Consider the following 72,089-nt stretch of genomic DNA (forward strand, 5'->3'; position numbering starts at 1 on the left):
TTTGAATTTGACAGCGTTTCAGCATTTTTGCATTCAGTGTTGTATTTAGCTTCTCATCAGAACTTCTATTTATAGGCGTTTAAGAAGATGACCGTTGGGAGCATTTAATGCTTTGCGTATTCCGTACAGCATTGCATTTAATGTTTCACTCTTTTGTCAACAACCTCGAGCCTTGCTTTCGCTGTGTCTACTGACGTTGCCTTTAATAGCTTCTAACGTTCCTTTTGTCAGTCAGCGTAGCCTGCCATCTTGTACTTGATTCTGATTCGATCTTTTGTAGATACAACGTTTGAATCTTCATAGTCAATACAGCTTGGTGCAGAGCATCTTCTTGTCTTCTGACCTTGAAGTGCTTCTGAGCGTGATACCATGAGAACTTCAGTGCTTCTGCTTCTGAACTCAAGTCCTTCTGATGCTTCCATAGACCATGTTCTGATTCTGCTTGACCATCTTCTGATGTCTTGCCAGACCATGTTCTGATGTTGCATGCTGAACCTTCTGAGTCAATGCTTCTTGTGCTGATTTTGTGCATACTCATTATATAATTCCTGAAATGGAAATTGCATAGTATTAGAGTACCACATTATCTCATACAAAATTCATATACATTGTTATCATCAAAACTAAGAATATTGCTCAGAACAAATCTTGTTCTAACAATCTCCCCCTTTTTGATGATGACAAAAACATATATAAATGATATGAATTTGCAATCAGAATATCAGACGGCTAAAGACAATTACACAGTTATAGCATAAGCATATAAATATAATGTGTGAATATGTCTCCCCCTGAGATTAACAATCTCCCCCTGAGATAAATAATCTCCCCCTGAAATAAATACTAGAAGAAATTTATAATAAAAGGACTTCCCTGAGTATTTTCCATTTCAGTTGAGACGATCACATATGCTTAGATCTTCAGAACATTCAAAGCTTCTGCTTCTTGCTTCCATAGGACAGCTTCAGAGCTTGAATTTCTTCTTGGATCATTTCATGCTAGATTGTATCAGAACATTGTTGAATGTACCAGAGCATCATCAGAGCATCTCTACATTCTGAAATGTTACAGAACAAACTACACAACAAAAGTCAGAGCATGAATGAAACAGAACATAAAATATGTATCAGAACATAAAATATGTATCAGAACATATAATATGTATCAGAGCATAAACAATAATGTTTCAGAGCATATTTAGAACAAAAACATGCATCAGAACATTTAAGGAATAAGAATGAGTTAGAGCATATTCTATCATCAGAATATCATAACATTCTTCCTTCTTGCTTCTGATGTTGAAGCTTCATAGCACTCAGCTTGCTTCAATTTCCATGAGCATGTTCTTTACAGAATTGCTTTTCCCCATGGTTTTGCTTCTCATATTGAGCTTTTTAAGATTGTCTTCAATCCTGCAAAACACTTAAACACACGGATCTTGCAAATTCTGTTAGAAATGTGGAGACTTACTCCCAGCAACTGATAATATAAATCAGATCATTTATCACATTTTCTCCCTCTTTTTGTCATAACATCAAAAAACACAAAAGGTTCAGATGAAAAACAACATAAAATGAGAGAAGAGAAGGATAATTTTCATTGAACAAAAGATAATTATCAGAAGGTACAAGGAAGATGCATAGAAGACAGATGCAAGAAATAAGGAAACAACTAAGACACAAAGGACTAAGACGGCCCTAGCTTAGACATAATCTTGGCCAGCATGTCATGAATCCCAACATTGCTCTCAGACTGCCTCTCCATGAAAGTGCGAAACTCAGCATTGGTGTCTTCTTGCCTGTTAATGCGAGAAGCTAGCTCAGCTTGGTTCTTCTAAATAACCTCTAGAGTCTTCACCAGAAGAGAGGGTTCACCAGAAGAAGAAGCTTCGGTACTTCTGTTCATAGGGACAGCATTCACCACAACATTCATAGTGAGATTATCAGAATGATTTTCCTCAGCAGGATGAATCTCAGCTTCTGCATCCTCCATTACAACATCTGAGTCAGACTCAGAACCAGCTTCAGCATATACTGGATCAGGAATCTCAGAATCTCCATTTTCCAGTGCTTGAAGAATAACAGCCAGATTGGTTGGAGGAGTTGGACCAGCAACTTCTTCATAATAGACAACTTCTGGAATAGCAACCTCAGAAGGAGTCATTCTCAGCCAGCTGAATAGCCACTGAAAGTCTCCAGTCAGAACTGAATACTGAGGCTTCCACACAACAATATCTCTGCAAAGAGTCTCATGCATTAAAAATCCACGAGGACATAGAGCAAGTTCTTCACATATCTCCTGAAGTTCCTTAAAGTCAGCATCAGATTTTCTTCTGAAGATCCTCCACAGTTTACGCATGGCTACATCATCTATACCACCGAAGTGAGCTGCTCTCAGAGCCTCAAAACCTCTTCTGACATTTAGTTTAACAATTTCAAAAATTACACCAATAGTGCGAGGTTTGCGAGATTTAATTTTGGTTATGGCAGAATCTGGGTTTAGAACAGAGTAGGGTAGAGGTTCTCTATCCAGACGAAAAGATGATTCTGCCTCATCCTCAGAATCTAACACTACTAGCTCAGGCTCAGGACGAGGCCTGGGTGTGTAGTTGCAATCACGAAGCAATTGCTCATGTGATGCAGAGTCTGGAAGGTCAGATGAGGAAGGATTGTTTTGTGGTGGAGAAGAGATGGGTTCATAGTTAGCATGAGGAGGAGGTTAAGAAATAGGGATGTTTGTTTGTGGGGGAAAGAGAGTTTGAAGAGGTGGAATATCTAGGATAGGAGTTTCAAGGGATTGTTTAGAAGTAAGATTGGATTTTGGTGAGGTAGGAGGAGTAAGAACTTGTGTATGAGGAGGTGATTTTGATGGGGCTTTTTCTGGTTGGTTTTCTTGTGTAGGTGTTGGGACAACAGCTATTGGTGTAACTTCTGAATGTAAAATAGGTACAGAACCAGGTTCAGAAAAAAAGACACCTTTTGACAAGTTCTGAATAGCAGCAAATTCAGCTTCAAGGCGTTTCTGCTTCTTGGTCTTCTTCTCTTCCACAACCTTTGCTTTTCCAGCCGCAATCTCTTTCCTTCTGGCACTTGCATAGCCTTCTTCGTCTTTATTCACAGCTTCTGCTTGAGATGCTGCTTCTTAGATTTGTTCAACTTGCTGATTCACAACTTCTTGATATGTTACATCTTCTTCTTCATCATCTTCTAAAATAAGTCTTCTTCTCTTCTTGATCGACTTCTTCTCAACAACAATATTCTTTGACTTCTTTTTCTTCTTCTTTATCACCACTTCTTCTTCTTCTGCTGCTTGCTCAGGAACAGCATCTGCTTCAACAACAGCTTCTTGCTCAGTAGCATTATCAACAGCTACTGTAGCAGCTTCTTCTTGAACTTCCTTTTCCTGATTAACAGAAGAATGATCAAGCTTTCTTTTTGTTCTTCTTTCTTTGTTGACAGCAGCAGCTTGAGCACATTCTGAAGCTTCTTCTGACACAACAGTGCTAGAAGTGGGAGCTCTTTTCCTTTTGACTTTCTCAGGAGCTGCTTTGGATTCATCTTCATTGAGAGAGTTAAGATATTTAGTCCTAACTTCTGGAATCTCGCTTCTGAAGAATGATTCAAACTCAGCAAGAACAGAATCTCTTCTGTCTGTAGCTCCGAGAAGAGGTTGAGGGATTTGACTGATAGCTTTAATAACATTCATCTTTCTCAAGGTGAAAGCATTCAAACAGCTTCCTGTATCAACAGCAAGATCTTTGATGGTTCCTTGAGCTTCCAATTCCTCAACAATCTTGGAGTGAACCAGAAGATTTGAGATAATTCTTCCAAAAGGAATAATGTTACTCTTTTTTGTTCTGAAGGCATTTCTGGAATCCTTCACAGCTTTGCACATATGTTTGAAGATGATATAGATGATATCAACCTTTTTCTGAGTGGCAATACAATACAGAATGTATTGCTGCTCTTTGTTGACGAAATCTGCGGAATGGGTGGATTTTCTGTGGTAGAAATACCCTAGAAGAATTTTGGTCCAGATTTGATAAAGCTCCTTCAAATCTTTGACACGCTTGGTTTCCTTCACATCTGTATAGAGAGTAGACAGAACGACATCCCAATTTTCTCTTTTATCAAGTTCATAAACACCTTCAGCGGTTTTTAGATCAAACATCACTCTCAGGATATCTTCAATAACAACCACGAATTTCCCATGAACAAAAGACAGAATAGATTTAGGGCCAACAACAGCATGCACCCAGAATTCCTTTACTAGTTCTGGATAAACAGGTCCACAGAACTCAGCGAATAACGATGTCCAACCTTGAAAGATCATATCATCTTTAAGATGATACTCATGTTCTTCGATATTATCAAAATCTACCATGAGTTCACAGATAACTGTCGCACGCTCGCGAAAAATGAACAGAGTCGCCACCAATATATTTATCCCATAAGGGAAAGGAATATCAGAAAACCTAACAAAGGAAGGAACAGGGTCTTGCGACCAGAGAATCAAGGTACGGGAGTCGGTTACGCAAGGGGAAGGTATTAGCACCCCTCGCGCCCATCGTACTCGATGGTATCCACCTATGTTTGTTTCTATCTAAAGGGTGTGTACTATGTATGTGTCTACATGCGAATGAATGCAAGAAGAAATACGGGGAAAAGAAGGAAATATTTACAAGTGTGCTCGTTCAAGCCCCGCGACTTGATGCCTACGTATCCTTTTCAGGAATCAGAGCGCCGTAGTTCGGCTCTTTAGTTTTTGTTTGTTTTTGTGTTTTTTAGTGGACGAAGTTACATTCGCACTCCGCTGCTCAACCTCTGGAGTCTTAAGCTGGGAATGGAGCGGAAGTAACGTGTCCGATTAGGAGAAAGAACGCCCTGAAGGCAAGAGAAAGAATGCCTCGGAGGCAAGAGAGAGAAGAAAGATTTTGAGCGTTTCGAGGAAATCCCTTAAGCAAGGGAAACTCGAGTTACTCTTTGGTTTGTGTTTTTTAGAGTGGGAACTTACGCCTGAATGGAACCCTTAAGCAAGGGAGCTCCAAGCACTCGAACATCCCTTAAGCAAGGGAAGTTACAAGCTTCCATTCCCTTTTTATTAGTCAGAAATTTATTAGTCATTTTTTAGATGTTTTCTTGGTATTTTTTATGGGAATTAAATCAAGTATTTGTTAAGTGTTTTAAGGTTGAAAAGGAAAAAGAACTAGCCTAGAAACTAGCCTAAGTATGAAAGGGAATTCTACCTAATGTTGTCATGGCTTCTACCTAAGGTTAGGAGAAAGAGATACATGAAAATTAAGGCAAGATTAGAAGTCAAAATTGAGAGTGATAATGGTGCAAAATTACACACAAGCATGAAATAGCAAGTCAAAAATATAGTACAAAAAGTGGACTAAAATACTATTATTTTTGTTGGTTTTATGAAGAAAATTTGATTAGACATTAAGAGAAAAATTAGACTAAACTAACATCTTTTCGGTGATTATTTTTATATGTCAAAAATGGCATTTAAAGGTCTAGAAAATTATTGTAGAAAAATTAGCATTTTGTTATCTAAAAGAATCTAATCAAAACCTAAAATAATAATGGGAATAGGGGGGTGCAGACCTAGTAATTTTGTGGCCCAAGCTTACTTGTGTTTTGATCCATTCATTGTTTCAGATTATTATTCAATAAAAATAAAACAATTAATTGAAAAGAAAAATAAGTGAAAAAAAAGAAAAGAGTGAGTTAGGGTAAATGTGATGCGCCGCTTCAGCTCTCACTCTCAAACTCTCCTCTCTCGTTCACCTTCTCAATCTCTCACGAACGTGGTTCCCGGCGAACGATTTACACCGCCGACCACCGTGAGCTACCATCCCTGACTTCCTCTTACCTCAAATCAAACCCAAGCTTCCTCCTCACGAACCTAAGCTCGTTCTCACCGAATCTACGCATTCAGAAAAACCTAGGTCTGAAATGAGTTTGATTAACACATATAGCGAAGGATTTCGCCGTGATACCTTAGGGGAAAGACTCAGGAATACTTATTCTGTGTGATGCTAACAAGAACACTCGAAGACAATGAAGAATGAAGGTCTATAGCACTTACCTGCGATGCCGATCGCGATGGCGTAAATTCCAACCTCAGGTATCGTTCTCACTCCTATTCTCCTTGTATATGTCTCTTATCTTCTTCTTCTCTCTGATTCTTCCGTTGTGATTGTTCTGTGGAGTGTCGTGCGATGTTGGCGCAGAATGCGGATGAGTGACGATGTCGATGATGAGCGAAGCGCTGATTGACGGTTTGTAGCGTCGCAAGAGGGTGACTCGGTTCTGGATTGTGGAGGTTGAAGATTGATGAGTTGTAAAGGTGGAGGAACGTGAAGTATTGGTGGTTCAAGATTATGGTGAAGGTGAGAATGAGTGTGAGTTCGAACTGAGGCTTAGCTCTTCTTCTGTCAAAGTTTGCAAGCGAAACAATGACGAAGAGTAGCAATTGTGCTTTTTTTTGGTGTCCATTGTAGGTGGGTGGAGCTGACTATTTATAAGAGCAATCATTGGGTGATCATTAGGGATCCTTAGATGTGGGACTCGGCATTATAGCTTGCAAGGTATTTTTCAGTTTCTTGAATGTGGGACTTGCATTTGGTTTCTGATTTTTTCTGGTTTTCTGTTAGTTTCTAGAATCTGTTAGATTATTCTGTTAGAAACTGGTTGGTTACTCTGTTATGTGGATTGGTTAGGACAGTTATGAGGTTTTTAGAGAAAGAAACAAATGAGATTGACTGCAAGTTAATTGGATAGAGTTTGGAAGGTTAGAGTTAGGGGAATTTTGGTAGTTAGTTATGAACTGGTATTTATGCAGGTGACTTTTGTATATGATTTAACTGAATGTTTTCCTTCCCTTTCTTTTGTATTTTGAATTCTATCTGTATGGTAAGTGATGCTGAATGTTGAATTAGAATTTGCTGCAGGGGAGATGCAGGGTATGATGGTTGAATGTGGTTTGAAGGTATGAAATGGTATGCTGTTGGGGAGTATATTGTAGGGACTGGTATGGGGCTGCGATGAGATAGTTTTTGTGATGGTATTTGATGTATTGTTTGCAATGTAATGCTGCAGGTTGAGATTAAATTTGTGACACCAATGGTGCTGGTGCGGGTTTGCTGATGTATGGCTATTTTTTGAATTTGCAGGGACTGTAATCAATTAGGGAAGAAGTGGACTGATTTTGTTTATTGGTTTGCAGGGTAATGGACTCGACTTGTGCTGGCTGCTGGTTTTGTTGAGTGTGCACTTGGTTGTATTATCTGAACACTGCACTGCAACAGGCTGAACATGGCCTTATTTGGTGGTTTTCTTTACGTTCAGGGCCATGAGTTTTATTTTCTCTTTTTTCTCAATGCGCAGCCAAAAGGAACTCTCATGTATGAGGCTGACCCTCTTTGTACTGCTGTAGGTTCCAGCAGCTTTCTTTGGACAAGAAATTATATTGCTTAGCCATGAAGAAACTTGAAACAAGTCGAAATTGGATCATGAAGACGCTCAATGGAATAGAGAACTGTCTAGGAAATTCTGGTCAAACTGAGTCTTGGCCAACACTTTGACTAAAAGTCAGAATTGACCTCTCTGTATTTTTTTTGCAATATGATGTAATGATGGATTTTGTATTTAGAATGGGATTGAAGTGTGGAAATGGACTCTTGTAATTGTTTTCTTTTTTAGAATGAAAAGGAATGACGTTTAGAGATTAAGAACAAAAGCCAAACTTTTCTGTGTAATACTTTTTGTATTGGATACTATGATTTTTGTAGATGGATGTTGAATGATATTTGGATGAGTTTCCTTGGAGTATGTAAGTTTATGGCTTGAACTATGAATGTATGAAAGAATGATAATGGGTGATTAGGACAATGGTAAGAAGTGGTTTAGGAATTTGAATAATGTTTGAAACATGGATTCTTAAATAATGGATGTTGTTTTGTACTGTATTGGTATGGCCACTTGAATGAAACTTCTTCATCACTTGGAATTCTTTTGTTGTAATTTTGTAACATATCTTCATGTTCCATATACAAATGCCCTTCTTGCTATGCCACTTTCAATTAGATTAGTCTTCCATGATTAGAAATCGATAGCATGCCTTTGATGAATATCAAGTGTTATTTCGGTCAACGAGTCAAGCTTCAACCAAAACCAAAACCTTTATTCACATAGCTACGTGAATTGATACAACTTTATACACCACACTGGGACGAGAATATGAATTAAAATCGAGTACGCCATGTCTGTTCCTCACTGAAGCCCTAGTGGAATTGATTCATCCAAAAAACTTGATCATCACCATTATTAGAGGAACAAACCCTCAAGTCTTGACCCATGTTTAATCAAAAACCAACTGAATCAAACTCCAGTCCCAACTAGCCTGACTCCTAGATCCCATACCATATCATTGATGAATGTATGACTTTGTTGATGACCTAGAATGCAAATGATTATGAAGTAATAAGCCAGCCAATGACATAATTAGATGGGCAAATTTTGGGGTGCAACAATAACTTCCAACTTATCTTTGGGTATTGAGCATGTGACAACAAGAACTATAGGTTGTTCTTCTACTTGAATATGTAGAGGAGCAGAAGGACCATCATTTTGAGAGGATGAAGCAGCCATTTGAGAAGCCTTGTGATTCTTAGAACAATTTCTGGGTTTGCGTTTAGGGTTTGAGAAGACAGCAAACAGGTTGCAGAAATGCATGCAAGAACGGAGAAATGAAATGAGAGCGAAAAGAAACCCTAATAAATTTGAAATGAATTTATAGAGGCGGATTTGAAAAGAATATGTAATGCATTTATGAGAATGAACAGTTACAGAATCAATTGAAATCAATTGCATTAAATGAGGAATGACGTTTGGTGAGAGAGTGTGATATTTGAATGATGCACACAATTACCTAGGACGCGTCCCATCAGATACACGCACGCTTTTACCTATAGAGTAAACACGTATTTACTATCAGAAGGCACATGATGACAGTTGTTTTACACAGAAGTAGCTTCTGATGAGAGGTAAACTTTTCATCTTCTGATTCTGATCACTGATTCTGACTACCATTCTTTAGAAATGATCTAGTTCTGATAGGATCATCTTTCTTTCCAAGAATGATACCTTCTGAGTGAGCAGAAGTGAGTCTGTAAGATCTTCTGACTGTTGGTTCTTCATAAATGCTTAGATTCTCTAAAGATGCATCAACTTGATCTTCAGATTCTTTACTTCTGATGCTTTGCTTCTTGGTTCTACAGCTTCTGATATATCCATATCAAAATCTGCAAAATTCTCAAACTGCTTTGGCTTTTCAAGACCAAGCTTATCATCAAATCTGATATTGATTGATTCTTCTACAACCAATGTTTCAGTATTGTATACCCTGTAGCCTTTTGAGCGTTCAGAATATCCAAGAAGGAAACACTTTTGTGCCTTAGAATCAAACTTACCAAGATGATCTTTAGTGTTCAAAATAAAACAAACACATCCAAAAGGATAGAAATATGAAATGTTGGGCTTTCTGTTCTTCCACAATTCATAAGGAGTCTTATTTAGAATAGGTCTTATCGAGATTCTATTCTGAATATAGCATGCAGTGTTTATTGCTTCTGCCCAGAAATGCTTAGCCATATTGGTTTCATTGATCATGGTTCTGGCCATTTCTTGTAGAGTCCTATTCTTTCGTTCTACAACTCCATTTTGTTGTGGAGTTCTAGGACAAGAGAAATCATGGGCAATACCATTTTCTTTGAAGAACTCCTCAAAGAATCTGTTCTCAAATTCACCACCATGATCACTTCTGACCTTTATGACTTTGCACTCCTTCTCAGACTGAATCTGAGTGCAGAATTCAAAGAACACTGAATGAGACTCATCCTTGTGTTTTAATAACTTTACCCATGTCCAGCGGCTATAATCATCAACAATGACTAATCCATATTTCTTCCCTCTAACAGATGCTGTTTTGACTGGGCCAAACAACTCAATGTGCAAAAGTTCTAACGGCCTTGAGGTAGAAACAACATTCTTAGACTTGAATGCAGGTTTGGAGAACTTGCCCTTCTGACATTCTTCACAAAGAGCATCTGATTTGTATTTCAGAGTAGGGAGTCCTCTGACAAGATTTAGTTTATTAATCTGAGAGATCTTTCTCAAACTAGCATGTCTTAATCTTCTATGCCAGACCCATTGCTCTTCAGAAACAGACATAAGACAGGTTACCTTCTGATTCTTAAGATCTTGAAGATCCGTCTTATAAATGTTATTCTTCCTCTTGCCTGTAAATAGGATTGAGCCATCCTTCTGACTTACAGCGTTGCAAGACTTTTGATTAAAGATTATGTCATAACCATTGTCACTTAATTGACTTATGGACAACAAGTTATGAGCTAATCCATCTACCAGAAGAACATTAGATATAGAAGGAGAGTTACCAGACTTTATAGTTCCAGAGCCAATTATCTTGCCCTTCTAATATCCTCCGAACTTAACTTCTCCAGCAGATTTAAGCACCAGGTCTTGGAACATAGACCTTCTTCCCGTCATGTGTCGAGAGCACCTAGAGTCCAGGTACCATGACATGTTTTCCTTTGTCTTCTTTGCAGCCAAGGATATCTACAACGGGAATAATCTTTTCCTTAGGTACCCACATTTTCTTGGGTCCTTTCTTGTTAGTTTCCTTAAGTTCTGATTGAACTTGGGTTTAGCATTATAAGAAATAGGAGGAACATCATGATAATCTTTATTCTGAGTTACATGATATTTCTTAGGTTGTGTCACATGCTTCTTAGTGTGTGTTATGTGAAAGCTTTTGGTATGTGATGTGTGCCTAATATCATGGGAGTGGCCAAACTTAAATTGGTTATACAGAGGCTTGTATGATATTTTCATATCATCCACAGAATCAAGCTTGTATGGGGTTTCACCCTCATAACCCATGCCAACTCTTTTGTTTCTAGAGATAGCATATATCATAGAAGCTAGTTGACTTCTGTCAATACTTCTAGATAAGAACTTTCTAAAACTCAGGTCATATTCTTTCAGAATATGATTCATACTGAGAATGGATTTTTCTGACTTAGAAGGAGATCCACTATCTTTGGATAATTTTAAAACTTTTTCCTTCAGTTCAAAATTTTCCACTTCCAGCTTCTTAGTTTCATATTCAAATTGCTTTTTCAGATTTTTGTATTTGATACTAAGATGAGCTTTTAGTTCAAGAAGCTCTGTTAAACTGGAAACTAACTCATCTCTAGTTAGTTCAGAAAATACCTCTTCAGAATCTGATTCTGATGGAGATTCTGATCCATCATCCACTGTGGCCATTAGTGCAAGGTTTGCCTGCTCCCATGTTGCCATAAGACCTTTCTTCTTATGAAACTTCTTCTTGGGGTTCTCCTTCTGAAGTTTGGGACATTCATTCTTGAAGTGTCCAGGCTCATTGCAATCATAACAGATGACCTTGTTCTTGTCAGATCTTCTGCCTCCAGAAGATTCTCCTCTTTCATGCTTCTTTGAACTTCTGAAGCTCTTGAACTTCCTTTGCTTGCTTTTCCAGAGATGGTTTACCCTTCTGGAGATCATGGACAGTTCATCTTCTTCTGATTCTGATTCTTCAGAATCTTCTTCTTCAGCCTGAAAAGCGTTAGTGCATTTTTTATAATTAGATTTTAATGCAATAGACTTACCTTTCTTCTGAGGTTCATTAGCGTCAAGCTCAATTTCATGACTCCTTAGGGCGCTGATCAGCTCTTCCAAAGAGACTTCATTCAGATTCTTTCCTACACTTGTGATGATCTTTGAATTGCTTCTTTTGATCATCAGTCATTTCTTGTCTTGTGAGCTTTACACCACTAGCTTTAACTGGATGTTTGTAACCATCCATCAGAAGATCCCATAAGTCAGCATCTAAACCAAGGAAGTAACTTTCAAGTTTATCTTTCCAGTATTCAAGGTTTTCACCATCAAATACTGGTGGTCTAGTATAACCATTGTTACCATTTCCATTGTATTGCTCAGCAGAGCCAGATGTAGATGGAATTGTTGGAGTTTCAGCAGCCATGTTGACTTAAACGTTTTTCTCTTCCTGAATCTTTTCTAAACACGGTTAAGTGCTTGCACCTTAGAACCGGTGCTCTGATGCCAATTGAAGGGTAGAAAAACACTTAGAAAGGGGGGGTTTGAATAAGTGTAGTTTCAAACCTTGTAAGATAAAAACAACTTGCACAATTATTTTTATCCTGGTTCGTTGTTAACTAAACTACTCCAGTCCATCCTTGACAAGGTGATTTACCTCAACTGAGGATTTAATCCACTAATCACACAAGATTACAATGGTTTTCCACTTAGACAACTTCTAAGTCTTCTAGAGTATTCTGATCACAACCTGATCACTCTAGGAACAACCTGCTTAGATACCCTCTAAGACTTTCTAGAGTATTCTGATCACACTTGATCACTCTAGTCCTTTACAAATTAATGTAAACAATTTCTAAGAGTATTACAATGCTTCTTAAAAGCTATAATCACAATTGTGATATTTCTCTTAAAGTTTAAGCTTAATCTCACTAAGATATTACAACAACAATAAGTGAGGTTGAAGATGAAGTTACGAGAGCTTTTGAATTTGACAGCGTTTCAGCGTTTTTGCATTCAGTGTTGTATTCAGCTTCTCATCAGAACTTCTATTTATAGGCGTTTGAGAAGATGACCGTTAGGAGAATTTAATGCTTTGCGTATTCCGTACAGCATTGCATTTAATGTTTCACTCTTTTGTCAACTACTTCGAGCCTTGCTTTCGTTGTGTCTACTGACGTTGCCTTTAATAGCTTCTAACGTTCCTTTTGTCAGTCAGCGTAGCCTGCCATCTTGTACTTGATTCTGATTTGATCTTTTGTAGATACAACGTTTGAATCTTCAGAGTCAATACAGCTTGGTGCAGAGCATCTTCTTGTCTTCTGACCTTGAAGTGCTTCTGAGCGTGATACCATGAGAACTTCAGTGCTTCTGCTTCCGAACTCAAGTCCTTCTGATGCTTCCATAGACCATATTCTGATTCTGCTTGACCATCTTCTGATGTCTTGCTAGACCATGTTTTGATGTTGCATGCTGAACCTTCTGAGTCAGTGCTTCTTGCGCTGATTTTGTGCATACTCATTATATAATTCCTGAAATGGAAATTGCATAGTATTAGAGTACCACATTATCTCATACAAAATTCATATACATTGTTATCATCAAAACTAAGAATATTGCTCAGAACAAATCTTGTTCTAACATCCTGGATGTCCACCTAGGCCTGCTCATGAGGAGATCTTAGAGAATGAGCAGGACATAGATGACTATGTCGTTGATGTGTTGTCGATCTATCAGAATATTAGGCAGATAATGTATGAGGGCATAAAGTCTGAGTTGTTTGAGAGAGACGACGATGACGCGGTTGTCCTAGCACGTTCCATTTTTACTGAGACACAAAATACCTAGGGTTACCGGCGGCAAAGGAGAAGCCAGGGGTTAGAATTATGATACACAGTAGGTTATGTTTTTTTTTTTTTGTATTTTCGAATGTTTTAGTATTATTTTTTATATTTTGAAAACTATGTTTATAATATTTTGGGATGTTTTTTTAATTAATGCATTGTCTTATTCTATGATGTTCGTGTTTATTAATGTTTGAATCAAATTATGAATTATGACAATATTAGTCGGATTAAAATGATTCGGATACAAAAAAGTATAAATTTAGACAATGTTTCTGCCCAAGATGCATGCAAGGAAGTTTTCGGAGATGCATATCTAAAATAAGAGTTTTCGAAAATGCATCTCTGAATTTACTCCGAAAATATTCGCAAATACATCTTCAGATCAATTTTTGACAAAAATAAATTGAAAGTGCGTTCGAAAATACACCTTCAAAAATTTCTGAAAAAAATTTTAAATTTTAAAAAGTATGAGTCACATCATAAGAGTGAGAAAGGAAATTACCAAACAATATTAAGTTTGCGAAGCCCAATCCTCTTGAAACAAAAGTATTTGCTAAAATATATAAATAGATAGTTATGTTTTTTTTTTTTTTTAAATTGAGTTCAAATTCAAAACAATCGAATTATTCATTCTAACGCATATTAAAACTAAATTCAAATTTTAAACCAAAAAAATCCTCTTATTTGACTCAACAATATCATATCAGTCTTTTTGAGCAAGATACATCAAAGTTTTCTTAAAGACACCATACTATCTCATAAAATATATCCTATCACTTTTTTTTTTCTCCAAAGTGCTGAATTCAATAAATTATCTAGTTAAAAGAAAAAGTTGCAAATAATATCATTATTACTCTATGTACTATATTGATCTGCAAGCAATTTCATGATTGCACTGTGTACCATATTGGTCTGAAAAATGTCTGTAAGTTGAAAAGAATCTTAACAAGGCATGGTTTTAGGTGATGACAAGGAATGGATGTTGACCTATCAACAAAGCAAGAAAATACCAAAAAATTCCATCTCATAGCTAAGATTTAAATACACAAAGTGGGTATGCTTATTCAATATTTTTTATTTTTGATATATACCATATGCTTATGGAATATTATTATAATGTTTTGGTTGAAATGGTGTTAGCACATTAATAGTCTATTAGATATATGATGTGTAAAATAACTCACTTTCTCTTATAATTATAACTCTTTGTTGTAAAAAAAGTTTAAGTTAAATTTATTTGTCTCTCATTGAGTATGAAAGGACCAAGAAAATTACCTTTAGAACTTTTTCTCTTGGCAATCTTTTTAACCATAAAGTAAAAGAAAAACTTTTTGTCTTATTTTGATCTTGTACTGAATTTTTATCATGTTTCTAAATATAATTTTTTTTGGGTTATAAAAAGTACACATGTATCTGTTAAAGGTCCACAAGAGAACCAATAAGAATTGACAGTCGGTTAGAAGAGAGAGAAAGAGAGTGGAGTAGGAGTCAGTATTCTAGTGGCTTCCTACAAATTAAAGGACCCCACTTCTCCAAATATATTAATTAGATTGGTTTTTAGTTAACTTGTAGTGTTATTTTAACCATATTTTAAACCCCACAAGGTAAGAGAGAATTAGAGAAGTTAGTAATATACATGTATGTTTTTGCATTAATAAAAAATTGCTTTACTTAAATTGACTACAATTAATAAAAAATTGCTTTACTTCATTTTTTTTTCATAAATTTCATTTTTCATCTTCATTTCATCATCTTTGACTTTTATATCGTTAATCTTTTTCTCTTTGTTTAATTTCTAAAAAAAACGAAGAAATTAATTTCTTTTTTCTAGTATTCATTTTTTTCATTAAACCAAACAAAATGACTATATTTCTTGTAGTCTTCCAGCAAAAAACATGAATGCAGATGAAAGATTAATGAACTGAATAATATGTGCTATCATTAAATCAAAATATGCATAAATATAAGACATAACAAACCTACATTATACATCTCACATTTTTAAAAATGACAATCTAAGTTTAAAGCAGTTAATGTTGTCATCAATGGGCATCAAAAGCACATTTGCATTAGTATCTAAGAGGACGAGATATTTTTTCCATCTTGAAATCGAGTTCTAAGACATGCTGAAGAACAATGATGATGGAATACGAGAGTATAATGAAATGTTAAAGGACAGTTTGAGAATTTTTTACCTATTGTTCATGTCTATAACCACGATGAATAAGACAATGGAGAAGAGAAAACGAAAAACATCCATTTAAAATAAAAAAGTAAACCATGGAAATCAAGTAGAATCACGATTAATATTATTTTGTACTTCAAACGACAATATTAACCAGAACGTTCTCTTATATATGTATGTATTTTGCCTCAGCATGTGCCTCCATAAAGATATAATTTTTGAAGAATGGTACAATAAACATGGAATACAAGTAAAATATTGAATTGTAAAATTCACATGACTTTGATTGTTTTTGGAATTCCTACGACATGTGCGAGCCTCATTGAATTTGAAAAAAATACTTGTATATCTCATATTCCACTATTTTGAATTAAGCTATTCATCCGACTGATCGACCATAAATTCAATTGCTTGCCGTTACTGACTAAAACCTTAAGTATTTTTAAGTGTAAACAATTTTAAAATTATTTATTTATATTGTTATAGCCGATCAGAAGGCCCAATAACTACAACACTGAGAATGCAAAAATCCATCAAGTCACCCGTATAGTAGGAGCGTTATCCTGGGTTAGTCCATAGACTATCTGAAGTCATGGTCCATCCAACGGCTCCCCGTTTCTTACGCCTGGGGATCAATGAGCAGTTGTAAGTGTTCCACTATATAAAAAGGAAGCACACCATTTTCTAGGTACAATTCAAATTCAAACATTATTAACTCATTTAACTCACATATTGACTTGAGCGTTGGAGTGCTAACCTTGCAGGTTAGTTTCACTCTCACCATATTTCAAGCTTAAGTCCACTATTACATCTCACAACCTCCAATCTCTGATCAATTCTAGTTTCCTAGCTGAACAGTGGCGTTGTCTATGAAAATTGACATCTGATTCCTGCGTTTTTCACAATTGAATACTCACATCTCGATTCACCAAAGATCCTCAATTATCGATCTACTCTGGCAGCAGTTCAACTTTAATTTCGAGCCTTTGATATCTCTAACCACTATATCCTATGACAATGATAGGTTCTAAAGCCACTCATTCCACTGTTTTGCGAGAAGTAGCCACTACTACTCAAGCCCCAAGAGATCCATTGCCTTCTCCTCAAAGCCATGTAAATCATGTCACCATGAACACTACATTACATTAGAATCTCATTCAACCTTATCCATTTTTAGGATCTATTTTGCACAGCTCCAACAAGGAAAACCTTTGTTCAGTCCTCCAACACCGTCGATGGTATCGAGAAATATGAGATACTACCTAGATTCTTGTTACTATAAGCCAACCTCAGAGTACAAGGTGCGAAGAGTAGTTGAACAACATGTATAACATAGTTCGACCACAAAACACACAAGAGGTAAAAGAAAGGTTGCTTCATCTTAAAGAAAGCCTACATAATGCGAATTCAAAAGGTAACATAGTGCAGGAAGCTGCCTCCATAAGAAGTCAAACAATCTTCCTTGAGTCGGCCGCATCACGCCGGGGTGCGGCTCTGAAATCTCCAAATCACCAAAAGAGCAAGAGACATCAAACTCCTCCTAACAATTTCACATTCTTTTCTCAAACTTGGAATTCTCAAATTCCTTGCCATGGTCACTATCTTAACAATTTCACTTCCCTTTTCTTTTTGAAAACGTAGGCATGGCTCTTTGAAAGCGTCAAAAAGTATCATATTTTTCTCTAATGAAGTTAATCCATATGTATCTTGAAAAATCATCGACGCACATAAATACATATCTCTTTTCACCAAGACTTTCCACTTGCGTAGGCTCTATGAGATCCATATGAAGTAACTCAATAACTTTTTAGGTGGTCAGATGCTAGAGCTTCTTATGGGACATCTTAGTCTGCTTACCTATTTGGCAATCTCCACAGATTTTGGCTCCTTCAATTTTCAACTTAGGCAAACCTCTGATGGCTTTTTCAGATAATATTATTCATGCTCTTAAGGTTGATATGACTAAGTTTCTAGTTTCATAACTTAGTTTTATCAACCTTAGATATCAAATAAGATTAGGATTAAGATATCCACATACAATAATTTTCCTCAGACCTTGAACCCTTCATTAGCACTTCTTGCTCTTTGCTAATGACAATACATACAGACTTGTTTAATTTCACATTAAGACCTTGATCACATAGTTAACTGATGCTGATCAATTTTACAGTCAAAACTTCTATCAGCAACACATCCTCAAGGCAAGGGAAACCTTGACTAACCAGTTTTCCTATCCCCTTTATTCTTCCTTTTGCTCCATCACCAAAAGTGAAATATCTATTTGAGTATGATTTCAACTCTTCAAGATATGTATTTTCTCAAATCATGTGTTTAGGCATCCACTATCAAAATATCAATTTTCTCTTAAGGAGGCTCTTAGAGATGTATGATTTATAAGACAAGTCACAATTTCCTTGGGTTTACACTTCTTAGTTTTCTTTCCTTTAGACCTTGGTTTACTATAAGATTGAGGATATCCATATAATCTATAGAAAAAGGGTTTTATATGACCATATCTTTGATAGTGGTGGCACCTTCATGATGATTTCTTGTTGTCTCTGTTGTGGGGGTACACATGTTTAGCAGGATGCTAGAACATGTGGTCCTACATCAGACACTCTCTTTTCTTTCCAGGAGCAACATCCTTCTTAGTCGGAAATTTGACCTTCTTGTTCAAGGAATTGTAGTCAAGCCTTATAACCTTTTTCAACATACGGACAAATTTTGTCATATGTTAAAGCTTGGAATTTAACCAAGTAACTTCTTCTTCTAGACCACTGATGGTTGAGACAAGCTTCTCCTTTTCTTTATGAAGAACACACATGGTTTCCTTCTATTTCTCTACAATTGTGCATGCCTCCTCCCACTTGGTGTACAAAAGCTTATGTGTAGCAGCTAATGCTTCATCAGACATGTCTTCATCACTAGACTCACCTTTAGGCTCATGCTTTCCAATGAAAGCCATCACTGCGTTAGTTGTTTCTCCTTCATTTTCATCATCAGAATCAAACTAGGTGATTGAAAATCCCTTTTTATGTTTCTTTAAGAAAGCATGACATTCAACTTTGATGTGGCCAAACCCTTATCATTCATAGCAGTGTTCTCCTTTATCTCTATTAGGTTTGTCTTCATCTCTATTCTTACTTTGAGGACTGATGTTTGACATCTTGTATGGAACATTTATCCTTCATTACCTGTCCAGACTTCTCATTGCTTTTTGAACTTCTTGCCAATAAAAGTTATAACATATGATAGGCTTTCTTCAGTATCCTTATCAATATGATCTTCATTATCTTGAGTATTGGATACAAAAGTTATACCTTTGTTCATATTTTTTATATTCAATTTATAGCCACTTCAAAGGTTTGAAGAGAGCCAATGAGTTCATCAACCTTCAAGGTGCTTAAATCTTGAGCTTCTTCAATAGTTGTTACCTTCATGTCAAACTTCTTTGGGAAATATATGAGGATTTTTCAAACTTGATTCTCTTATGACATCTTCTCTCCCAAGGTAGAAAAATCATTGGCAATGTCACCAAGTCTGATATTAAAATTAGATAGGGATTCATCTTCTATCATCCTTAGATTCTCAAACTTGGTAGTGAAAAGCTGCAACTTTGACATACGCACTTTGGATGTGCCTTCGTGAGCAATCTTGAGAATCTCTCAAGCCTCTTTAGCTTCTGCACATATGTTGATTAGTATGAACATGTTTTTTTCAACACCATTGAATATAGAACTCATGGCTTTGTCATTTGCAACAGTTTCATCGTCTTCATCTTTGGACCAATCAACTTTAGACTTCAAACTAGTTGTACCATCTTTAGAAGTAATCACAGGATGTTTCTAACCTTTAATCACAACCTTCCAAGTTTTGATGTCCATAGATTTGAGAAAGGCAACCATCTTAGCTTTCTAATAATCATAATTGGTGTTATCCAAAATAAGTGGTCTATTGACAGACCCTCAATCCGTAGTGTTTTCCATTTGATCATAAAATAGTTTCCCTAGAACTCATCCGAACAGAACAAGGTGTCTGCTCTGATGTCAATTAAAATTATATTCCTCAAGGGGAAGATGTTGGACCATATGTTTGGGAAAATTTGTCCAAATTTTTAAACTGGGTTTTACACAATATGACAGCAACACGGAAATAAAGTGAAAGCAATAAAGAACATTAGAGAATTGATAACCAAGTTTAGTGCAAACCACGCCTAGATATGGAGGGCATTCATACCCAAGAAAGGAAATCCAATCTTCTATAAAATTAGTACAAAGTGTCTTAGATGATTAAGCCCCTTGTTCAGTGCCCCTCTTCTAATTCTACCATAGTGCCTTTCTATTTAGGACGCCCCATAAATATGAGAGTCACTCTCACTTTAGCTTAATCACTAATCCCAAGTGACCAACATCAATATAAACACAATGATGAATGTTGAATTACAACTCAACTAAACAAACCAACTACCATGCCTTATGAATGAAGTAATAGCATGGTGTACAATCAACACAAACAAGGAATCTTCCTAAAACTCAAATAAACACTAAAGCTCGTGGTCTTAAAGGCATGGAAAAAGTATCTATATATAGAAATCCATATATGGGATTTTCTCCTTGGATATTTGATCTTATCTCATCCAAAAATAGTGCAGATTTAGTTAGGTTTGATTCTCCAAAGCAACTCCACTCAAAAGAATTGATTTGGTTTGAATTAAAATTTAAATCTCCATGATTTAAATTTAACATATTTAAATAATCAGTCAAATCAGATTGCTAAAAGATACATGTGAGAACATATGTCCCAGCACATGCTGGGACATATGTTCTCACATGTGTCCTTCTTCACAAAAACAACTTGAATAATTACCATATTATACTATAATATTTTCATTTTAATGAATAAAAAATCCTTTAAAAATACTCTTATCTTTGTGACAGTGAAAGATAATGACAAGTATGGGGTATGACTGAAGAGATCAAAGTCCCAATACAAAGACTCGGGGGTTGTGTCATAAACTCCACATGCGTATGACTAAAGCAATCAAAATACCACAATGCAAAGAACACACACAAATAAAGTAGAAAAACCACTAAATTAACTATAACCAGCTCACTCCTTCTTGGTAGCTAGGAACTCTAGAGGCTATGACGGATTTGCCATACGTCAACCTCGAACCAAGTTTTAACCTAGTGGGGAAGGGGTACTGACTATTGGTCGGGCACGACCCTAGAGACGTCCAATAAACTTAGAGCAAAAACTTTGCAAGTTAACACAAACATCGAAGCAATTAACTCGGGATCCAACACATACACCTTAAACAAGCAAAAGCGATATCTTAATGTCAAATTTATATACTCACACTTCCCAATGCAGGGTGTTATATTTAAATATCTTTAATTATCTGGTTCGGCCGTACTTGATCCATCAAAATATGAAGAGGTGAATAAAAATGCCCTACTTACAGTAAAGCATTCTCAACAGACTAAAAAATGGTCGCAAGACTAGAAGTGGATGATTCATTTAGTTTTTGGACCAAAGAGACATTCTCAAGGAACAAATTTTCAAGTTCCTCCTGAACAGCGGAAAGTGGTGCCTTCGTAGAAAATAGAGTGACCAGAGTAGAGGTTGGAGCTTTATCATTCTTTGGTACTTCCATCACCATGAGTTTTACTTGATTAACTAACGAGTTGGGGAGATTGGAGGCACTCAAGGCATCACCTATATCGGTAAGAGAAAGAGAAGCCTTTTGTACATCTTCCATGTACATGTCTTACTGAAGCGTCAGGTTATGAACATTCTACTTTAATATTTGTGTCTCCTTACGACACTAGTTAGATAAAAGAAAATCCTAACGACTCGCCCTACCAATGGCCAGAACGGCAGAAGCTCTTCGAGTGTAATACGCCATATTTAAAACTCCTTCTCAATAGCCTTGTCGGTTAGATTAGCAAGGTAAGAGTAGTCATCTTCCGAAGTAGACCCATGGTGATCTTTTAGAGTATGGGTCCCTGGCCTAACCTAGAATATACGATCCGAAGGACCCGATGTATGAGACACCATCTAAGAATTACCATGATTGCCAACATCAAAATCAGACTCTCGAGGTAGTCCCTCCCGGAGAGCCTGGCCGAGGCATAATCCTCACCATTCACTTCGAAAGAGGAGTGTTAACCGGTGTTGGAGTGTTCTAAGGACCAGTGATCTTCGGGGCCACTCAAATTCCCTTCTTCAATTTTCAGATTATTTCCTCATCCTTTATCGAATATGCATACAGCAACAACTAAAAGAGAAGAGCATTGCAAATAACACAAACACGGGGAGCTCACCAAAACGATTATCCTCTCTTCCTTGGTAAAAGCATACATCAATAGGAGGGTTTTAACAAGTCGTTTTAAGCATTTATTTAAGGTTTCATCATGAGGAATAACACCCCCAACGTAACCCAAATCTTTGATGAAGGTGTTCAATTGTTTTTTCAGATAAAGCTACTCATATGACCGGTCACTTTCCTTGTAGATGTGTGATTCATTACCTGTCAGAAAATGACATTGGTTCCAATACTTATGAAATAAACACGCACACATGTTCTCTGCCCCGGTTGCTATGCTGCATATTATCGAATGAGCCTATTTATGGAAAAGAGCAACCATAGAAAAACCAATTTTCCAAATACTTCATGTTATTCGTAAACACTTCGAAATAATGGGCAACATGCACCATTGTGATTAAGCCCTAGCCATACGTGTGGTTCGCTAATTTATGTTGTAATCTGATAAGATAAAAGAAAAGGGATATAGAGGATGGTCATCCTATATAATCGCACAAGTATTGGAAGACTTTAATGTAAGCTTAACTCACTAGGTTCAACTGTGAATGAGCGGTCATTAAGTGGTTTATAACCTATATTTTGAAACTATTGAAAAGCAAACAGAGACCCAAGATCAAAAAAGTGCACTCATAAAAAGAAATTACTCACCCGCCATACTTACTAAAAAATCCTTTTATCTTCCTCAAGGGTCGGTACACCCCAATCTGAGGAAAGACCCACGTCGAGTAAGGCCCTCTCAAGACTATCTTCACTAGAAAATGTAGTGATAATTGCGAAATGACATAATCAACCCTAGAAGAAGAAACGTCCTCTTTCAATTTTTGAATCATGCTTGACACAATTTCCTTTAACTATAGAAAATGGTTTGTTTTCGACATACAAATGACGAAAAAAGAAAAGGTAACGTCTTGAGAAAATATAGAATTAACTCCTTAGAGATCGCGTGATTACTTACCAAGAGAATGATAATAAGCATTATCAACGTCCTAGATCGCCTCAAGAAAACACTCAAGTACTTCAATTTTCAAAGATCACTATGATAGAAACTATGAAAAGACATATGAAGCATGAGGCACATTTAAGTCGCAAATTCCCAACGACATCAACGTCACCTCTTAACTTTCGATTAAAGTCGGGTTATAGCCAACAAAAAAGGATAAATGCAACAAAAGCCCTCACACTACAAAGTATAGGCAATGGTTTGGGGGACAACTGTTTTGGATAGGCTAGAAGGCCCAACAACCGTGATTTAGAGAATGGAAAAATACACCATGTCACCTGCAGGATAGAAGCGTCATCATGGGTTTGTTGGCAGGCGATCTGAAGTAATGATCCATCCATCGGCTCCCTCTATCATACGTTTGAAGATCAACGAGCAGTTGTAACGACTCCACTATATAAAGAGGAGACACTCCATTTTCCAGCTACAATTCAAATTTAAACTTCATTCACTCATCTCACTCACATAGTAACTTAAGTATTGGAGTGTTAACTTTACAGATCAATCTCTCTTCCCGTATTGAAAACTCAAGTTCATCATTGCATCTCACAACCTTGAGATCAATTATGATTCTCTAGCAGAATATATATATATATATATATATATATATATATATATATATATATATATATATATATGTGTGTGTGTGTGTGTGTGTGTGTGTGTGTGTGTGTGTGTGTGGATTTTCTCATATAATACAAGCTAGAAATTATATTTTAATTGATTACTATATACTCTGAAGTTAAAAACCAACATAACAATTTAGGATGAAACACGTTTGACAAGTTCAAACATGATTTTGAAAAGTACAAACAAGATAATTAACATAATGAATATAACACTCTTTATTTTAATTTTAAATTATACTTAATCTTACACAAAATATCTAATCTAAATTAATTCTATATATGCATTTAAAATCAATTTTTATTCATCTATAAGTGAAACTAAAAATAATATTGTAGACACATAAATAAGCTTCTCAACCTAAGTATTTACATCTAATAAAGGAGAGTTACAAAGCAAACCAAACACACTTATCAATCTAGGTTTCTTCCTAGAGAAGAAGAAAAGAAAGATAGAGACACTCCATAAGAGATAAAAATGTTACAAAATGTAACTTATATATAAGAAAAAGACTTCACTATCTTCTTATAGCAACTTATATATTACTACTTTGACAACAAAGTTTTGATCTTTCTCTCCTCTTCTAATTTGTCCACATAGGATCCTATTAGTCCTTAGAATTCCAAGGAAACAAAGGTAAATAAGTGGCTATCTATGTTCATCTTTTTGTGACCAACTTTTTTCTTATGAATTTTTGTTAGTTTCAGCTTCAAGGAAGATGAAAAAGTTCTGAACTTTGATCATAGTTTTGCATGGCTAGTCATAGAATTAGAGAGATTGGTTTATCTGAGTCAGGACCTTCAAGTCAACATGTCCCTTATGGTGTTCTTCATGGAATCACTAGCTCATCATCAACTTTAATGTATTAATTCTTCAATAATTTCTCCATCTTAGTGCTACTAACACTTAAATAATTAAAGTTGCTTTAATATATATCTTTTTCCATTATAATTGTTTTTGTTATCTTAGGAATCAAGGGTCTGCTTTTGATTTTGGAGAGCTTGAAGAGGCAATAGTTCTTCAAGGAATCAAGATAAGAAATGATGAAGGAAGCAAACCAGCAGCTACACTTGAAATGTTTCCTTCATGGCCAATTAGGTTCCAACAAACACCAAGAGTTGTTGCTTCTCTCACTTCTCCATCTTTGACCAATCCATATGTAAACATCATTCACATAAATATTACTTCCTCGGGTCGTTATTATAAGAACAAACCCGCCTTTTAAATACGCTGATTAACTTATGTATAGACTAAATACTTTAATTAGTCGATGTATCTAAGAAGTGAATTTTTTCTTATAATAAGAATTAGACGGAATATTAATTTTGTTTGAATTTCTAAATATAGTTTTGAAAATGATGTTTTTTTTTTTTTTTTTGTGGATATTGAAACATAGGGAGGTTCAAAATCAGGAGGTGAAAGTAGTGATTCAGGATCAACAGAGATTCAATTTGAAACAGATTCACCATTAAGTATAAAAGCATCTTCTTCTTCAGATCATCATCATAATCATGGTTTTGATCAGATTCAGCAGCAACAGGAGATAGCAACAACTGATGAAGCTGCTTTAAGAACAGGCACATCACAGAATCAGTCAAAAGCCAAATCACCTCAACAAAAGGTTCTTAATCTCTCTCTCTCTTCATGTTTCCTATACTGAGACAAAACTTTAACACAGATCCCAACAACTCTCAGAAAATCAAAATAACTCAGAGTTTTCCTGATGAATAAATAAATTCTGACAAGATAATAATATTAATAATAATAATTCATTTTGTGATTGTTTTTATTGCAGAAAAAAGGAGCTGTTTCCACATCAGAAAAAACACTTGATCCAAAGGTTTTTTAAATATCACACAAACATGTTTATTTCTAACATATATTATTATTATTATTATTATTATTATTATTATTATTATTATTATTATTATTATTATTATTATTATTATTATTATTATTATTATTATTTTCCACAAACTATCACTGTTTTTATTTTTATGGTTTGATTTGTCATCAGACACTAAGAAGATTGGCACAAAATAGAGAAGCTGCAAAGAAAAGCCGATTAAGAAAAAAGGCTTATGTACAGCAGCTCGAGTCAAGTCGATTAAGATTATCGAATCTCGAACAAGATCTTCAAAGAGCGCGATCGCAGGTATATACATATTTTTCTCACACATTTGATATGAAAAATTTAAAAATACATCATAATTATTATTTTGTGGTGTTTATTTTATTTTATAGGGACTATTTTTAGGCTGTGGTGGTGGAAATATAAGCCCTGGTAATTAAATATTATGATATTTTTCTGATTTTTTAAAATGTAGTTTAATTTATAAGCACGAATAATAGATTATTATGTTAATTGTTGTAGGAGCTGCAATGTTTGACATGGAGTATGCAAGATGGCTAGAGGAAGATCAACGGCAGTTGACCGAGCTTCGTGGCGGGCTGCATGCAGCATTGGCGGATAATGAACTTAGAGTGATTGTTGATGGATATCTGTATCATTACGACGAGCTTTTCCGCTTAAAGGAAGTCGCTGTTAAATCGGATGTTTTTCACCTTATTAAAGGTATTTGGACTTCTCCGGCCGAGCGACCGTTCATTTGGATAGGCGGTTTCAAGCCCTCCGAGCTCATCACGGTATGACGTTCAATCTGTTCAATCTATCAGTATCAGTTTCTGTCAGTTGAACTAGGATACGCAGATAAAAATATTTTTTTTCATTGTATGTTTAAGAATGTTATTAATTATTGTATATGATTATTTTGTGGTTAGATGTTGACACAACAATTGGAGCCTCTAGCTGAGCAACAAATAGTAGGGATAATGGAGCTAAGACAATCATCACATCAAGCAGAAGAAGCTCTCTCTCAAGGCCATGAACAGCTCCACCATTGTATCGTCGACACCATTGCCGGAGGGCCGGTCATTGACGGCGTTCAACAGATGGTCGCTGCCATGGCCAGAATCTCCAACCTTGAAGGATTTGTCCACCAGGTACACAAATATACATCAATTCTTAACTAGGGTTTCTTGTTGACTGTTTTATTGGTTTTTCAATAAAATTAAATTAATTATTAATTTATTTTAAATAATATGTTTGACTTTAAATCTATCTACTACTTGTAATTAATTATTCCATTAATTATTTATTGTCAATTTTTGGAAACTTTAGTTTATTATTGCTAGGTTATATCTAGCTTCTAAGGTGCATGAATTGGATCAAAACATTGAGTGCTAGGTATTTGATGTAAATTTTCTATCTTAAAATGTTTCAATCAAAAGTTGGTTTAATACAATGATGGGTGGATGAATGTATATAAATACAATAACCCTAAGTTAGACTTATAATCATTAATATTTTAATTAAAAACCAACTTGCCTCAAATAATTTATCATTAATCAAATTCCAATAATATAAAGTAAAAAACTATATCATATGTTTCAACCTCTTTGATAGCATGATGTACTTGTCCATATGTGTTAGTCCTAGATAAGGGACCCACTCAAAGGGTAGTTGGTGTTTGATTATTTTATTTTATTTTTATTTTACATTATTGACTAATATTCTATTCTACTCTTTATATTAAATTTTAAACTTGATATTTTTGTTTTGTATAAACTCAATTAGCATCTTGCTTAGGAATAATTAAATTATTTTTAATTTGATTGAAGGCTGATAATTTGAGACAACAAACACTTCATCAACTATGTCGAATATTGACTGTCCGTCAATCAGCAAGATGTTTTATTGTAATCGGAGAATATTATGGACGTCTTCGAGCTCTCAGTTCTCTTTGGGCTTCGAGACCACGAGAGTAAGATAAATAATTATTATATATATTATTTTTATTTAAGAGATATTTTAATCATCTTCATCTGTTCCATTTGAAAATTGAGATATCTTAATTATTTTTTTGTACTTGAAGGAACTTGATGAATGATGATAATTCATGCCAAGCAACAACGGAATTGCAAATGGTTCAACCTTCACAAAGTCATTTCTCTAGTTTCTGAAATATTAATATGTAATTGATTGATACTAATTATTACTAATTAATTAGCTTGAAAGCTTCTTTTTGCAAGTGGATATCTTTGGGTTGCATCATCAAGAATATATATTTATTATCTTTGTGTCTCTATGTTTTATTGTAGTTGCATGCTTTACACAAGTGTGCGCATGCATATGCCATATTTTAATTGGTATATCATGAGTAAAATAGTGATGAAAATCGAGTCAAATAGAATATGGTGGATAAAAAATGAAGTGGGTTTTTGGGCGTGATTCATATGCTATATGATATTATAATATGCTTGTGTGATACGATATATCAAGCTATGTTTCGTTTTTTTATGAATGGCTTTTGAGGTATGCAGAAGGGTGGAATAAATTTGAAGGGCTGGTTTTATATGTAAAAGATTGTTGGGTTTCTTTTAATTTAACTTCATGAAAGTTTAACACTGAAAATGTTGTTGCAATGCCAAGCAACTTGTATTTCACTTAGAAGAAGATAATTGGAGATTGGGTTATGTCTATGGTAAGGAAGAGGATTATTGGGTTTCTAAATATATAATTAGAAAATCAATTAATTAACTTTTAAAACTTACGAGTTGTGATAGTCTGTGATCTTACGGGTTGATCGGAATTTGAAGTGGGTCAAAGACTTCGTCTATAATGGTGGAATCAAGGAGGAGGGGGTGTACCTGCAAGACACTCTGATGCTAAAGTCAATAAGAGTTCAGAGATACGTGAGAGTGTTTTGAAGATAAAATTTGAGTTACCCGACCCTCTCAAGAGAGAGGGTATTTATACTGCCCCCAGCGCATGGCCATTGGTCCCTATTTTTGGGTTGGCCATCCAAGATTCAAGTCCAAAAATAGGTGACTGCAAGGAATTCTACGTGAAAGCAGGGACGGGAAGCTCGTGTATGTCATCCTTGAAGGCTGCCCGGGTAGAGTGAAAACTAGTTGTTGGTCCGGGCAAGGATGCAGTTATGGGCAGCGGTGGTTTGGTTGGCCGGGAGGATCAGCCGACCACGCGTGCTCAGACAAGGAGCAAAAGGGGAGAAAGTATTTCCTTGGCCTCGCCGATTGACTGATCTTTTGGGCAGTCCTGAACTCCGAAAAGGATTGGATCGTGCTTAGCTATTGGGTCAGTCCAAAAAAGTTTGCTTGTGTTGCATGTCACTTACTTACAACATAATCAAATTGTCATTATAGCTTAATTACATTACTAATACTCCTCCTAACTAAAATCAATTAATCTTCTTATTCTCTTCAATCATTTAAGACATTGAAACCTTGTTTTCTTCAACAGTTTGATTATAATATCTACAAGTTGTAGTTCTGAATTGAAATATTCAATCTCTAACTTCTCCTAGTCAATGTGGTCTCTCAGAAAATGTATTTTCTTTCTATTTGATTCCTCCTTTTATGGTTTATTAGATGATTTGATAGATCAATTGTTGATTGGTTGTCAACTAACAAATTGATCATCATAACTTCACTAACATTCCACTTTTTCAATAGCATTTCAATCCACAATATTTAGTAGACTGCACGTAAAACTACAACATACTCTGTATTATATGATGATAAGGCCATTATCCCTTCTTTTTTGGAGCTCCACAAAATTGGAGATGCTCCAATTATGTACAAGTACCATGTTGTACTTTTCCTATCATCTTGATCTCCCCTCCCCCCTAATATGATTCAAAAGAGCCATAAGCATCGGCCTACACTATTGTATTATTTTGATATCGAATGAGTATACCATGATTTGTAGTTCCTTTATTGTATTTGAGGATTCTTTTAGTTGTAAATAAGTGGCATCATTTGTAGTGCCTTTAATGTATTTGAGGATTCTTTTAGCGGTAAGTAAGTGGCATCATGAATCTGCTTACCAAGCCCACACTATGGCAATTTTGTAGTGAACCAATGATCTTCTAGTACAAGGTTTCATATATCAGTTTATCATTTGTGTCACTCTTAAATTTTATACTTGTTTCTATGGAAGTAATTGCAAGGTTGAAATTACTCATCTTGAATTTCTTCAAAATATATTTCTTCTAGTGCAATAGAACCCTATGGTTTGTGTTTGCAAACTTAATACCTAGAAAATAAGCCAAGATTCCTGTGTATGACATCTCAAATTTATTCTTCATGTTGGCCTTGAACTTTATCACTTCAGTTTCATTTGATCTTGTTATCAAGAGATCATCCACATATAAACATAGAATTATTTGATCTTGTTCACTTGTGTAACACCCCTTTTCTAACCCCAAATATATATATATATATATATATATATATATATATATATATATATATATATATATATATATATATATATATATATATATCATCTTACAGAGTAATCATGCATAAGTAAAAGGGCGTCACATGTTATTTTCAACTCAATGAAAACCTAAAAGAAACATCCAACATTATTAATATGCAAAGATCATATTGTAACACAAATGTAAATCTCATGCTTTCATTCATTATGCATAAACGCTTGCGGAAAATAATTGAATTGCTATTAAAAGTTTCAATGAATATATCCCATACTATATTCATCAACCACATTCAAATTAACATTTAAATCCACATACTAATTTGAATCCACAATCTTGGCCACATAGCCTTAAACAACATATCCGAGATCTCAAACAAATACATCCGAATATCCGACAAAACATAGGAAATAGCAATATCCAAACATAAGCATAAGTCTAAAGAAAATTCCCCCAAGTGTTACATGATCAGAGCATATGACTCGCTACCTAATCCAATAACAAACTCAGGAGCTCCTCGGCTAATTCCTCGGACAAGCTACTACTCGTCGGAACTTGCACGTTATCAACGAAGGATAACATTCAAACAGAAGGGTGAGAATTCAACTTCTTATAGCAAATATAATAATGGGAAATGCAACATAAACAAGCATACATTTCACAATTCATCACTCTTCATAAAAACATGCCTTTATAACCATACATCAAAGTTAACATGCTTCATCATTACATCACCAAGTTCCATCATTCAAGTAATTATATCTATTTACTAATTCAACAATTAAATTCCACTAAGGAATGCCATCAAGTATACAACTATCACATAAAATCCATATTATGCATAACTCATCATATAATCAATCCAAGTCAATCATATTGCAAAATCACACAAAACATAATTCACACCGACACGTGCGACTCAAGTGTGACTCTATGCAATATGCATGTGGATCTCATCCGTTATCATTTCTGGTCATGCCGATTGTCTTTCCTCTATAGACTAGATAACCACCTCAAAAGCCTCATTCCGTGTTAAGCTTTCAAATCTCATTCGACGTTAGATTTGGGACAAGTAAATAACCTTCGCGAGATTACCCAACATTTCCACTTTCAAAGACTCATGCTTGTGTACGTGTGCAACAAAACAAGACTCATGCATTTAAGACGATCTCTCTATCTCTTAAACTACACAATCACATCTTTACAACTTTGCACAACATTATATAACATGAAATTCAATCCAATCTTAAACATCAATTAGCATTTAGCAATCAATCACACAATTCATGACATTAACATCTCATAAGGCATCCATGAACATTGATCATACAAGATTCATCCATAACATACACACATAGATACATGTTATTCTCAATTAACATCATAATTAAATTAAGCAAATTCCAATCAAACCTACTCTATCATATAGAAAATCTTATTAGCTTCTTAAGGCTTCGAACGACGCATAAAACGGAGTTATGGATCAAAAGTTATGGTCTTTACAAAATCTGCTCAAAATTGAACCCCTAGGTCGATGCATACATCCCCCAGGTCGACGCAAACATCTCTCAGGTCGAAGCAAACTCCTTTAGGTCGACGTAAACTGAAGTAAAATAGATTTTTGACTTTCTGGGTTGTTTAGGTCGACGCAGCTTCTGCATAGGTCGACCCAGGCTGCGTGAAAACTCAGATTTCACCATTTTTCTTCCCTAATTCCCTCATACAACATCCATTAACCCATACACAATCCATACATCAATTTAAAGCAAATTTAGCACACATATAATGTTCCCAGACATGTTTCTAACCATGGTTCATTCATACAACACATTAAACATGAACAAACCACAAAATCCAATTGATTTCACATAAATATTAGGGTTCATACATTTTCATGGAATTTCAAAGATTGAAGAGGATCACACAAACACATACATTACCCAGTCATATAAACTATAAGAACTTGGATTCAAACTCTTACCTCTAACTCTTAATCCACCCTCTTCAAGAATCTACAAATCCCTTCTCCTTATCTTCTATGTTCCTCTTCTCTTCTTTCTATCTTTTTCCTCTTTTCTTTCTAATTAGGTTATGACACAAAATTCTCTCCTAATTCTCATTATTTCATTGGGCTTAACCCACCCAATAATCTTTCTCACTCAACTAAGCCCATTTAACTAATTTCTAATAAAATTCTACCATTTATTAATTAGCTAAATAACATATTACCACACAATCAAATAATTATCACTCAAACAATAATTAAATAAACACACAAACAATACCAATTATCAAATAATCCTAATTAAATAAAATCTCATAAAAATAGGGTGTTACAACTTGAGCCTTTCACATACACTACATGCTCTAATGTGTATTTGTTAAGTCTTAGCTTGGGGAGAAAGCTATCGATTCTCTTGCTCCATGCCCGATGTACTTTTTTCAATCCATATAGTTTTTTTTTCAACCTATACACCATTTCTTTTTGACCTTTGATTTTAGAGCCACATACAACCACATACATGTTATACATGTTGATGTTCAAACTCTCATTCTTCATCAGACGCATAATCTGGTTTTGCGGAACAAAAAATCGATAAATACAATTTCTTATCAAATAATACGTCTTTCATCTTAATCTTCCATAAATGGTAATTAGAACCATTCAACAATACCATTTTCATCTTTGTATTTGACTCCATCATTTAAAAAAGTAAAATAGCCCTTAACCAAGAGTTGTGATGCCACTATGATTGAAAATTAATATACAATAACAAACCAATATGCAGCGGATACAAACGGGGATGAGTTTCTCACCTCTTTTCTCTCTTTTGAATCTTTATTTTTTTCTCTATCTCTCTTAACCCTAAATTGACACTCTCCACTTAAATAAGTGAGACAAATGGACTATTTGATATTTGAATTTTTCTCCACATAAAAAGGGAACCCAAATCCAACAAACATAAGGAACCAAAAAAGATATTTTGTCAAAATATAACTATTGTAATGAGTCATTCATTATCTTATATGAAATTATGAAATCTTTGCCAGAAAACCATAAATATTTTTCAGAAAAATTCAAATATTTTTTCCTTTGTGTGGGACATATAAAATGGTGCGCGAGGCATACTTTGGACAGGCAAAAATCTTTTTTTTTTTGGTTCATTCTTTCACCTTGTACATCTACTCATATGCGAGGCATGCATTACAGAATTGGAGTTTCTCTCTTTTCTTTATAATTAATGTCATTTCTCATCGTCATAACTTCCATATTAGCTTAGGTTTCAAGGTAAACACTTGATAAATCATGCGTTTGGATAGCATGCCCATGGTGTTGTCTTGTTAGGACAATTTGAGATGATCTACATGATTTCTTTGCATCAAAGTTAAATCTCTAAATTCCTGTAAAAATCCAAAATAGCTGGTGATAAAAACTATTAAATTGACAGCAAAAAATTAAGTAAATACATTAACTTAATGGTGTGTCGACAATAATCATTAAAGGCCTTGGAAACTTTAATTTCCCAACTAATTGTCATTGCCAACCATTTGTCTGTTAGGACCGGGGTTGTTACAATTGTACTATGTGCACAGATCTTTATATCTCATTCTTTATATTGATCTTTATCCTTGTATCTGTTATACTAAAATAATTTATATGACGTGAGCTTTAAGAACATTATTTGTGGTGACACAACATATGAGATCTTTGTCATTAGAGCACAAGTGATCAGTTATTCATCTAGGTAAAGATGATCAAATTTGACATGTATGTTAGTCTTGGTACAAATGTTTAACTTTGTTGAATTAGGTAGAAATAATCTTTGCTCTATCTAGGGCAAATTGTCAATTCTTTTATCTAGATGCAAATGATCTTTTAGCCTTGATGTCTTGTGGTCAAACAAGTTGACTCTAGTACAAATGATTATTTCTCTGTATACATCATGGTTCAATTTTCTATAAATTATAGGATATCATCAAACTAGATTGAAAATTGTTATATACATGAAAACAGACACGTTTGAGTTTCAATGGTTCTTAATTATATTATTATCATCAAAACTCCGAAATTAGAGATTAATCATCTTCCAATTATATTTGATTTAACAATCTCCTATTTTCGATGATGACAAACATATATAATTTTAAGGACAACTTTCCAAATAAATACTTAGATGGTGAAGTTTGTAACTCCCCTTGAAAATAAGCCAAGTTAAAATTAACCAAATGATCATCTTGTTGGTGAAATGACCATTACCTTGAACGAAGTGGTGTGTTTACTCAATATGTTTATTAGAGACCGACTATTAAATCATTTCATGAATTATCTGTTTAAGGCATTAGACGTGTTGGGTAAAGAATTATGAGTTGATCTTAATATCATACTAGGTTTAAATGGCCGTAGATTTTGTACTTTTGTCACTTGAATTCCTATATTGCTTGTCACGATGATAACGATTTTAGAGAGCATCATAGACTTTATGTCATCATGATACTATTTTTTTTCTAAATAAGAGTATAACGTATAATAATGTTGTGGAGCTGAAATATTTCAAAAATGTAGTTAATATTCACGAGTTCTACCAATTATTATATTATTTATACATAAAATTTGCATTTACACATACATGAAGTTTGTGTCCATCTCGAGGCGATGTGGCATTTAACGGTCTCGCATTTGATCATAGAGTATTTCATGCTTGCTAGTGCAAGCTCCAATCTAATTTACAAATGAAAATTGATTTACATGCTCCGAAAGGCAATGGATCTATATATTTTTCTTTTTCAAAGGCAATGGATCTATATGTTAATTATTTATATGGTTTTAGGAGATTGGCCATAGTGATTTGTATTGTATATTACTTTTGATTTTGATGAATCAATGATTAGCAGCAGGGAATAGATTATTAGGAAGGGTGGCAATATATTTGGGTCATTATCCGCGTGTTTAGTATTATATTAATCGTTTAATCTTTGAGATTGTAGGCTTAATTTGTAGTATACAACTTGGTTAATGCATAAGTCTCTTTTTAGATTATTTTTTATGATTTTATATTGTTGAGTGAATACGTCTCTTTAGATTAAGTATCAATTTATAAGCAACATAATGCAATTTTTGTCATTACTTGTATTTGATTGAGAGTATTAGACTCAATCTAGATAGGACATTATTTTTAGAGGATTAAGTAAAATATTTCAATAGCAACTTGGAGAAGAATAAGGCTATTTTGCAAAAGAAAATTAAATAATCACAGTCTAAATATTTCATGCTCTTGATAGTATTTCTGACTTAAAAGAATTCGAACCTATTATATTTTACATTGCTTGGCAACTGAAGAATCAACATGAGAAAAGAGGTCATCCTTTAGGCACCTTTTGACTAAATGAATGCCACAGCTTCAATCTAAAGATTATGAAATTACACTTCCCAAAAAATACTATAACCAATTACTAGATAAATAAAAAATTGAACATCTAGTATCATGGAGATAATAAGAAATCTGGAAACATTGTCATGAAATCCATGACTGCAGCAGATCTTTTGAACTATTCCCTATATACAATTTCAATTTCTACAAAAAAATCAACTTTAATTACCTAAGAATTGGATCAAAATTCTGATCCTAACCACCGAAGTTTCTCCATTCCAAGAAACTCAGGTTATATGATGATCTTGATGCCCCCATGTTTCACTGAATACATTCAAATTCTCCTTCAGATACAAGTTGTTTCATAGGTACGGTTAACAAGTTACAATCCTTCACATAAGCATATTCAAATCTGATAGGTCATCCATTGGAATTTCGAGGCCCATAATACAACCATCTTCTTGCAAACCATCGTCATCAAAGTTCAACCAAGAGCCAAGATCTTGCGGCCCACCAAGTTCACCAGATACACCAAATTCATCTATTGAATCTAAATCATGTAGCGGCAAAATGCCCAAGTCTGAGGATTCCTTTACTTGAGAAGAGTTATTGTTACCAGATAATGCTGCCACATCTTTGCTACCATTGTTGCTTGCATTAGCCACCACAGATAGACTAGAATCATAAATCGGTAAATGTCCACCAGAAGTACTCTTTTGCTTGGGCTTAACTTTTGGTTTGTTCTCATTTTGACTACTGTCCAATGACATGTAACCAGCTCGGGAATTGGAATTTTTTCTGGTCTGATCCCGGATCTGATTTCTATCCCTCTCACTTCTCTTTCCCTTCACTCCACCATGAACAGCACCATCAAGATTTGATGTTCTTGAAGAACCATTGACCAGCATTGCCCTCTTCTTCTCCTTGATCGTCACAGACCCATTCATGGATGACACTTGTTCTGACGAGTGGATCGAACCATGAAAAGACACAACAAAAGTTAAAAAAGAAAAAGAATATAAATAAATAATCACCTAACACCTATAAATATCTTAAGCATTGGCAAATATAAATACCTAATTTTCTGGCTTTAATTTGATACAAAGCTTTGTTACATGTATTACTGGTTGCGCCAGAGACAATGCAATCTGTAGGTTGTGCACCATTCTCACATGAACGAGGCGAAAACAAAATATTTTGCAGAGAAGGCTCACTAAAGCAGCTAACGCCGGCTTCTTCATAACTTCTACATCTTCCAAGAGTGCGTTTCAGAAAAGCTAGAGCAACTTGTTTTGAAACCTTCTTTACAGCACTTTTTGAATTTCTGCTTCCACGGCATGCCTGCCAAAATTTGTAGAAAATACATGGTTACAACGTATGAACTGCCTACTTTATTCTTCAAAAGCAACAACAACCAAAGCCTATTCCCAGTAGGTGAGGTATGTATGCCTTAATATGAGAGAAAGAACTTTGGTACAACGTTTAGAGTTGTGTGACTAAAAGGTAATGAATTCATATTGTGAATTCAACCTCTTGCAATTGCAAGCAAGGTAAAGCTGTCTAGAACAGACCTACAATGGATCTGATCCTTCCTTAGACCTTGCTAGGACAAAAGGAGTTTTATAATACCATGCTGCCTTTCATAAAAAAAAAGTGGGTAAGGGAAAGCTTATTACCAATCTCTTTCTGTAAGCCATTTCAGTAAGTTGGTCAAATGCAGCTTGCTCAATACTCCTGCACAGTGAGGACATTAATCTTAATAAGAATCAATAATATCTTCAGCACAAACTCAAGAGATAGGAAGTCATGTGACTCATGAATGCATGACAAAAAATGAAGAAATTAGGTGTTAGGAACCTGGAAATTAGATTGAATAGAAAGGACACTTTCATTAAGAAAATAGGAAAGAATAGGAGAGAAAACTCTCCTCCGAGTGTTTCCCCTTTTACAGCAGAGTCATTGCTCTACTCACAAAATATTAACAAATCTGAAAGATTCTACACATAACTAATTGATTAAATAACTCCTCCTTATCTCATATCCTAACAAACTAACTCCCCCAAATCATATAATGTTAATAACACCTCCTGTACTTTATCCTCACAAATTCCTTATCCTATATATCGGAACATTAGGACATATGATCTATAGCATAAAACAAATAGAAGATCACTGAGAGGGGATCAGCTACAAAACATGGAAAGAGTGATTAGAACATACCGTTTTTCCATGTCCCTCCCTTTTAGAATAGCTTTATCAATTGGGTCCAAGTTGCTCTTCTTCTTTCCATTCTATTAGCCAATAAAAATAAGGGGTAATGATACAAGAACGGACCAAATTGGACGCAAACTAGATAAGCGTGGTTAATTTATCAAAAACAATTTTTGCAGTGCAAACCTGTTCATATAGAGCTTTCTCAAGTTTCACAATGTCTTGAATTATAGCTTCATCTTCCTCAGCTAAATCAGGCTGCACCAAGCAAAGCAAGTATAAGAAGTATAGTTATATATCCAGTAAGCTTCAAGTAACTATGACATTTGTAATTCTATAGACAAAATAAAACTTTACCAATATTTCTGGATATATTCCAATGCTCTGCAGCTCAAGCAGCAGCTTGTCATCCAGAGACATCAGCTGATACTCACAATCAGAAGAAGGAAAGCTAGGATTACTTAATTCAGGCTGAAGCTGATCCAGATCATTAGAACATATTTCACTGGTGTGAGTAATATCAGAGAGGGAAAATTCTTCATCTCCCTGCCAAACTCCTGTACTTTGTAATGAACTGGGTGTGTTCGGGTACCTAAATGTGTTGGATGTGGTACTCTTATTACAAGATAGTCTGTCCAACATGCAATTCTTCTGAATTTGAAAATCCACCTGTGATTCAACTTCAGATTCCGTTCTATCCCTGTCTTTGGGTTCAAAATCAACTTGATTACAAGAACCGCAGTGAGAATCGTCGCTCGCACACTGTCTAGATATATTCTTTGCTTCCCTTTGGTGGTATGATTCTTCATTTTCATCTTCTTCAATTAGAGCACAAAGAAGTCTCTGGAATAATGGGGTAACCTTGTCCGTTCTTTCCATGTCATTTCTCCCACCTACAGCCTCAAACTTGGTTGATTCTTCATCACAGTGGCTTCTCCTTTTATCCTCTGAACCTTGAGTAGTTTTCTTATTAATAACAACACCCTGAGAAAATAAAAATTTGCTAGTTACTGATATTTCTCATATTTAATCTGTACCGTTTCTCATTTATATTTCAGACAAAGGAATTTGATGGCAATTGTGAAGATCTAAATATTAAAACATAGAGAACTGATCAGAAGTTTTTCATTGTTGATAATGAGGATGAAAGACTTCGGCTAAGTTATGTATAATGCTAAAAAATTACCAGCATATCATGATCAATGGCAAACATATGGGATAAACTTTTTTCCAAATCGTCAGCAATATTGAGCTGATACAGCAACCAAAAATCGGTACATCAGAAAATATTCATTGAGAATCAAACAGTAGCTTCATATTTCTAGAAAAGCATGTTATGTCCAAGACCCAGTTGCTACCTGTTGTTTCACAAAAGATGCGTCATCCAAGCTGATGGAAGCAAAAATATACTCCATTTTACTCCAAAATGGACCTGAAGCAAGACCTATATGAAAAAAAAGGCAGCAAACTAGTCAGACATAAAACTGAATAGAAAAAAGAGAAACATAATGGAGATATATAAGAAATATCGAAAAGAGGTAGAATGGTTCAAGGTACACACTGCTGGCATTAGAAGCAGCATTAGCAGCTTTATACAACTCTTCGCGATCATCATCAGATTCACCTAGACAGACATAATTCAATATGCAGCTTGTGAAAACATGGATAAAAGAAAATATAGAATATAATATCAACAGACTATATATTAATATGTAAACAAAAAATGTATCAGAAATGAAGAAAAATCAATTTACTGAAAGAACATTGAGTTATATGTATTACATAGAATTATAAAAATATAACTATTGAAAAACATCTGATATGCTAGCCACTAAATGCCTGAATGACTCGGTATTATGACATGCTAACTTACGAAAATATTCCAGTTGGAAAATACTTAACACACTAATACCACTGTCATTGGGTCATTGGATGCTAAATTCCTCAACAACTTAGCATATGTGATGTGGAGGAATTTAGCAGCATATGCCATAAAAGTAAATTTCCAAAAGGAAGGGGGCATAGTTTTGAAAACTTATCACTACCTCCAAAATCAGAAGAACCAATGTTCAGTTGCTTCCCTACACGAGTCAAAACTTTGCGTTCTTTCTGCTTTTTTGAAGGAGGGCGCCCATATTTGCTGCATTAACAACCAGGTCTGATATATGATGACACTTGTAGAAAACAGAAGGAGAAAGAAGAAATTATATCTACAAATAAAATCAACATACGTTTTATTCTTATCAATAGACTTCTTGTCCTGTACTGGCTTCAGTATAGGTACATTCTCAGGCTTCTCCCTCCCCAATGGAAGGCCTTCCCTTATTGCTGATAAATTCCTTCCAATTCTCCCTAGTCTCTGCACACCATCTCCTGGTTCATCTATTGGTATTTTATTCTTCCTTGTTTGCAACATAGGAGCTCCCTCCCTATCTGCAGCCATAGCAAAGTCACTACCATTCACTCCTTTCTCTTTTATTTTGTTTTCCCCTCCACCAGATTCTTCACTTTCAGATAAACCAAAGGGAGACGAAATATCATCAGGTGACCTTTTATATTTTGGTGTACTGTTGTCTACACTGCTAGCCAGTTTGAACCCATTGTTGCCAACAGAAGAAGCTTTAACATTGAAATCAGAAGTTAGACAGCCTTCAGATGAGACCTGAACTTCAAGGTTGCGTGAGGCAGGAGAAACTACTTTCACTCTTCGAGTGCGTGAATTTTTAGGTGGTCTCTGTCCACCCCATTGGGTCATTGGATGTATAGAAGAACCTACAGATATTGAAAGCTTTTAATTAGTTTCCATTATAATCACCAAGACTTAATTTGAAAGCTGATACCAACCTGGAAAACTTCCAGCTGGAGACTGAATGTTAGACAACTCTAGCGCACTAACCGAACCCGTTCTTGGTGCCCGAGATACCTTGTTTTTAATTGCTGAGTTAGGGCTGCTTGCTAGGTCCTCTTGAATATTTGCTCTAATTATATAAAGATTGACAATTAATAAACTTAATAACTATCAATGTAAATATGACCAGACTAAAAGCTTATTGGGTCAATCTCATTATAGGAACCTTAAAAATTTGACTGGTTAAGACTAGGTTGGAGTAATAAATGAAAACCATGGCATGACAAGATATGTTAAAACCTGTGGTTTCCTTTTCCTACAACTCTTTGGTCAGCTATGCGGTCCCTGTGAGGAGAAACCCCTTGCTCTCCTGTAAGCATCACACGTACACCTGTATTATTAGGCTCTGAAGAACCCTCAGACTTGGTGATTCCACTAGATTCAGGAAGTGACTTCAATCTGCATCGCAAAAAGAATATTAATTAAAAAGATTTAGTTTTCTTTTTCTGTTCTTCATAAATAAAAAATCATGTCAGATCAGACTATGGTCAATGATGTGACTACTTAATATTTGACATGCTTCCTAAGTGAAGTAAACAAACACAACATTCATAGAAGAGAATAAATAACAGGCAGAACAGAGTATGAGAAAAAGAAACAGGCAATATAATACAGAGGAACTTATGTGAGTTTATCTAATCCTGATTACAACAGGTTAGTTAATTTCACAATATAAGCAAACAATATTTTCCAGCTGGGCCTACCCTCTAGCAGTAAAGCAAATTCAGCATCATTAATATTGATTTATTACTTGTTATACACATGGAGAGGCATACAATCATTCATATGATATTATCTATGACTATCAAGCTCTCTATTGGAAGCCCTCCTGCAATCCATTTATATGATTATTTCACTCCAGTCCAGACAAACTGTTTATCTACAACTACACTTGAAAACATCTAGCAATCTAAAAGAAAGACCCATAAAATTACCTGAAACCCTGAGCATCACTAAATCGCAACTTCAAATCAGTATTTCCCTTTGGAAGAGCAGCTCGTTTTACATCCCTTTCACCGGTCATAACTCTGTTACCTACTGTTCCGACAGACCTCTTCCTCTTTATTTTTTTATCTAATCCCTCGCCACCAGCAAGTAATCTGCGAGTTTTCTCTTCATTTCGAATAGAGCCCCCGCCAAGTGTCTGAATCAGATTTCCATTCTCCGTGAGTATCGGCTGTCTTCCAATAGAAGCAGGCCTATTGTCCTCCTGGGAGCACGACAGATGAACAAGGTCATGAAGAATGAATGAAAATGGACATGAAGAGGTTATTATGAATAAATAAGTGTAAAACTTTATGTTTAAAGACTTTAGAGGAAAACATAGTATCAAAATCATGTTCGGTCCTAAATCTGACATTAGTATTCTAAATGCCTACATGGAAACACAGATGATAAATTGCTCAAATTATTTCATACTGAAATGTGTAAACTAGGCTTAAAACAACTTGAAATCTTTCTTTTGATAAGAAAAAAATGGCCTCAGATGTGTTGAATCATTATGCATATAATGCAATCCTGTTGGGCTCTTACAAAAAATTAAAACTCCATATTGTTAAAAGGGCTTTAACAATATTCTGGACAAAACTCTGTAATAAAGCAACTTAAGATATAGCATCTTGGATAATGCAGACTAAGAATAAAACCATAGTAACAAACAGCATAAGAGATACCCGTGTGTCTGCCACTAACGTACGAGTGCGCTTGTTCAGCATTGAGTTTGAGGTCTTGACTTCTCTCTGAGTCATATTATCATCCGAGATTTTGTGAATCTGGCTACCCATCCTTGTTAAGTTTACTCCACTTCCCCTTTCACTTGATAAATCACTCCTTTCCCGCTTCTTTGAGTTTAAGGCCTCCCTATACCTATCCAATTTAGATATAGATTCCCTAAACATTTTTGATCTATCCCTGATCAACATATTACAGACTTCTATTAGGACATTAAAATGAATATACTGTATCATAAAATAACAGGTTAATTATACAAATCTGGATCAAATCATTTTACACTAGACAGACACATAATCGCAAGTATTTGACTAACCTCAAGGGTGTATGTAATTTAAAAAAAAGGCCCAGCCCTCTAAAACAAACTACAATGGAATTGGCCCTTACGAAAAATACAGGCAGTAGTATAAGAAACAAAAAAAAAACATTTTTTTTCCTATGAAAAGATATGAACACTTTTAAAACTACTTTATTTCCACAAAACTGCCACTTAAGCTTGCATTTACCGTAATCAATATTGTAAACACTTGATCCTCATATTAAAAATACTATACCTACTGTAAGATTTAGATCATATGATACATTTCACAGTTAATCTAACCATCCTAAACTTGGTCGCCATTCAGCATTTCAAACAGAATTCATCAGATCTAAAGAATATGTTAGAGCTAACTAGGATACCATAAAAACTATATACCTAGCCTTTCTGGAGCCATCTTGAACACTTTCTTTTAAGTTCTTCAACTCCCCCGAGGCTCCTGGGCCCATTAATTTAGGAAGCGAAACTCCACAATCTTCCGAACTGTTTCCAGCAGAAACACCCAGAACCCTCTTTAGCTCTCCCGTATACTTTTTATTTCCTACAGTAATCAAATCCAGCGGCAAACACTCGGGCAACGGTGGCATATCCGATGAAGTTATCCCACTCGTGCTGCTGCTGTTTAAATTACTCCCAGAATTCAACATTAAGTCAAATTGAGTCAACCGAATTCCTGCCAACAATTTGATAAAACAGACCATAGGTAAACAGTAAACACTCTTTGAAGAGTTAATACAGAATAGAATCATAAAAGGTAAAGTACTAAACCTAATGGTAGTAAAGAGAGAAATTCACTAGTTTACAGAATCAACATTGAACAAACACTTACAATAATAGGTTTAGAATTTTATTACATTATCAAATTAAGCTTCTAATTAGGAATGTTAACCTGTAACGCAATGCAATGCAATGACATGGAAAATTAGCGAAGAAGATGAATTGGGGAACAAGTGAACGAAAACCCTAGGTAAGAGTGAGGCGATTTGGGGAGTGAAGTTGAATTGAATTGAGAGGAATAATGGTTGATAATTGAAGAGAATGAAGTGAAGAAGAGAATTTACCTGGATTTTCTGGGATTGAAGAAAGTCAAGGGTAGATCAAAATTGGAGGTTCGGAGAAGGGAAATGGAATATAAATAGCGAAGACGGAGAACGAAAATAACGCGGGACTGTAGGATTAGGATATAGATCCTCTTTTTCGTTTGACCGGATGGATTGGGAAAGTTATTTTTTTCAGAAATGTCAGTAAGAATTTAGAGCAAAGAGTAAAAGAAAAAAATTGGTCATCACCTTAATTGATAGTAGGGAGGGCAAGCAGACCCGCACCTGCGGGGTCCACCTGCACCCGAACCCGAATCAACGAGTGAAATGAAATTTATTTATTTAGTTAGTTTTGAGAAATGAAATTATTGTTAGAAGTTGTAAATCGATGATTTGTAAAATAGTTAGTATTCGAGTGAGTTGAAGTAGTAGAATATTTAGTTGTTGTGTTGAAGTCAAAATATAATTTCAATTTGTATGTTTTGGGTTTGGATTGAAATTGAATTTGGACGGTAAGTTTGGGTCAAGGCACTGATAGCTGTTAATGGTGGCACAATCACCATGAAAATCCATAAGGTACGAGAAGGAAGATCAGTTAGAACAGTTGTAATAGAAAGTTTGTTATAAAGAAGGGGAGAAAAATATAATCTTCATTACTAAAAAAAAAATAAGCCTTTACAATTGGCTTAATGTGTTGTGTGGTAAAACTAAGCTACTATATCTGCTAATGTGGTAGGATACAATTGGCTTAAGCTATGTACATGCTAAAACACATTATACACAAGCTATATACAATAAAGGTATAATATAGATATGTTGTCTATATTAACAGGCCCCCTCAAGTTAGACTTTGGATACAACAAAGTCCCAACTTGGCCAAAGTAAACTTAAGGGCAGAAGAGTGGAGAGGTTTTGTTAGCATGTCAGCTAACTGATCATGAGTGGAGATAGGAAGCAAGTGTATGAGCTTGGATTGAATTCTTTCACGAACAACATGGCAATCCAATTTAATGTGTTTGCTTCTTTCATGGAAGGTAGGATTGTGGGCCAAGTAGATTGTAGACTTGCTATCACAAAAAATAGCGGCAGGTTGTAATCGATTTTCTGGTGTTAGGGCATCTGAACACAACAAAGAAGATCCTATCAAAGCCCAACAGCTTCAAGTCACTAGAAACAGGGAAGAGTATACCAATTGCAGGAACTGCCTTGAGATACCTCAAAACTCGAATGGCAGCTTGAAAGTGAGGGATTCTAGGCTGGGACATGAATTGACTCAAATGTTGGACAGCAAATGATATATCTGGCCTTGTATTAGTTAGGTAGATTAATCTTCCAATTAATCTCCTGTAAGAGGAAGGATCTTCCAACAGGTCACCTTCATGAAGGGAAAGCTTGATGTTTGGATCAAAAGGTACAGATGAAGGTTTGGCAGCCAAGACACCAGCATCCTGTAGTAATTCAAGTGTGTATTTTCGTTGGTTTAAGAAAATCCCTTATGTAGATCGGGCTATCTCAAAACCCAAAAAGTACCTTAATTTTCCAAGGTCTTTGATTATGAACTTTTGATCCAATAGATGTTTAACCTGTTTGATCTCATCAAAAGAATTTCCAGCCAGTACAACAACATCAACATATACTAATAAGGCAGTGAAATGAGAATGAGCATGTTTAACATAGAGAGAGTAATCAGCCTTTGACTGTTGATAACCAAGGGATATGAAAAGATAAATAACTTGGAATACCACTGTCTGCTTTCTTGCTTTAAGCCATACAGTGATTTTTGCAACCTGCAAATTTTGGAAGAAGGAAAGCTAGATAAATCAAGGGGAAGAGTCATGTAGACTTCTTCGTGTAAGTCCCGTGTAAAAAAGCATTATCGATATCCAACTGTTTTAAGTACCGTCCCTTTATGGCTGCAAGAGAAATAAGTACCATAATAGTGGTAAGCTTGGCAACAAGGGAAAATGTGTCAAAATAGTCAATACCCTCCATCTGTGTGTAACCCTTGGCTACTAGTCTGGCTTTATAGCGTTCAATAGATCCATTTGCTTTATACTTAACTTTATATACCCAATGGCAACCAATAGGAATCTTACCAGCAGGCAGATACACTAAAGTCCAAGTCTGGTTTTGTTCAAGAGCTTTAAGCTCCACATCCATGGCATTAACCCAACACTCATGTTTAATGGCTTGTTTGTAAGTGTTTGGTTCAGAGATAGAGGAAATGGAGCAACAAAATTTTTTGTAAGAGGAAAAGCATTTATCATAAGAGATGACAGATGAAAGAGGATAGGTAGTATGTTGGTTATTAGGCTTGGTGAGAGAAGAGTTATTTGAAGCATGGTAGCAATGAAAATCTGCTAGGTAGCTAGGGGGACGAGAGGCACGATTGGATTGTCTAGTGGGGGGATTATGGTTAACATTGAGATTTTCTTGAGTATTAGAAAGGATAGGAGATGAATTGTTGGAAATACCAATGGGTGAAGACATTTAACCAAAGGATTCAGATAAAGTAGGAATGGTATGGTTGTGACCAATGGACTCTAAGGGTAAATGAGAGTTATAATTGGGATTGTTGTGGGGTAGGGTAGCTAATGGAGACACGGGAGCAAAAGTAGAAGGACTTAATTCCTATGTAGGGGAAAAAGGTTGTCTATTTGTACTTGAAAGTTCAACATCATAATTGCTTTGAGCAATCTACTACTGTAAGCTAGGAGAGGAATTGTTAATATCAAGAAAATCAGAGATGTCAGTAGAATTAGGTGCCTGGTGTGACAAGTCATAATCATCATATGTGGTTAGAGGACATTGAATGTTTGGAGTACTGACAAATGACCTAGTTGTTTTAAAAGGAAAGAAATGTTTATAGAATATCACATGTCTGGAAATAAAAATACTAGGTGCTGAAGGTCATATAAAATATATCCTTTTTGTCCCATTTTTGAAACCTAGAAAAACAGTTTTGTGAGCCCTTTGATCAAATTTTGACTTATGTGACTGGTTAAAGGCTGCATAGCTTAAACAACCAAAAACCTTGAGGTGAATGAGAGAAGGAGGTTGATTATACAATAGTTCATAAAGACATTTGAGGTTGAGAAGCGGGGTAGGGAGTCTGCTAACGACATGGACAACATGCTGAACACAGAAGTTTCACATATTAATAGGAATCTTAGAATGGAAGAAAAAGGATCTAGCAACATTTAGTATGGAATGATTATGCAGAATTTGGCATGAGTTATTAGGGAAATTCACAACACAGTCATGGTTTTATACAAGTTTGGCAATAGAAAGTAAATTGACATGAAAACTTGGGATATACAAGACATTATGGAGGGTTAAGGATGAAGAGAGGACTATGCTGCCAGAGACAATAGGAGAAACATAAGCATCAATGGGCAGACTAACATGGATAGGAACAATAGTTTTATAAGACAAAAAACTATTTAAATCAAAAGCTATATGATATGTAGCTCAAGTATCTGAAAACCATAGGTGAGAATTCTTACCATTTTCATTGTGAGAATGAGAATTCAAGCAAAAGGAGATGTAGAGATATAATTAGCTTTGGGATCGGTCTTTGAATGTTGAATTAATGCCAAGATGCTTTGATATTGCTCTTGAGTATGGGTGTTCAAATCCAATCCAATCCAAAAAAAACGAGAACTGAACCGAAAAAACCGAAAAAAACCTAATTTTTTCGGATGTGTTCGGATCACTTTATAGTACAACTGATCGATTCGATTTGGTTTTCGGTTGACTGCGTGAGAACCGAACAGATCCAAACTGAACCAATGTATTTATTCCCATTTATTTTTGTTTTATTATGATTTATTAAATGTAATGAATATGTATTCCAATATATATATATATATATATATATATATATATATATATATATATATATATATATATATATATATATCTAATGACGTTACAGTTACAATTCTTCTGCCGTTGCATAAATTCATTCCCCAAAATATAATAAATATGAGATTTTATTGGAAAACATGTTCCAGTAGAAAAATTATAATAAATATTAAACATGTTTTTGTCATTCCCCATCTTAGTTTTACTTCTAATTCTAATTTTACGTTATTCTTAATGTTCTATATCATAGCTAAATTAAATTAAATGATTATTCTGTCATGTTCTACTATATCATAGCTAAACTATGTTAGATGATGGTATGCTTTCAAGTTGTTGGGAGTTATTAGTGTAGCATGAATGATGCACATTGTTAGTGGAAATGAAGTTCCTAGTTAAAGTCATTTAAATGATGCTTACTATTAGTGGAAATGACTTTTAAATTTATCTATATAATGTTTGTTTTAAAAACCGAATAAAACCGAACCAACCGAACCGAAGTAAACCGCATAAATTGGATCGGATTGGATTGGATTTTTCTTTTAGTCATCCAAAAACCGAACCGAACCGCATGCTCTTTTTATCTTTGGATCAGATGACTTTTTTTGTATCAAAACCGATCCAAACCAGACCGCGAACACCCTCAATCTTGAGTAAATCCAAAGGAGGACTGAGCTTAATGCTGCTGGCTAGAATTATGTCTTGTTTCAATAGATGCCACTGTTTGAGAATGTGGAATAGAATTTGTGGGTTTTCCTTTACCTTTAAACCCAGGTGGGTATCCATGTTTGAGAAAACAAGTTTCAATCGTGTGATTGGTTCTTCCACAATGTGTGCAGACGCAACTATGCCCCTTTGATCCATCATATCCAGTAATCTTCCCTTTAGAATAGTTGTTCCCAGATTTTCCAGAATTACTGCCAAAGGAAGTGTTAAAATGGAAAGCTGAGGCATCTTCAGAGCTAGAAACTGTAGATTGTGAATGATTGAGTTCGCATTCTTGTTGAATAACAAGAGAAAATGTCTTATCAATATCCGGTAAAGGAATCATCATCATGATTTGGGACTTGGATTGAGTGAACTTTTCATTCAATCCCTTGAGAAAACGTATGACGTAATCATGTTCTCTATATTTGTGAAATGATGTAAGGGCACCACATGAAAACGGTATTGCATAAGAACAAGCAGTAATAGGTCTATACGTTTCTAATTCATCCCACATAACTTTCATCTGAGTGAAATAGTTGGATACATCAAGATTACCTTGACGAAACTTATACAGATCTTCCTGAATATCGGAAATGTGGAAAATTTCACCTTATGAGAATCGAATTTGTAGGTTTCTCCACACGCCTACTGCATTGTCAATCCATAGCACAAACTTTGCAATGGATTCTGAAATAGATTTGTGAATCCAAGCTAACACCATGGTATTGCGACGAATCCAAGGAGCATAAAGAACATCAGAAATTGGAGGTTTTGGAAGAGTGCCATCGATGAAGCGTTCTTTATTCTTCGAAATCAATGCGATGAGCATCGACCTAGCCTAAGTATGATAATTCTTGTCATCAAGAAGAGGTGTGGCAAGAATAATAGACGGATTTTTGTGAAGCTCTGGAAAGCCATCAATGGAAAAGGGGGAAGAAAGATGATTGCACAAGAAAAGGGAAACGCGAAAAGAATTCATTGCAAGAAAAGCTAAAAAAACAAATTGAACGCAAAGGAATTGAGAAATGTGCAATCAAGAAAGGAAGGGATCGAGAAGAAACTATGGCTACCAGAGCATTTGAAGCTCTGATGCCCTGTTAATGGTGGCATAATCACCATGAAAATCCATAAGGTAGGAGAAGGAAGATTAGTTAGAACAGTTGTAACGGAAAGTTTGTTAGGAAGTAGAAGAGAAAAATATAATCTTCATTGATAAAAAGAATAAGCCTTTACAAGTGAGTATATATATCTTCAGAATAAGATAAAGTGTTGTGTGGTAAAACTAAGCTACTCTATATGCTTATGTGGCAGGATACAATTGGCTTAAGCTATGTACATGCTAAAACGCATCATACACAAGTTATATACAGTAAAGGTATAATATAGATATGCTATCTATATTAAGAATAGCCTATAAATAGGCATGACTTATATAGTTTCAAAAATAACAGCACACTTAACAATAATAACAACAAATCTGTTTATAGTTTTCTCTCTTTTCTCTCTTTTTCTTCTTTTTCTCTCGTCTTTCTTGAAAACTCTTTTGTCCCAATAAATTGGTATCACGGAATCCGAGTTGCAATTCAGAGAGAATCTGTAATGGCAAATAGAAGAACAACATCAACGCAACTTCTAGCGAATCTACCGGTTTTCAAATGTGAGAATTACGAGAGGTGGGTTGCATAAATGAAGGTCATCTTCAGATTTCAAGATGTGTGTAAAATCGTGAACGATGGAGTACCAACATTGGAAGCGAATGTGAATGATGAACAAAAGACTTCCCATAAGATCCATTAGGGTTTCTTTGTTATTTTGTATTTAAAGACCTTTGACATGGCCATAAGGATTATATTTCATTATAATAAAATTCAAAGTTTTCTTTTTATGGTGGATTCCAGCTTATCTGACAGGTTTTATGTTTGCAACTCTGTGTTTTGTTCTATGTTTAACGCTTATTATTCCCTTCGAGGTTTCGACTGCGTCACTTTCTTCCTTCCACTTACATCAAATTTCAATTGTTTTAATAGTCTGCGCATGATATATTCAGATTTTCAATGTATATCCAATTATCAAATTTAAGAAGCTAATTATTATTATTAGTCATGTGACTTAATTAAGGTTCTACTTATTTGTTTTAAGTTAAGTCTATATTAAGATAAGCAATTAAATCAATATCTTATAGAATAAAGTCATAAACACGTATCATGTAACTACTTAGATATAACAAAAATAAATTAGTCAAAATTGTTTTTCTATAAGCTATCCTAGATAGCTTATAAAAATATTTAGAACACATGTTATGGATATATCATAAGTTAAGTCCATATAAGTTCTCTTAAAATAGTTTTACATAAGTTGAAATAACTCAATTCAAACAAGAATTAGTAAATAACCCTAATCAAATAGTAAGCTTTCTTTTATTTGAAAATTAGCATCATCCTTTTGAGAATTCCTCACTCCAACTCTGACTCTAAAACCAAAATTTATAAGCTCCCAATATGAAAACTATATATCACTACTCAACATTTGAATCAAAAAAATATCATCTCAAAAGGTAATGTTTAATTGTGCGGAGTAACAAATGTACCTCATTGTTCGTGAACCAACTTTTACTGTAGTATTCACAATAAATACTAAATTATCATCCTAAAGGAAGTTGCATCAAAGGATAAAATACATGAGAATCATAGACTATCAGTTGACATCATCTACACGTTGGTTAAGCGTTATGACCAAAATTTACAAAAGTGTAATAGATCATGCCTGTAATAAATCATCAAGTGAGATAAACTTTATTCGTTAGATAACCAAAACAAGGGAAATATTAATTTAATGTACAACTTGAAAATTAATCTGTAAAATAAGAAAACAAATGTACCTGGTTAATACCAAATTGCCCTTTGGTTAAAAAGTAACACATTATTGTTTTGGGGTTAAATTGTGTCTAAAAAATGCTTTTTGTGACTAAATTCAGAATTGGCTAGATTGAAACTAATTGTTTGGTCATGTTTGTCTTACCGTTGGCCTACAAATGTTGCATCCACTTTTGAAAAATTCATATGTAACCAAACTAAAAGTTTTTCACCACTAACAATGCTGCAAAGTATACTCTGTCCTACTATTATTTCTCTTTCTCTTATCACTTCTCACTTTCTGCTCCAATCTTTTTCTTCATATCACTTCTCACTCTCCCACCAAACCAATATTTCATTTCACAAAGAACCTCCATTTTCCATGAAAGTCGTCTGCATATTCAATTTCTCCATTTGCTCCATTTTCGTCTGAATCACCATGGCAAGACCTCTGAAGAGAGTTACCGACATAAACGATGAAAAGGAACTTTGGAAAGTTGCCGTTAAAATCTATCACAAATGGAGTGTGCTATCAATCAACAAGGAACACTTTGAAATGGTGGTCTGTGACAAAGAGGTAAGTTAGCTTGAAAACCCGCTTTATGGCTTCATATTTGTGTGTTGAAAATGTTCCATTCAAATCATTATGTTTGTGGTTCATATGTGTCCTAACATTTAGTGGTTTAGGGAAGTACGAACATTTCTTTTTGTGGTTTCATACATTTTGGTTTCAGTTTAAGGAAGAGTTTCCATGTTCCATTAAAATCGTTATGTTTGTTTGATTGGTTTCTATTGGAAATATTGTAGTAGTGCATACAGAATAATGAAAAATCATGTGGTTGATGGAGTTTTCATGTTGAAACTTCATACGCATTTTGTTTGAAAATCCTAAATCTAAAATGTGTTTCCATTCTTGCATTGACATTTTTTTTGGTTTTCAATTGCAGGGCTGTGATATCCATGTTATTGTACCTCCTATGTATAGGCAACTTTTGATGGACTTTTGGTTGTGAATGAGACTTACACTATTGCAAACTTCCAGGTTCAACTTAATGATTTGCTTTTCAAACCTTCATCTCACAAATACCTCATAAGATTCACGGGTGGTACCAAAGTTGGTGATAGAAACGTGCACCAAATTCAAGATAAGGATTGCAAACTAACTCCTTTAGTTGATATTATAACTGGCACGTGGAATAAAGATATACTTATAGGTAAGAATAGCCTTTTCCTTATGTATTTAATCCTTCTGTCGTTTAATCCTGATGGATTTAATACTAATGTAATTATTACAAAAGTTATTTGAGTTGTTGATGAAATAGGGTACACACAAGCACAGGTTGGTGGTAAGAAGCAGCAAGTCAACTTTTTCATTCGTAACTTGAGGTTTGTATTCCTTTTTTCACTTTTACAACAACCTTATGCTATGGTTAATCTGTCCTATGTTCCCATTATGTTTATAATATATAAATTTCATTTTTCCTAGCAACAACACAATTAATTGTACCCTATGGGAGGCGTACGCGGTGCAATTTATCAACTTTATGCAACAAAAGAGTGATACTTCTGTTCCTGTAATGGTTTTGATTCAATATGCAAAAGTCAAAGAAGAAAGTGGTATAATTCCCCCTTTCGAGTCTTTTTTCCCTGTTTTTTCAGAACACGTCACTTATTTCATACTAATCTTTGTAAATGTAGGCAAATATCCTCTATTTGTGACCAATACGTACAATGTCACCAAATTTTCCGTCAATGAAGATGTGGAACCAATCAAACAATTTGCAAAGAGTTCCTTTGCCTACCAACTTCCTTTCATATTTTCATCCACTTTGTGAGTAACGGCAAATTAAATGAGTTTGTTTTTTTTTGTTTAGGATAACAAAAGATACATTGATGGCCCTGTCTAGCCAACGTAGTCAACAATCTCAAGCCCGGTCCCACAATTCTTCTGCTTTCTATCATACTCCTTATCAAAGATTGACCTCAAATGCTGTAATTCTTCCTCTTGAGCAAATTGTTAAACTAACAGAGGCACTTTCATTTTTGCTTAACTGACTGTTTTGTGTTTTTGTGTATATACTATTGTTTATGTTGTGCCTTGATTTTCCTATTTTGATTATTCCACTTCTATTCAAATAGACTACTTTTTGTGCAACTGTTGCTACCCCTAAGAAACTATTTGCATCAAAGTATGACTGGTACTACTAGGCATGTCATGAATGCCCAAATAAAGTGAAAGGAGAAAACCTCCATTTATTTGTGCTAAAGGCCATTCTACTGAAACAACCATCTTTAGGTAAATGCTACTATATATTTAATTCAATATATACAATCCAATGGTACTTGTGGTCGTCTTGATGTTTAGTTTTAACCGAACATATAATTATAGGTATAAATTGAGTTGGATGTTGTTCTTTGGTTCTAAGTGCTGGTTCTAACCCATTGTACGTAATATATGATTTCACCAAAGTGTCCATACAATGATTGAGGTGCATCATATATCTTTTCATACAAGAATCATAATTTCACCAAAACCTTTCAATGTTTGATGTTTTTTTCACGCCTTTATAGAGTGGGATAAATGATCCTCTCGAATTTCCCCTTGTACTTGACAAGATGTTGGGTAACGAGATTGCGTTCAAAATAAAGTGGCAACCATATTGGACGAATTGCTCGGTTGTCATGCTACTTATAGACAAAACGATTATTAGTCAACTAAAATCAACCTGGGCTGCTAAAATTCCAGGGATTTCCCAAACAGTTAGCACACCTGCGCTATAGGTTTGATTTACACACTTCTGTCATTCGTCTCCAAATTAACATCTTTGTACTCATTCCCAATGCCTTGTGTATTTTACTTTGGTAGTGTAATACGGTGAACTGACTTTTTATCAAAATGTTACGGATAGCAAGAGTCGCCACCGACTTTTATTTTATCCAAATTAATTAGAAAGGCTAAAAGAACAGGAAAAACCTTTTAAATAAAATAGGGTTCGGGGGGTAATTATGCAAAGGGAAGGTGTAAGGCACCCTTTGCATCCATGGTTTTCCATGGGCTCTTAATTGCTTTGCTCTTTAGTTTTGAAGCCAAAAGTTTTAGAAAATGTAGAAAAAGAGTAATAAGGACTTTAGCTCGTAAATGAGCGTAGCCTTATTGAAGATTTATAAGAATATGAAAAAGTTTTTTAGAGCAAGGCAAAGCAGTTAAGGGCAAATTACCTTATAGTTTGAAAAAAGAAGTTCTTTTAGCCTTTCAGGGTGAAAAGGTCTATCCTTGCCATAAGAGGGCAGGGAGCCTTTTGTTAGAACAAGATTTGTTCTGATCAATTATCTTAGTTTTGATGATAACAATAATATGAATTTTGCTTAAGATAATATGGTACTCTAATCCAATGCAATTTCCTTTTCAGGAAATATATAAAGAGTATGCATAATTCAGCGCTCAGAAGCTTTGTCTCAAGGGTTCAGCATGCAACATCAGAACATGGTCTGGCAAGACATCAGAAGATGGTCGAAGCAGAATCAGAACATGGGTCTATGGAAGCATTAGAAGAACATGAGATCAGAAGCACTGAAGTTCTGATGGTATCACGCACAGAAGCACTTCAAGGTCAGAAGATCAGAAGATGCTTTGCACCAAGCTGTTTGACTCTGATGATATTCAAACGTTGTATTCACAAACATCAGATCAGAAGGAAGTACAAGTGGCAAGCTACGCTGACTGACAAAAGGAACGTTAAAAGCTATTAAAGGCAACGTCAGTAGACACAGCGTGAACAAGGCTCGAGGTAGTTGACAAAAGCGTATAACATTAAATGCGATGCTGTACGGAACACGCAAAGCATTAAATGCACTCAACGGTCATCTTCTCCAACGCCTATAAATATGAAGTTCTGATGAGAAGCAAGGTTAACGATTCTGAACAAAACAACTCATATTAACTTGCTGAAACTCTGTTCTATTCAAAGCTCAGAATCTTCATCTTCATCAAAGCTCACTACATTGCTATTGTAATATATTAGTGAGATTAAGCTTAAACGTTAAGAGAAATATCACAGTTTGTGATTATAGCTTTTAAGAAGCAAATTGTAATACTCTTAGAATTGATTACATTAAGTTGTAAGGAACTAGAGTGATCGTGTGGATCAGAATACTCTAGGAAGTCTTAGAGGTTATCTAAGCAGGTTGTAACTAGAGTGATCGTGTGGATCAGAATACTCTAGAAAGTCTTAGAGGGTATCTAAGCAGTTGTTCCTGGAGTGATCAGTGTGTGATCAGAAGACTCTGGAAGACTTAGTTGCTGACTAAGTGGAGAACCATTGTAATCCGTGCGATTAGTGGATTAAATCCTCAGTTGAGGTAAATCATCTCTACGGGGGTGGACTGGAGTAGTTTAGTTAACAACGAACCAGGATAAAAATAACTGTGCAATTTATTTTACTGGTCAAGTTTTTAAAGCTACACTTATTCAAACCCCCCCCCCCCCTTTCTAAGTGTCTTTCTATCCTTCAATTGGCATCAGAGCGCCGGTTCTAAGGTGCAAGCACTTAACCGTGTTTAGAAAAGATTCAGGAAGAGAAAAACGCTTCAGTAAAAGATGGCTGATGAAACTGCAAAGTCTACACCTACATCTGGCTCTGCTGAGCAACACAACGGTAACAATGGTTATACTAGACCGCCGGTATTTGATGGTGAAAACTTTGAATACTGGAAAGATAAACTGGAAAGTTACTTTCTTGGTCTTGATGGTGATCTATGGGATCTTCTGATGGATGGTTACAAACATCCAGTAAATGCCAGTGGCGTAAAGCTGACAAGGCAAGAAATGAGTGATGATCAGAAGAAGCTTTTCAGGAATCATCATAAATGCAGAACTGTTTTGCTGAATGCTATCTCTCATGCTGAGTATGAGAAGATATCTAACAGGGAAACGGCCTATGACATATATGAGTCCTTGAAAATGACTCATGAAGGAAATGCTCAAGTCAAGGAGACTAAAGCTCTCGCTTTAATCCAGAAGTATGAAGCCTTCAAGATGGAGGATGATGAAGACATTGAAAAGATGTTTTCAAGATTTCAAACTCTTACTGCTGGATTGAGAGTTCTTGACAAGGGATACACCAAGGCTGATCACGTAAAGAAGATCATCAGAAGCTTACCCAGAAGATGGGGTCCTATGGTAACTGCATTTAAGATTGCGAAGAATCTAAATGAAGTCTCTTTGGAAGAGCTGATCAGTGCCCTGAGGAGTCATGAAATTGAACTGGATGCAAACGAGCCTCAAAAGAAAGGTAAGTCTATTGCATTAAAATCCAATATCAAGAAATGCACTAACGCTTTTCAGGCTAGAGAAGAAGATCCTGAAGAATCAGAATCTGAAGAAGAAAATGAACTGTCCTTGATCTCCAGAAGGCTAAATCAACTCTGGAAGAACAAGCAAAGGAAGTTCAGAAGCGTCAGAAGTTCAAAGAAATTTGAACGTGGAGAATCTTCTGATGACAGAAGATTTGACAAGAAGAAGGTCATGTGCTATGAATGCAATGAGCCTGGACACTTCAAGAATGAATGTCCAAAACTTCAGAAGGAAAATCCCAAGAAGAAGTTTCATAAGAAGAAAGGTCTTATGGCAACCTGGGATGAGTCAGAAGATGATTCAGACTCTGAAGATGAGCAGGCTAACTGTGCGCTGATGGCGACAGAAGATGACGGATCAGAATCTACATCAGAATCAGATTCTGAAGAGGTATTCTCTGAACTTACTAGAGATGAGTTAGTTTCCGGTCTAACAGAACTTCTGGAATTCAAGTCTCAGATTAGTCTCAAATACAAAAAGCTGAAAAAGCTATTTGAATTTGAAACAAAGAAGCTTGAGTTGGAGAATTCTGAATTAAAAGAAAAACTTTTAAAATTATCCAATAATGTTGGATCTCCTTCTGATTCAGAAAAATCCACTCCTAGTCTAAACCATATTCTGAAAGAATATGATTTAAGTTTCAGGAAGTTCTTATCTAGAAGTATTGGCAGAAGTCAGCTAGCTTCTATGATATATGCTGTGTCTGGAAACAAAAGAGTCGGCATTGGTTTTGAGGGTGAAACCCCATACAAACTTGAACCTGTTGATGAAATGAAATTCACATACAAGCCATTGTATGATCAGTTCAAGTATGGCCACTCCCATGATATTAGGCACACTTCACATGCTCAAAGTTTTCACATAACACACACCAAAAAGCATGTGACACAACCTAGGAAATATCATGAAACTCACATTAAAAATTATCATGTTGTTCCTCCTATTGCTTACAATGTTAAACCCAAGTTCAATCAGAACTTGAGAAAATCTAACAAGAAAGGACCCAAGAAAATGTGGGTACCTAAGGATAAGATTATTCCTATTGCAGATATCCTTGGCTGCAAAAAGGACAAAGCACAACATGTCGTGGTACCTGGACTCTGGATGCTCACGACACATGACAGGAAGAAGGTCTATGTTCCAAGACCTGGTGCTTAAGTCTGGAGGAGAAGTCAAGTTTGGAGGAGATCAGAAGGGCAAGATAATTGGCTCTGGAACTATAAAGTCTGGTAACTCTCCTTCCATTTCTAATGTACTTCTTGTAGAAGGATTAACACATAACCTCTTATCTATCAGTCAATTGAGTGACAATGGTTATGATATAATCTTTAATCAAAAGTCTTGCAAGGCTGTAAATCAGAAGGATGGCTCAATCCTATTTACAGGCAAGAGGAAGAACAACATTTATAAGACAGATCTGCAAGATCTTATGAGTCAGAAGGTGACTTGTCTTATGTCTGTTTCTGAAGAGCAGTGGGTCTGGCACAGAAGATTAGGTCATGCTAGTTTGAGAAAGATTTCTCAGATTAACAAACTGGATCTTGTCAGAGGACTCCCTAATCTGAAATTCAAATCAGATGCTCTTTGTGAAGCATGTCAGAAGGGCAAGTTCTCCAAACCTGCATTCAAGTCCAAGAATGTTGTTTCTACCTCAAGGCCATTAGAACTCTTGCACATTGATCTGTTTGGCCCAGTCAAAACAGCATCTGTCAGAGGGAAGAAATATGGATTAGTCATCGTAGATGATTATAGCCGCTGGACGTGGGTAAAATTCTTGAAACACAAGGATGAGTCTCATTCAGTGTTCTTTGATTTCTGCATTCAGATTCAATCTGAAAAAGAGTGTAAAATCATAAAGGTCAGAAGTGATCATGGTGGTGAATTTGAGAACAGATCCTTTGAAGAATTCTTCAAAGAAAATGGTATTGCGCATGATTTCTCTTGTCCTAGAACTCCACAGCAAAATGGAGTTGTAGAACGAAAGAATAGGACTCTGCAAGAAATGGCCAGAACCATGATCAATGAAACCAATATGGCTAAGCATTTCTGGGCAGAAGCAATAAACACTGCATGCTATATTCAGAATAGAATCTCTATCAGACCTATTCTAAATAAGACTCCTTATGAATTGTGGAAGAATAAAAAGCCCAACATTTCATATTTCCATCCTTTTGGATGTGTATGCTTTATTCTAAACACTAAAGATCATCGTGGTAAGTTTGATTCCAAAGCACAAAAATGTTTCCTTCTTGGATATTCTGAACGCTCAAAAGGCTACAGAGTATACAATACTGAAACATTGATTGTGGAAGAATCAATCAATATCAGGTTTGATGATAAGCTTGGTTCTGAAAAACCAAAGCAGTTTGATAATTTTGCAGATTGTGATATTGATATATCAGAAGTTGTTGAGCCAAGAAGCAACGTATCAGAAGCAGAGCTTCTCAGAAGCAAAGAATCTGAAGATCAAGTATCAGCTTCTCTGGAGAATCTAAGCATTTCTGAAGAACCATCTGTCAGAAGATCATCCAGACTCATTTCTGGTCATTCAGAAGATGTCATTCTTGGAAAGAAGAATGATCCAATCAGAACAAGAGCATTCCTTAAGAACAATGCAGTCTGTCAATTAGGTCTTGTATCTTTGATCGAGCCAACTTCTGTTGATCATGCTCTAGAAGATCCAGACTGGATAATTGCTATGCAAGAAGAACTGAATCAGTTTACAAGGAATGATGTTTGGGATCTTGTTCCTAGACCAGATGGATTCAATATAATCGGTACAAAATGGGTCTTCAGAAACAAGCCCAGAATGAGAAGATGAGAAGTTCTTATGTATGAGTATCTTCTGAAATGAAATTTCTTTTATAAGAAGTTCTTATTGAAATCAATTAGAAATTGTGATTCAGTTATTACTAACGTTTCATTGTCTAAGTTGATTCAGAATCTCTTTAAAAGCAAAACAGCTGTAACTGGCTATCCAGATGGTAAACACGTGTTCACTATTCCTGGACAAGCGTGCGTGCAGTTGAGGGGACGTCTACTTAGGTAACTGTGCAAATCACGTCTTTTGTCATTATTATCTCTCCTCACGTCACGTAACATTAAATGCTTTTCATCATTTACTCTCTTTCAGTTTTCTTTTTATATTCTTCAAACGTTTCTTTTCCCTCTTATATTTCTCTCACTTTGCATTCAGTTTCTTTTTCGTTCTCTCTCTTTGCATTCATATCATAAACCCTAGCAGTTTCCAATATCTGCAACTTCATCATGAATCCATCGTCAAGCTCTGGGAATCAAGATAATGATCGGAAACAAAAGAGAAAGGCAACTGCTGAACCAGAAACCAAACCAAAAAGAGTAAGGATCACCTATGACCCTCTCAAAGTGAACCCGTTTGAAGCTATGATGTCTGGAAATTACTCTAGACGTGTGTATCAACCCCTTGACGGTACCCCTCAATCACCTCCCTCTTCACAGACCTCCACCACCTCTTCCTCCTCATTCATTCTCTCGGAACCACCTTCTTCACCATCTGATATCTCCTCTCCTTCAACCCATCCATCAGATATTTCTTCATCTCTCTCACACCCTTTTCCCACCAGAACACCTAACCCCTATAGTGTTGTTTTTCCCGACTCCAGGTTCACTGTCAACCCTCCAACTCCTACCACTCAATCATTTCTGGAGCTTTTACATTCTGATGTAAATGGCTGGTTGGAGATTCTGGGTGCTGCTCACCTTAACCATCTGGATGAGTATGCTACAAGCAACCTTTGGGATACCTTTCGTCAGGATTTTCTGGCTAAGGCTACAGACACTCAGAGAAGGACTATGTCTGAAGCTCCTGGTGTTCGTGGTCTTCGGTTGGAAGTTGGTGAAAGCAGCTATCACCATCTCATCAGGAACAGAAGTGTTCTTGAGAAGAAGATACCTGCAGATGAGTTGGAAGAAGAAAATCTCTGCAGAGACATCGTGGTGTGGAGACCATGGTTTCCTGTGCTGACTGGAGATTTTCAGTGGCTGTTCAACTGGTTTAGAATGAACCCTTCTGAAAAAGCACCTCACATGGTCTTTCCAGTAGTGGTTTATCCTGCTGAAGTTGCTGGTCCTACTCCTCCAACAAACCTAGCAGCTATTCTTCAAGCGTTGGAAGTTGGAACTTCTGAGCTGCCTGAACCAGAATATGCTAAGGCTACTTCTGAGTCAGACTCGGATGAGGAAATGGAAGATGCATAAGCTGAAGATCTCCCAGAAGATCACCCTGCTGAGATTGCTGTCCCTTTTGGCAGAAATTCAGGTGCCTCTTCTTCTGGTGAAACCTCAGCTCTGATGGAGACCTTGGAAGCTCTTCATCAGAATCAAGCTATGCTGGCTTCTCGTTTGGACGCGCAAGAAGTAGCCAATGCTGAGTTTCGCTCCTTCATGGCAAGGCAAGCTACAAGCACTGACGGGATTCATGATATTCTGGCGCGGATTTTGCGTAGGCTAGGATCTTAGTCCTTTGGTCTGTGTAGTTTTCTTTCCTTGTTGCATCTGTTTTCCTGCATTCCTCTTTTGTAATCTTTCTTGTTGAAATCAATGAAAAGTTATTTGTGTTTCTTTCCTTTTGTCTCTTGCTTTGCATCTGAATCTCTTATGCTTTTTGATGTTATGACAAAAAGGGGGAGAAGATAAATGATAAATGATTTGATTAATCTATCAGTTGCTGGGTAAAGCTCCCACACATTTACTAACAAGAACTGCAAGTTCTATATGGTTTAAGTGTTTTGCAGGTATAAAGAAGTGAAGAGAATCTTCAAAGCAAACACAAGAAGCAAAACCATAAGAAGTGTTATTCTGTAAAAAGAATAAGCTCATGGAAACTGAAGCAAGCTGAGTGCTGTCAAGCTTCAGAAATCAGAAGCAAGAAAGAAGAATGAATCAGAAGCACTGATAATAGAATTTGATCCATATTTGTCTATTTGCTCTGACAAAATTCTATTTGCTCTGATACATTATTTTAGCCTATATGGCTCTGATACATATCATGTGTTCTAATATACATTTTATGTTCTGACTCGTTCATGCTGACTTTTGTCGTTTAGTTTTTGTTGTGTAACATTTCAGGATGTAGAGATGCCCTGATGATGCTCTGGTACATTCAACAATGTTCTGATACAAATCTAGCATGAAGTGATGTTGGTAGAAATTCAAAGCTCTGAAGCTATCCGAGGGAAGCAGAAATCAGAAGCTGTGAATGTTCTAAAGATCCAGAAAACTCAAGCTCTGAAGCTGTCCTAAATGGAAGCAGAAATCAGAAGCTGTGAATGTTCTGAAGATCAAAGAAATTCAAGTTCTGAAGCTGTCCTAAATGGAAGCAGAAATCAGAAGCTGTGAATGTTCTGAAGATCAAAGAAATTCAAGTTCTGAAGCTGTCCTAAATGGAAGCAGAAATCAGAAGCTGTGAATGTTCTGAAGATCAAAGAAATTCAAGTTCTGAAGCTGTCCTAGATGGAAGCAGGAATCAGAAGCTGTGAGTGTTCTAGGGATCTAAAGAAATTCTAGTTCTGAAGCTGTCCAATGGAAGCAGAAGTCAGAAGCTATGAATTCTCTGAAGATAGAAGCTTATGTGATCGTCTCTACCGAAATAATCAGGGAAGTCTTTTATTAAAGTTCTTCGAGTATTTATTTCAGGGGGAGATTATTTATCTCAGGAGGAGATTGTTAATCTCAGGGGGAGACATATTCAGATGCTTATGCTATAGCTGTGTAATTTGTCTTTTGCCGTCTGCTCTTTCTGATCGCAAATTCATATCATTTATATATGTTTTTGTCATCATCAAAAAGGGGGAGATTGTTAGAACAAGATTTGTTCTGATCAATTATCTTAGTTTTGATGATAACAATAATATGAATTTTGCTTAAGATAATATGGTACTCTAATCCAATGCAATTTCCTTTTCAGGAAATATATAAAGAGTATGCATAATTCAGCGCTCAGAAGCTTTGTCTCAAGGGTTCAGCATGCAACATCAGAACATGGTCTGGCAAGACATCAGAAGATGGTCGAAGCAGAATCAGAACATGGGTCTATGGAAGCATTAGAAGAACATGAGATCAGAAGCACTGAAGTTCTGATGGTATCACGCACAGAAGCACTTCAAGGTCAGAAGATCAGAAGATGCTTTGCACCAAGCTGTTTGACTCTGATGATATTCAAACGTTGTATTCACAAACATCAGATCAGAAGGAAGTACAAGTGGCAAGCTACGCTGACTGACAAAAGGAACGTTAAAAGCTATTAAAGGCAACGTCAGTAGACACAGCGTGAACAAGGCTCGAGGTAGTTGACAAAAGCGTATAACATTAAATGCGATGCTGTACGGAACACGCAAAGCATTAAATGCACTCAACGGTCATCTTCTCCAACGCCTATAAATATGAAGTTCTGATGAGAAGCAAGGTTAACGATTCTGAACAAAACAACTCATATTAACTTGCTGAAACTCTGTTCTATTCAAAGCTCAGAATCTTCATCTTCATCAAAGCTCACTACATTGCTGTTGTAATATATTAGTGAGATTAAGCTTAAACGTTAAGAGAAATATCACAGTTTGTGATTATAGCTTTTAAGAAGCAAATTGTAATACTCTTAGAATTGATTACATTAAGTTGTAAGGAACTAGAGTGATCGTGTGGATCAGAATACTCTAGGAAGTCTTAGAGGTTATCTAAGCAGGTTGTAACTAGAGTGATCGTGTGGATCAGAATACTCTAGAAAGTCTTAGAGGGTATCTAAGCAGTTGTTCCTGGAGTGATCAGTGTGTGATCAGAAGACTCTGGAAGACTTAGTTGCTGACTAAGTGGAGAACCATTGTAATCCGTGCGATTAGTGGATTAAATCCTCAGTTGAGGTAAATCATCTCTGCGGGGGTGGACTGGAGTAGTTTAGTTAACAACGAACCAGGATAAAAATAACTGTGCAATTTATTTTACTGGTCAAGTTTTTAAAGCTACACTTATTCAAACCCCCCCTTTCTAAGTGTCTTTCTATCCTTCACCTTTCATTTGGAGGTTGAAGGGTCATCGAGAGTTCGTTCGCCATAAGACTGTCCCATGCCATAGAGAGGCAGGTAGTCTGAGGGAAGAACCAGAATAGCCTTTTGTTTAGGCAACTAGAGGATACCTCAGCCTTTTCGTAGGCAACTTCCGAGGGTCGAGATCATGTGTATCGAAGGCAGCATCATTAGGGACCATGATCTTAATCGAGGCAACATGGCTGAGGTATCCTTGTATTCGACGGACTGGCTATTCTGCAAAAAAACACAAGGCAACAAGGCAACAAGGCCACAAGGCAACAAGGCAACAAGGCAACAAGGCAACATAGAGGTTACCCCAAAAGTGTGCGTGTGTGCACTAATCACGTGGTCAGATTCAGATATTTATCTTATAGTTAAGTGATTCTAATTGAATTAACAAGTTGCACTCCCTAGGGTTACTAACCATAACAATTAATATTGATAATCAAAGCAATAAAGGGAAAGGGGAAAATGAAACCAGCGGAGGAAAGGGGAATCGAAACCAGCGGGATAGTAAAAAATAAGTCTAACACAAGTAATAATTAGGGTTTAGGGTTACCGACTATACGAAGCTTTGGCATTTGACAAACCCTGAAAAGGTGAAAACATGACAAACAGAAATAGGGTGAGTGCATTATCAGTTCGGAGGCGAACATCGCTAACCCTAAAAATAAAAAGATAAAGAAATTCAAAATAAATAAATAAATAAATACTTAGCTTCAAATTTGATCTAATATGGTTGACAGTCGGAGGAAGCCTCGGGGTCGGCCCTGAAAATATATGGCAAAACAAAGGCAGAAGAAAGTGAATGTATGCGCAGTTCAAAAGAGGTTTAAAAGGTAAACCTTAAAAATAAAAGGAAACAAAATAGACTTCGAAATTTAATTGAATACTTAACTTCGTATTTGACGTGGCGCGTAGTCGGAGTGTACTTGACGAGTAACCCTGAAAAGGCACATAAAAGAAATATTCAGTGTAGGGAATGATCCTCGTAAACCCTGATTAGGATACGAATTAAATAAGAAAATGGATCGATTTAATTAATTATTGGTCTCACGACCTAATTAATTAAATCGAGGGAAGAAAAATGAATAATCGAAAAAAGCATTTTTATGATTTTTATGAGTGAAAATAAAATACCTATGAATTATTGAAAATATTTAAATAAATTATCTAATTAAAGAACTAAATAAATAATATAAAAAGAAATAGATAAATAATAAATATATTAATTATTAGGAATAAAATAAATATATTAAAAGAAATAAATTGAATAAATTAAAATAATAGTACTATTATAAAATAAAGGTTTTTTTAGAAAACTAATATATATTAGTAAAAACAAATATATATATATATATATATATATATATATATATATATATATATATATATATATATATATATATATAAATATATTAATAAAAAAACAAGTTTATATAATAATAAATAAAAAATAAAAAGAAAAACTTAGCTGAGGATTGTATGGGGCGCACTCCTGAGGGTTCATCATATGATTGTGCTTTCAGAAACGTTGGATCATGCCTCCAGGAGATCTGACGGTTGCCAGATGAAGGTTCATGGTGTGCGTGCCTTAGCCACTTGCGTGGGATCTGTAGTAGGAACAATCTAAGAAAAAATGGAAAAATATGTTGAGAGTGGGAATCGAACCCCTCCCCTCAGGCATAAAGGCCTTATGCACTTCCCCTCGCCACTGGGCCATTCACGTTTCGCTGTTATACAGATGCACTTGATGGATAAAATAAAAAACAAACTGGTTAGTGTGGTAGAGCGCGCGAAATTTGAAATTGGCTAATAACGTGATGACAGCTCGTCATCTTCTTCATTAAAACCTGTAAATGCCCTTTTTACAGTGTTCTTAATAGAATAGCTGTAAAAAGGTATACCTATCACACCTGCGAATTCACAAAATCCCCATACATGCATAAACATCAAAAATAAAACCATAGGTGAACTCGTTTTGTTCACACGATTCTAATGGTGCCCTCAATTTGTACTAATTGTACCTGTATGAGGAAACCCTAAAACAAAACCCTAAACGACATTCATGGCGTATCATGATTTATGCGCGGAAACAAAGAATTAAGAGCCCAGAATCAACCATCACATCAAGATAAACAAAGATATGCACTCAAAAATCAATTATAACGCATGAAAAGATGAAATCGATGTAAACAAAAATTGGCCAAACCGTGCGCTCTAGGCTGGGATTCTGAGTGTTCCAGTCGATGGTAAGGATATGACCACGTCCAGAAAACTCCCAGGGACTGGTTGGAGTACTTTATATGGCTTGAATCAAGCTGCAATGTGGAAACCGAATCTTGAATTTTCTTGAAATTTTGAGAGCAAGGTACGAGTTCTTGAGGCAGGATTTCGTCCCCTAATAGCTTGAGTGAGTTGAGAATATATAGGTGAAGAAATTAGGGTAAGAATTTGGTCCAAAGAATAAGTTAATTGATTGGAAAAATTTGAGAAAAGATTTTGTTCATATAGGATTCCAATCATCCTATTTTTGCTCCAATCAATTCCTAATAATATATTTTCGATCTTGCCAGCTTTCAATAAATACCTTGGACCTCAAGGATGCTAAAAACATATCTTGTACTCATTGATTTATTTATTTTTGCATTTTATTTTAAATAAAATTGAATTAAATTAAATTAATTCAAGAATAAATAAAATAAATGTGAACATGTGATGCCAATGGGCTTTGGGGATTCTTTTTTATGTTAGAATCAAGTTTGAATCAAAGAAATATAGGCCCATTTGCAAGGAAGTCCATTTTGGTCCCTATTTGCTTCACATGTTTCATCAAGAATTTGCCAACTTTAGGAAGTCACAACTCTCTCAAAAATTGTCATATGGAGGTATTAAAGGACTTTTTAGAAAGCTTAAAGAGTCCGCTAACCATTGTTTTTGGTCTCATGTCAAAATAATTTTCCATGCTCATTTTATGTCCTTTTGAAAAAAGTGTCTTTTTGTTGACTTTTGAAAGGACCTATAATGTTTTGGTCCATATCTCTCAAATGAATCATTTCTAGACTTGACATGTGAGAGACAAATTTGTAGAGAATCAAATTTCCTTTAAAATGAGCTTTGGATGGAAAATTCCTGATATTCCATGTAGGAGTTATGGCTAGTCAAAGTTCAGTTGACTTTTCCTATAAAAAACCCTAATTTAGAAACCTTTTGTTTTGTTGATTTTTGATCTTTCCTTGATGAACCATGATCAATTCTTGATCAAATGGTGAATGATACTTCAATATGAGGATCTTGACAAAAAATCAGGAGTTTTGACTTTACTTTGACCACAGTTGACTTTTAGGTTAACTTAGTCGACTGTTGACTTTCTGAACAATTGAGTGACCAATCCTTTGAGATGAGACTTGCTACTTGTCATGGAGATGATGTGAGATATATTGAGCCATATGAGATGCCTTGGATCCATTGATTCACTGATTTTCCTTTGAATAAGCCAAACCCTAGTTTTAGAGCCTTGTGTAGGAGAATGTGTCTAGGAGCTTTGTGTATTGATTTGAATTTGTATAAGAGAAATACCATGGGCAAATTTTGGGGTATGGCAGGTAGATTAAGGAGAGTGTGGATGGAACTGTTGTTGTTGATGAATGAAATATTATTACGGTTCTCTTCTTATTCCTAGCGTGTTGTCATAAGAAATTCTTACAAAGATAAAGTTATACAACAGTTTTCTAACATGATTTTTCTTCAAGACCTTTAAATTACTTCAAAGCTACACCCTGAACCAGTAACACCTACAGCCAAAAGAAAGAACCCAAATGGCTCCAGTGAATCAACCACCCTTGCCAGATTTTGTGAAGGAGAATTGTCGTCAACAAAACTTAAGAAAGTACCTAAAGTGTGAAGGAAAGTCGTGAAGGTGGAGAAAAAGTAGCAGCTTCTTTACAACCAAGCTATATTTTGGAATGTCATCTTTGGATTATACTTTTTATGTTCATGTTTGTTTGTTTTGTAATGGTTTAGCCATTTTCATAAAGTACTTTTGAAGCGTTGATTCGCATGTTTTATCTTTGTAGGCTAAAAAATCCCTACTAATTTGAATTGATACTTATATCATTAACATTTGATGCAAATTCTATGGTTGCTATTAATACTACTTTCCTATTTCATTTACTTTATCTTTATGCCTATGCATATTTATATCAATTCTCTGTGTATTTATATTCTCTATGTATTTATAAGAGCTATGGTATCACAACAATATCATATTGGTGCCATTATATCCCTATACAAATACTACTACTGTATCGCAGTAACTTTCAAAACGTAAGGAATGGAATCCAATTAACTTTCCAAAGTTATGCTCCAAAAATGATCAGCAAAACAGTAGTTGATTTACTTAAGGGTTAAGGCATTTTCAATTAACCATTTACACTTATTACACTTATCCACCAAGCTCCCCGAAAATACCATATACTTCAAGGTAAGGCCATTTTCAATTGGACAAAACTAATATCACAAACATATTAAAACTAAAAAAAGTTAGTATGTCATATAACAAATGATTATATTTAAGTTAATAGCAAGAACCCAACCTATTGCACATTGGGTAAAATAATATCTATATAAGTATACTCACAGCTTTTGGCATGATTTGACACCAACTTCAGTCATGCTCTGATTAACAATCCACTGATCAATCACTTTCATCGATGAAAATAGAGTTAAAAAAACAATAAAGTAGTATTTTTCTGCATCTATAGTCTTCCTGCTATTATGCATTAAACAAAGTACAACTTTATCTATTATTTTTCTGCACCTACAATGTTCCTGCTATTATGCAGTAAACAAAGTACAGCTTTCTCTATATTGTATATGACATTGGAAATGGCAATATTTTATTAAACCAAATCATTCAAACATTTCTGAAATATTAATATTTTAGTAAACCAAATAATTCAAAGATATCTCTCATTTTAATATATTTTAGATATTTTAAAATTGGAAGAGAGCTAACTCATTCCCTCCTTTTTTTCAAATTCAGTAATACAATTTTCAAATTTCCTCTAATTTTCAAATACTTCTAATTTTACAATTGGCCTGGTTTTCCCTATTGCTAAACATTTGAATACTTCATATACTTCATCACTTATTGTCAATTTTTACAACTTACTATACTTCATCAACTACTGCAATAACCTATAACAAACACACTCCTCCATTACATGGATAAGGACGACATTGATTACAATGAAACCCCTGCATATTTAGCTAGAAAAAGATGGAGGCTAATGTTGAATAAAAAAACCATCAGGTAGCAATTCCAACAAGGAAAATCAGAACATCTTGACACATGTTGCTGCAACTTTGCTGAGTATACCACTATATACAGCTATCTGAACACTCCTAACATTTGTTGTATCTAATGTGTCCCATACTATACCTTCTCAACGCCATAATGCCCAAATACAAAGCAATAATAGGTTAAGAGTAGATGCCAATTGTGGAGTAAATCTGTTCAGCTGTTTCAACGATGCAATTTCACTACCATCTTACCATGTGGGAGAGTCCTCTAATAACTTCAACCGCACCGGACTGCATGCGATATATACACTACACACTAACCCTAGTATGTTTCTTTATTCGCCTGCTACTCCTAGTATATCTATTGCAACACACTCTTCAGATGAAGGAACGGGAAATTTCGAAGATAATGACTCATTCGTAAACAGTTATGATTTAAATGACTCTTTACAAGCTGATGACATTAGTGATCAGCACCTACAATGTAAGTGTTGTTTTAATCACTACTGTCCAACTATTAAGACTGTGTATGATCGATTTGCCTCATTACTTATAACTTTCCCAATGCAGCTTTATTCTCACATTGGTAACCTTGTGCCAGAATGTGAAAATTGTAATGCCTGTATGTGGTACCAAGAACGGGAAAACAAAAGAAAACATACTACCAATCCAAAGTTTGAAGTGTGTTGCAGGGGCGGTAAAATTGTAACCCCCTTCATGAGACAGCCACCAAGTGTACTTGAAAAACTACTACATCACAAAATTGATCCCGAAAGCAAAAATTACCAAAACAACATTCATACGTACAACGCAATGTTTTCATTCACTTCCTCGGGAATGAAATTTGATACCAAACATTCACATGGAGGAGGGCCACCGACGCTGCGACTACGCAGTCAAACTTGGCATCAAATAGGCAGTCTACTACCACAAGAAGGCTAGCCTCCGCAATATGCCCAACTGTATATTTACGACACCAACCACAAGGTTCAAAATAGGATGGAATGTTTCAGGTATTACTACCTCCTCATGACATCCACATTATACCTATACATAATGTCATTTTTGCACTAACACTTCCTTCCCGTTTGACAGTGAAAATAAAGTCATAGAAAGGACTGTAGTTACAAAGTTAAAGCTGATGATGGACGAGTTTAATGTTCTTGCCAAAGCTTTTCGAATAGCACGTGATATTTTTAAGGCTAACTCATTCGTATAATTGAAGTTGAAACTTATCTCTGATAGACATGAGGACGACCGTGCATATAATATGCCAACTGTGTCGGAAGTACCAACCCTTATTGTCGGAGATATTGACACAGCTGAAAAAAGAGACATGATTGTGCAGTACGATTTACTGCCATCACTTTTGGATTGCTATAAACATCCAGCATTGGATCACGAGCAAGAATGGGATTAACCTCCTCAAAACTGCATGGTGTAGGAAACATAAAAAACTAAAACCTTTACCATAATAATATTCTATAACATTGAAATATTTTCTACAACAGATTTTGCATCTACATCTTTAACCTTCAGATTCTACAATAGGCGACTACATGAACCATTTTCTTATACTTGAAAACAACTTTTCCATAACACATCTTTCACATGCAAACAAAATTACATGCAACAACTATAGATATCAAAACAATCAATTTTACCTGCTGCCATCTGAGCTGCAATCGGAGATGCCATCAGAGCTATCATCGGATGAAATTATTATAGTTGAGACGCTGCTTTAAACTTTCTCCTTTCCTTTTACTTCACGTCTATTTTCCGTTTACCTCATGACGTGCAAGTTTGAGCCATTTTACAGCAGTCCTACATCCAACTTATCATTTACAACCAGTTACCACGCATACACTCATATCAAGAAGACGACTCATCAGAAGAAACAAAATCAATTTACCTTGCCACACCATCTGGATATTTGTCTCCTGCCATTCTTGGAGCATTTCTTGCCACAAAAGTACAAAACCTAGATGACTTGAGAAATTGTCCTTTGTGCTTATATATTATACTACCGGGCCACACAAATGAAGAGAATGAAACGAGCCCATTAAACTTTTGCCTCTTCATATTTTCTATTGTATTTAATGTAATATTATTGATTTAATGTGGCACAACTACCTATTTTCTTCTTAATATCACACAAATCTTAAAATTTTGGTGGATCCAGAATGTTGCTTTTTAAACTCATATCAATGAAATTTATATTATTTGGAATGAAATATATTCCACATTATTTGATACACTATTCCCCATGTGATAAAAAAAATTATACACAATGGTATCTTATGGTCATCTATAATATATAAAGAAACTACATCAATTATTTCTTCCCACTAATATGTTTTAACACATACAATCAAACCTTCCTCATTTGCACTTTTCTTCTATTTTATCAAGCACTCTCACCACTTCAAAATGGCGTTGACCGACATTCTTATTCTGAGTGAATTGGAGTACACCTTCCAAATTCCTAAGTTCTTAATTGCTAAGTTGCGATTAAGTTATCATAAATTCTTTTTATTTTTCATAATTGTAATTTAATATATACAAAATGCTTTCCCACCTAATTTTCATTTGGAATAAAACTTTACATTTTTTGTAGTTAAATATTTTTATTATTTCATTCTAAAAAACAAATGCACGCACAACACCAATACTTATGTGAACGCACGTGTATCTCACTAGTTAAATAGTAGCACAAATGAAATTATCATCATTTTCAACAATTGTTTAAACTCAATCTACTATAATCAAACCATGTTCAATATCTTGGGAATGCTTGTTGCAAACTTCCTACATGATTAAGTTTGCTACATAATCAATAAGAACTTAAAATTAGCAATATGATACACTTGTAATGTTTTGAAGAAACACTTCAATTTAATTCATGTTAGAAGCATATTTAAATACTTTTAGCACCAACATTAAATACTTTCAGCACCAACATTAGCATCAAGGTTTTAAATTGCACTCGTCAACCGCAATTATGACTACAATATTGCATATAAGGTAGCCTCTGCATCAGATCGTAATTACGGTGTGATTTAAAATTACGCGTCTGACCGTATTAGAAACCATAACAAACATTTTTACTCATGTTTTCAAATATTTTTATCAAATCTCAAAATTTCATAACTTTAAAACTCAATTTAATTCTAATGTAATGAAATTTTTAATGGAAAATATTTTAAAAAAACGTATTTCAAGCACAATTCAATTAAAATTCACACTGCAATACGCATTACATTAACTGCAATGACTATTATCGCAACACCTACAACCACATCCACCACCTCAATTTAAAATCATGATTAGCACGGCAAATTACTTTTCCAAGAAACTATTGTATTTGAAACTAACTTAATAGTACTTTAGAGTTTGATGCAGCAAAACAACAACTCACAC

General features: G+C 35.3%; 3 protein-coding genes across 6 annotated transcripts; 1 reads left to right on the forward strand and 2 right to left on the reverse strand.

Moving 5' to 3' along the window:
* Positions 1 to 24,027: 24,027 nt before the first annotated feature.
* Positions 24,028 to 28,472, forward strand: LOC131621988 (transcription factor TGA9-like). 2 transcript variants are annotated; one of them, XM_058893045.1, is made up of 11 exons: positions 24,028 to 24,286; positions 24,352 to 24,512; positions 24,620 to 24,809; positions 25,047 to 25,271; positions 25,446 to 25,490; positions 25,668 to 25,805; positions 25,895 to 25,934; positions 26,025 to 26,296; positions 26,432 to 26,653; positions 27,332 to 27,474; positions 27,586 to 28,472. In XM_058893045.1, exons 2-11 carry the CDS (start codon positions 24,403 to 24,405, stop codon positions 27,671 to 27,673), a joined length of 1,473 nt encoding a protein of 490 aa, XP_058749028.1. In that variant the 5' UTR covers positions 24,028 to 24,286; positions 24,352 to 24,402; the 3' UTR covers positions 27,674 to 28,472. The 2 variants fall into 2 exon arrangements, with proteins under 2 accessions (XP_058749028.1, XP_058749027.1); XM_058893044.1 differs by having other exon boundaries at positions 24,358 to 24,512; positions 27,586 to 28,470.
* A 6,762-nt stretch (positions 28,473 to 35,234) lies between these two features.
* On the reverse strand, positions 35,235 to 43,717 carry LOC131621994 (uncharacterized). Of its 3 annotated transcripts, none has more exons than XM_058893048.1 (17): positions 43,552 to 43,717; positions 42,869 to 43,163; positions 42,114 to 42,351; positions 41,376 to 41,650; positions 40,681 to 40,839; positions 40,377 to 40,510; positions 39,764 to 40,304; positions 39,578 to 39,672; positions 39,094 to 39,156; positions 38,891 to 38,976; positions 38,719 to 38,784; positions 37,890 to 38,516; positions 37,719 to 37,790; positions 37,542 to 37,612; positions 36,998 to 37,055; positions 36,398 to 36,662; positions 35,235 to 36,282 (listed from the first exon to the last, which is right to left on the reverse strand). In XM_058893048.1, the coding sequence occupies exons 2-17, from the start codon at positions 43,135 to 43,137 to the stop codon at positions 35,714 to 35,716; spliced, it is 3,588 nt and encodes a 1,195-aa protein (XP_058749031.1). In that variant the 5' UTR covers positions 43,138 to 43,163; positions 43,552 to 43,717; the 3' UTR covers positions 35,235 to 35,713. The 3 variants fall into 3 exon arrangements, with proteins under 3 accessions (XP_058749031.1, XP_058749032.1, XP_058749033.1); XM_058893049.1 differs by lacking the exon at positions 43,552 to 43,717 and adding an exon at positions 43,380 to 43,534; XM_058893050.1 differs by lacking the exon at positions 38,719 to 38,784.
* A 4,353-nt stretch (positions 43,718 to 48,070) lies between these two features.
* LOC131621993 (uncharacterized) lies at positions 48,071 to 48,931 on the reverse strand. The gene is made up of 2 exons (XM_058893047.1): positions 48,752 to 48,931; positions 48,071 to 48,682 (listed from the first exon to the last, which is right to left on the reverse strand). The coding sequence occupies exons 1-2, from the start codon at positions 48,929 to 48,931 to the stop codon at positions 48,071 to 48,073; spliced, it is 792 nt and encodes a 263-aa protein (XP_058749030.1).
* Positions 48,932 to 72,089: the final 23,158 nt, after the last annotated feature.

This window comes from Vicia villosa, unplaced genomic scaffold (assembly GCF_029867415.1).
Source record: "Vicia villosa cultivar HV-30 ecotype Madison, WI unplaced genomic scaffold, Vvil1.0 ctg.000020F_1_1_5, whole genome shotgun sequence".
Taxonomy (NCBI): domain Eukaryota; kingdom Viridiplantae; phylum Streptophyta; class Magnoliopsida; order Fabales; family Fabaceae; genus Vicia; species Vicia villosa.

Bases quoted from the DNA above. Each gene is read 5' to 3' on its own strand.
- LOC131621988 (XM_058893045.1), top strand. From the start codon at position 24,403: ATGGCTAGTCATAGAATTAGAGAGATTGGTTTATCTGAGTCAGGACCT. The intron at 25,935-26,024 runs GTAATTAAATAT...TAATTGTTGTAG, and splicing joins TGGTGGAAATATAAGCCCTG to GAGCTGCAATGTTTGACATG. The intron at 27,475-27,585 runs GTAAGATAAATA...TTGTACTTGAAG, and splicing joins TGGGCTTCGAGACCACGAGA to GAACTTGATGAATGATGATA.
- LOC131621994 (XM_058893048.1), bottom strand. From the start codon at position 43,137: ATGTTGAATTCTGGGAGTAATTTAAACAGCAGCAGCACGAGTGGGATA. The intron at 40,511-40,680 runs GTTTTAACATAT...TTATATAATTAG, and splicing joins GTAGGAAAAGGAAACCACAG to AGCAAATATTCAAGAGGACC. The intron at 36,283-36,397 runs GTATTTATATTT...TCCACTCGTCAG, and splicing joins AATTAAAGCCAGAAAATTAG to AACAAGTGTCATCCATGAAT.
- LOC131621993 (XM_058893047.1), bottom strand. From the start codon at position 48,931: ATGCTCATCGCATTGATTTCGAAGAATAAAGAACGCTTCATCGATGGC. The intron at 48,683-48,751 runs GTAGGCGTGTGG...TCCGATATTCAG, and splicing joins TGCTATGGATTGACAATGCA to GAAGATCTGTATAAGTTTCG.